This window comes from Nicotiana sylvestris, chromosome 2 (assembly GCF_000393655.2).
Source record: "Nicotiana sylvestris chromosome 2, ASM39365v2, whole genome shotgun sequence".
Lineage (NCBI taxonomy): Eukaryota > Viridiplantae > Streptophyta > Magnoliopsida > Solanales > Solanaceae > Nicotiana > Nicotiana sylvestris.
In genome coordinates this window covers 74,229,966-74,301,349 of record NC_091058.1, presented here as the reverse complement: position 1 = coordinate 74,301,349, position 71,384 = coordinate 74,229,966, and the positions used below count along the sequence as shown (strand labels likewise).

The 71,384-nt window shown below is 35.7% G+C and overlaps 6 protein-coding genes, 1 long non-coding RNA gene, 1 other non-coding gene and 1 pseudogene across 8 annotated transcripts; 2 read left to right on the top strand and 7 right to left on the bottom strand.

The window, feature by feature from the left end:
* The first annotated feature begins 7,478 nt into the window (after positions 1-7,478).
* On the top strand, positions 7,479-13,631 carry LOC104218573 (pre-rRNA-processing protein ESF1). Its single transcript, XM_009769097.2, has 7 exons — positions 7,479-8,160; positions 8,261-8,335; positions 9,421-9,656; positions 9,884-10,046; positions 11,569-11,697; positions 12,098-12,786; positions 12,926-13,631. Exons 1-7 carry the CDS (start codon positions 7,531-7,533, stop codon positions 13,230-13,232), a joined length of 2,229 nt encoding a protein of 742 aa, XP_009767399.1. The 5' UTR covers positions 7,479-7,530; the 3' UTR covers positions 13,233-13,631.
* A 363-nt stretch (positions 13,632-13,994) lies between these two features.
* On the bottom strand, positions 13,995-17,957 carry LOC104218574 (aspartyl protease family protein 1). Its single transcript, XM_009769098.2, has 10 exons — positions 17,512-17,957; positions 16,708-16,843; positions 15,903-16,138; positions 15,592-15,816; positions 15,347-15,482; positions 15,186-15,259; positions 15,004-15,103; positions 14,867-14,927; positions 14,474-14,545; positions 13,995-14,396 (listed from the first exon to the last, which is right to left on the bottom strand). Exons 1-10 carry the CDS (start codon positions 17,820-17,822, stop codon positions 14,128-14,130), a joined length of 1,620 nt encoding a protein of 539 aa, XP_009767400.1. The 5' UTR covers positions 17,823-17,957; the 3' UTR covers positions 13,995-14,127.
* A 14,316-nt stretch (positions 17,958-32,273) lies between these two features.
* On the bottom strand, positions 32,274-36,768 carry LOC104246854 (aspartyl protease family protein 1). The gene is made up of 10 exons (XM_009802749.2): positions 36,186-36,768; positions 35,950-36,088; positions 34,748-34,983; positions 34,338-34,562; positions 34,096-34,231; positions 33,941-34,014; positions 33,704-33,803; positions 33,551-33,608; positions 32,818-32,889; positions 32,274-32,718 (listed from the first exon to the last, which is right to left on the bottom strand). The coding sequence occupies exons 1-10, from the start codon at positions 36,470-36,472 to the stop codon at positions 32,498-32,500; spliced, it is 1,548 nt and encodes a 515-aa protein (XP_009801051.1). The 5' UTR covers positions 36,473-36,768; the 3' UTR covers positions 32,274-32,497.
* A 3,236-nt stretch (positions 36,769-40,004) lies between these two features.
* LOC104246855 (uncharacterized) lies at positions 40,005-41,082 on the bottom strand. Its single transcript, XM_009802750.2, has 3 exons — positions 40,767-41,082; positions 40,583-40,634; positions 40,005-40,425 (listed from the first exon to the last, which is right to left on the bottom strand). The coding sequence occupies exons 1-3, from the start codon at positions 40,916-40,918 to the stop codon at positions 40,255-40,257; spliced, it is 375 nt and encodes a 124-aa protein (XP_009801052.1). The 5' UTR covers positions 40,919-41,082; the 3' UTR covers positions 40,005-40,254.
* A 9,848-nt stretch (positions 41,083-50,930) lies between these two features.
* Positions 50,931-51,691, bottom strand: LOC104234801 (uncharacterized). The gene is made up of 2 exons (XM_009788439.1): positions 51,662-51,691; positions 50,931-51,251 (listed from the first exon to the last, which is right to left on the bottom strand). The coding sequence occupies exons 1-2, from the start codon at positions 51,689-51,691 to the stop codon at positions 50,931-50,933; spliced, it is 351 nt and encodes a 116-aa protein (XP_009786741.1).
* Positions 51,692-52,006: 315 nt separating this feature from the next.
* On the bottom strand, positions 52,007-53,332 carry LOC104234794 (uncharacterized; annotated as a pseudogene).
* A 532-nt stretch (positions 53,333-53,864) lies between these two features.
* Positions 53,865-55,026, top strand: LOC138886338 (uncharacterized). The gene is made up of 2 exons (XR_011405021.1): positions 53,865-54,188; positions 54,274-55,026. It is a non-coding gene; the product is annotated as an uncharacterized lncRNA (long non-coding RNA).
* Positions 55,027-56,664: 1,638 nt separating this feature from the next.
* LOC138886675 (U6 spliceosomal RNA) lies at positions 56,665-56,766 on the bottom strand. Its single transcript, XR_011405720.1, has one exon. It is a non-coding gene; the product is annotated as a U6 spliceosomal RNA (small nuclear RNA).
* A 2,377-nt stretch (positions 56,767-59,143) lies between these two features.
* LOC104234786 (CSC1-like protein At4g35870) lies at positions 59,144-62,007 on the bottom strand. The gene has a single exon (XM_009788419.2). It carries the CDS (start codon positions 61,779-61,781, stop codon positions 59,277-59,279), a length of 2,505 nt encoding a protein of 834 aa, XP_009786721.1. The 5' UTR covers positions 61,782-62,007; the 3' UTR covers positions 59,144-59,276.
* Between the last annotated feature and the right edge of the window lie 9,377 nt (positions 62,008-71,384).

Below are 71,384 nucleotides of genomic sequence, written 5' to 3'. Positions count from 1 at the left end.
TAAGAGTTTTTAGGACCCACCTGAATAATGGGACGTAACTTAAGCATTCCATTAGATAAGTAAGTGTTGTTATAAGAGAGTACAGTTTAGCGTTGAAATTTTCATTCGTAAGATAAGCTTTAATTCAAAATTTCAGGACCCTCCTGGATAATGAGATGTAGCTTTAAGACTGTCTTAAGTAACAAGATTCGACGAAAATCATACCCCTAAAAAATATAATGTAGCTTTGGAAACTTGCTAGAAATTTTCAGGACCCTCCTGGATAATGGGATATAGCTTGTAGATTGTTAGAGATGCTTGGTAAAAGGATTCAATTAACACTTACAGATGCGCCCGGTTACCAAACTAGGGCAGAAAATTTTCTTTGGTTTTGTCTATTTTGTTGAAAGTCAGATACCCGTCTGAATAACAGGGAAGAGCAACACAGATGTTAAGGACAAAAAGCAGCTCAAGATCAAATAATCAGGAGCCCACCTGGAGAACAAGGGGAAAACAAATCAAGTTTCAAGGAACAACAGTTGAAGTATCAGCAATCAGACGTCCACCTGGAGAACAAGGAACAACAGTTGAAATATCAATAATCAGGCGCCCACCTGAAGAACAAAGAACAACAGGTGAAGTATCAGCAATCAGGCGTCCACCTGGAGAACAAGGAGCAACAGTTGAAATATCAATAATCAGGCGCCCACCTGAAGAACAAAGAACAACAGGTGAAGTATCAGCAATCAGGCGTCCACCTGGAGAACAAGGAGCAACAGTTGAAGTATCAGCAATCAGGCATCCACCTGGAGAACAAGAGAATACATTTCAAATCCAGCAATCGGGAGCCTACCTGGAGAATAAAGGAATACATTTCGAGTTTCAGCAATCAGGAGCCCACCTGGAGAACAAGCGAATACAATTGAAATTTCAAGTAGTCAGGAGCCCGCCTGGAGAACGAGAGGAAGAAGCAATTCAAGTTCGAGTAATCAAGAGACCGCCTGTAGAACAGAGGATAGGCAACAATGGTCAAAGGAAGATGTTTAAAGGTTCACCAATGAGGTGCCCGCCTGGAGGAAAGAGAAAGCATCTCAAGAATACAATTCAAGTCAGTAGCAAAAGAACTTCTGTTGGAAAGCACAAGTCAATGAGGCAACAAGAATCACAAGATCAAGCTTGAGAAGTATAGAGTAGATCTTTGTAATGCATAGATCATATTTTAGTCTAGCTTCTTTATTTTTGTCATGGTGTAATAAGGAGGTCAGTAAGCAGTAGCAGCAGCAACAACAACAGTAAAATCACAGCTTCATGGTAGTTCCAGCTACCGAAACTTCCCGAACTACATTGACCTGATTCCTTTATAGCCAAGGATATGTAGGAAACTTTTGAAGTAGAGGTTCGGTCAAATCTTTCAAAAATGCTTCCCACGGAGTATTCAAACGGGCAAAAATCGCTCGTATCCGCTCACTTTATCTTTGCATGAAAACTCTTCATATTTTCAGACAAAGAGGGGCAGCTGTGAGCACGTGATTTTTGCCTCACATGAATTACTCCAAAAAGAATTCCCAAAATTAGATTTTTATCTAATTATTTGCTAAAATTAGGAATTACTGTGCAATTTGCCTAAGTGTTGGCATATTTTGTGCATATTTAAATTTTATTAGTGCATTGAAAATACAAAAAATATAGCATCTGCATTTAGAATTTAGTTTTACATTTTTAGATTAATTAAGTAAATTGTCGTCTTGCCAAAATGAAAAATCCCAAAAAATAACGTATTTTTTGCATTTTAGTGTTTAATGTCAAAATTGTGTGATTTTCTTGGTATTTAATTATTGGTGATAATTATTATTTAGAGATAATTAAGTTAATTTGATATAATGATTTGGTTTGGGGATTAATTAAGTTTTTATTTTAATTTTGAGGAGAAAATAGTTTTGAGATAAATAGGAAAAGAAAAGAATAAAAGAGAAATCAGAATTCTTGGGCCATGTTTAATTAATTCAAATCCCAAATCAAATTACCCCAAAACCCGTCCGGTCCAGGCCCAAAAGTCGTTCCCTACCCGGTCCGCCCCTACCAGAACCAAACGACGCCGTTTGGACACGCTTTGATCAGGGCCGTCGATTTCCATTGATCCAACGGATGAGAACCAAAATCTCTTTTTAATATACCCTAACCCCCTTTGAACCCCCCCCCCCAAAACCTGTCTCTCACACCCCCTTTCATCTCCCAAACCCCTTCACCTCTGAAAACCCTAGAGACGCCGCCACCCTTTTTCACCGCCCTAAACCCTGCGACACCGGTTCCGTTCACCACCAAAAACATACCACAGAACCACCACGACCCCCTCTTTACAAATCCCAGATTAGTTTCCTTCAAATCTTTCTAGAACCCCTAGAATATTAGATCCAAATTCAAGCCCTAAAAATTCAAAACTCGATACGGTCAAAACTGGTGGCATGCATCGACTCGGGAAGGCCGATTCACTACAAAATTGATGTCATTCGCTCTTTCTTGACAGAGAAAAGCGATTGGTATCGGTTTTGTATGAATCAAGTTATCAGATTTTAACTTCGAGTCTAGCCAGGTGAGTTCTATTTTCTATTGACTAGTTCATTCTTCTTTTCTTCTCTTCTTCTTCTTCTTCTTCTTCTTCTTCTTCTTCTAGCCCTGTTCTAATGGTCTGCTTTTGGTCTGAGTGTTCGAATAATTTCGAACTCAGTTTTGTTTTTCTTTTATATCAATTTAAGGATTGTTTGTTAGTTTTTCAGTTTTGTTTTTTTTTTTTAAAATAATAATTTAATTACGGTTAAATTGCTGCACTTTTATTTTTAGGTTATGGCATGATAATTATTAGCTTATTTAGTCTTGGTTGAATTTTAATTATTTTGTTTGTTTCTTTTAGCTTTGGGCCGATTGAGAGCATTTGACTCTGAGGTCCGATTGAAATTGGATATGCTTTGCTATCTTTCTCTGAATTGGATTGGGACACTGAAATTTGAAGCCCAAGACCTGGGCTATACAGACCCACACCAAGTCAATTTGGGTCAATCTGACCCATGTTTGGTCTGTTTTCTGAAATAAGTCATGGGGGTAATTTGGGTAGTCTAGCATAAGGGAACCTCAATAATTGAATTAGGTGGCTGCTAATAAGTAATAATGTTTAGAAAGGGCACTACTGAATTAAATATAAGCACTAAGTTAGTGGATAATTAAAAATGAAAAAGTTGACTGGTAGTGGAGAGAACACTAACTTAATGCCTATTTCAAGGGCTGTTGGGGACAAAAATAAGAGGATAGAGTTTAGAGGTGAAAAAGGGAAAAAAATTTGGAAAAGAGAACTTAAGAACATAGAGAGAATTCACTGGAGATACTGATAGAGATAGTTGAAAGGAAACTGAAAAGAAAACTCGGAAATAGCCTTAAGTTTCCTGCATTTCCTTATTGAAAGCCACTCAAATTCTGTTTGGTTTTTGTGTTCTTGGTTACTTAGAATTTCCGAAAGCTTCAAAGATCCTGCATCTGATTTAAGATAGCTCAAATTCCATTGTTTCTAAAATTTGATTTCGAGCTATTGCTAATACTGTTACATTGTTGATCTGTTGTGTCGTACCCATTGACCCTCATTTACTTCTTGTTTTCCTCTTATTTCTCAGGTATATTACTTAATTCCTACTAATGTAAAGTTTGCTTCATGTCTGATATGGAAAACTGGAAGTTTAAAGCATAATATCAGCTTGTTTCTTCTATTATAGTGTAGCTTTACCTTTTATGAAACTATGAGTGGTTGGTGCATATTCTCCCTCTTGGTGATAGCACTCATTGAGAGTTGAATTTGGTTCAAGAATTAGCAAAGAAATTCAATGTTCTGTTTAATATTTCATAGTTAAAGTTTGGTATTGTATAACTGAATCTTTTCATGATTCTAAACTCTTATGAAGGTTCGTTTAACATTAAGTTTAATCAAGTTTGGATATAACTTGTATCCCTTTTGCTTGGACTATTAATTGAAGTTGTTGTCAGCCTTTTCAAATGCTGAAATTAGGTTTTGTTTGGATGTGAATGATCCTAGATTGGTTTAGACTTGGTGGCATCAGTAATAGATAAGGGTTCTGGTTTGATTTAATTAGTTAGAACTGTTTGGCCTTCAGTTTATGTCTAAATGCATCTCAATATAGATCTTTGGTTTAATCCATTTGGTTCAAGTTGGTTTTCTTCTAGTAATCTTGTCAAATTTGCTCTGTTCAGTAGCTTAGTTTTATTTTAGTTTAATGAGTTTGCCTGGTGCATTATATCCTGCTGAGTAATGTCAAAAATCATGTTGAAAGCTGTATTTGGTTTCATCTGATGAGGGATCAGTCCTCTAGCAAGTATCTTGAGATTAAATGTTGTGTAATTGAAAGTCTTTTGGGAAAGTTGGGTGCATAGCTTATTTGGTTGCATACATAGTTAGATCATGCCAAATGGTATAAATTGTATATGTATCTTCTTGCTAAGCAATGCATATGGTTATTACAGCATGTTACCTTGTAATTCAATAGTGTCATATTCATGTAATGATTGATCGAATTCTTTTTAAGTAGTAATCAATATGACTCGTGCTTAAAATAAAGGAAAATGATCCAAGTTGCCTTAAAATAGGAGCTATGCATTATTTCATTTGTAATGCAGAAATGTGTTAGTTTAAAATAGACTTTAGGACTTACATATACTGGATAGACCCATAAGATTCTGCTTAACATTACGCATGGAAATAGGCTCAAATTATACTGAGAATCTCACATAACTGTCCCTGTATAATTAACCGAAGCAATTGTCAAAGGGTAGTTCGTTAGCAAAAACCGTATTGGATTTGTATTCTTAATTTGGTATACCCTTATGTCCCTGGGACTTAGTCTTCTGGTTAATAACATATGCTGACCAAGGTCCATCAGCTATTAAACATGCTTGAACTCTTGGTAAAAGAATAGTAGAATCACATTAAGCCTCTCCTTAATCAATTAATTGGTTTTTTTAAAAAAATTAAATTGAGGTCCGCCGCGCCAAATATAATCCCAAATGCGTGGTCTGCACTTAATTATATCCCTTAAATTCTTAGAATTTGAGGCGTGCCATTTAGCAAATTTCCATGGCCCTCTCAAAATTAAAAATACGTAGTTACTTTAGGCGCTCTATTTAATAATTTACCTTCCTAAACTCGGGTGCGCATATATGTGACCCAAATCCAAATCTCAACGTTAGCTGAAATGTGTTGCGAACTGCAGGTGTATTTATGTGACGTGGTTTGAAACATATTTTAAATGACATTGCAATCTTCCTTTAATTAATTAAATAAAAGCGGTTTAAAGTAAAAATGCACATAAGTTTATAATGGTTTTAAAATCTGATAATTGAACCATTTATAACAGTTTAGCGACCATGCTAGAACCACGAAACTCGGGAATGCCTAACACCTTCTCTCGGGTTAACAGAATTCCTTACCCGAATTTCTGGTTCGCGTACTGTTAAACAGAGTCATTCTTTTCCTCGATTCGGGATTTTAAACCGGTGACTTGGGACACCATAAATTATCCCAAGTGGCGACTCTGAATTTTAATAAATATCACCCTGTTTCGATTGTCACTTAAATTGGGAAAAACTCCCTTACACCCTTCGGGTGTATAGCAAAAAGGAGGTGTGACAATAGTATAACGGCATGGGCTTGGTTGTTCTAATAGTATAACATAGGGCTTATTTAAACTATTGATGATAGTAGAGGGAGAGATGAGACCCTTCTCCGTTTACTTAATTACTTCCTATTGCTATCTTTTCAGTTGTTATGGAATGTATTCGATGTATTCAAGCTACTGTATTCACGAATACAATATCAAAACTCGGCGAAAAAACAGGGCATGCCAGCTATCATCTGCTGTATTCATATGTATTCGTGAGATGTATTCATGAATACAACGTAAAATAGGCCTCTCCAACTGTTTAAAAACGAAAAATGAATTAATTAACGTGATAGACTCCTAATATAACTCAACAAACTCAATTATAACACGCAAAATTATTAATCCAGTTAGGGAAAAGATTTCTCAGGCGAAAAATAGATTGTTATAATTAAAAGATACATATGAATAATTAAAAAATACAATATGTATAATGTTGAATTCATAATATATGTTTTCCTTCATGCTATGTTTCTCTAACAAAATCTTAATACATCTAAAAGTCACTGTCTAGAATGTAAATACATTTCATTGGGTTGTATTCATTAATTTTCTGTTTGTATTGAGAGTATTTTACTGTATTTTATTATATTATTATTTTAAATATAGATGGATACCATTAGACTGAAAATATAGATAAATACAGTTAGAGCTAACAATATATGAAAAAATGTTATTGTATAAACTCATATATATATAAATACATCCAAATACAACGGTCAAAAATCACTGTACAAAATAAAAATTAGTCTATGCCTTATCGAATACATATAAATACATCCGAATACAAGAATCAACTATTCCATTGGAATTGTCAACCGGCCACCGGAGTTGCAGAGTTCTTGATAAAGGAGAATCGTGGTTCAATGTAGCGACATAATTTTTGCAGCTTGGAAACATTATCTAGCGTGTTTGGCAAGTCTCTAACAACTTCCTGTTCAGCATCCAAATTTTCCTCGTCAAGAACATTATCAGACAATTTTGTCTGCTTCCATTAGATCCGTTTTGCTCTTTTCCAAGACCTTGTATCGAGAAGTCTTTTTGTCGAAATTTCTGGGTAGCATCTTATACATACTGCCAATTTGTAGCTTCTTGTATTTAGAGAAATTTCTGGGCAGAGAGTATGGGCAGCATCCTATTCATTGTCAAAATTTTTGGGCAGCCTTTTTGTGCTTACCATTACCACTTCTTCACAGGAATGAGCACTAATTGCTAATACCAGCACTTGATCTCGTGAATAATGATAGGGCATGGCCACAACGTCTCCTGCAAAAAAAAAAAAAAAACAAGAACATACTTAGGGTTTAATAAGGAGGTAGTATTATACAAAGAATGATTCAGAAAAATATTAGAGAGAGTGTTTAATGGCTTAATGGTAGGAGATAAAAATTAAAAGGTAGCTATAGGAGAAATTTTTTAAAAAGGGTATTTATTGATAATAAATAAGATGTCAACCTTTGCAATAGGAGGTAAAATTTCTAATTTTTATCCCCACTTTATCCATTAGGCAGAACTTTAAGTTTAATAAATATTACACTTTGCTTGTCCTATGGACAACACTTTTTAATTTTTGAACTTAAAGTTCTTGAGTATTGAACAAGGAGGGTCAAAATTAAAGACCACCCAAAAGTGTCATATTTATGCAACTTATTGGATTTTGATAAGTTAAGTACTTGGGTTGGGCCGTGAAGTAATGTCATTGGACTGAATATTGGGCTCTAAACATCCATCAGCCCGATTAATACTGTCGTCTTCTCCTTCTTCTTCCTCCTCTGTTATATGGTCTGTAATAATAACATCCGGGGTTTTAGGGTTTAGCTGGAAGAAGAACGTATTCATGGGGTCCAAAAACAAAGATAAAATCAAAAAGGGAAAAAGGCTGGCCGATACCTCCACCGCTGCCGGAGATGAAAGCGGCGGCGGAAATAGAACTGAGAAGAGAATCATCAATGATTCTCGATTTACGGCGTTACATTCGGACCCCAGATTTCGCGAGCCGCCCAAGAAAAAGTCGAAAGTGACAATTGATTCTAGGTTTAATCGTATGTTCACAGACAAAAACTTCGCATCATCGAAAGCGCCTACTGATATAAGAGGCAGACCCGTTAATTCCTCCTCCTCCTCTAGAAAAAACCCTCTAAACCATTATTACCATCTCGAGAAAGAAGAAGAAGAAGAAGAGGGTGAAAAACAGAGGAAGCAGAAAGAGAAATCAAAGGTTACAGAACCTGAAAGCGAAGAAGAAGATGCAGAAGTAAGTGAGAGTGAGAGCGGGATGAGTGAAGAAGAAATTGAGCAACATAAATTGAAGAAAGTTGGCGCCGAATCATCAGAGTCCGAAGAAGAGGAGGATGGGGAGGTGGAAATTGATGATTCACTGGCAAGTACTGAGGATTCTTCTTCAGATTCCCATTCTGATGATGAAATGGATGAGGTTTACTCAGAGGAGGAAGATACTTTCGTGCAGGTATACATACAATGACAGAGAGAATTTTATGTTGGGGTATGGAATTTGGATTTTATGTTGTATTAATGATCTTTTCAAAATTTTCTTTTGGAGGAAGCAGAAAGAGGATGTGCCTGAAATTGACAAGGAAACTAAGAGGCTTGCAATTGTTAACATGGATTGGGGTAGAGTAAAGGTACCTTCTTTGTTTTCCTTTTTTTCAATATGGAAACTTGTATTTTTCCTAGAAAGGTGTCAGCTATGGAACTTTTGTTTCTTATAGTAATTATTATTGCTTTGCATAAAAACACTGTGATTGCAATTGCTTAGACTAATCCTATTATCAAAAAAATTGACCTGCTGCGTGTTGAATTGTTTGGGAGGGGGATTTGTTTGGTTCAGTTTTCCTTGACCATTTACTAGGTTTATCTTAATGTGTCATGAAGAGAGTTTGGAATAACAGCTTGTGCATTTCTTGATACTGGAGAATATTGTTAAGAGATTGTGTGAGCAATGCATTCAATTGTGATTAGTTATGAACAGGTGCAGCCGATTTAAAAAAACAAGCTATGAACTGGCGCATTGCATAGAAGTATTGATTAGCTTTGAAATTCATTTGTTGGACTTCTACAAATACGGAGTTGCAGGCAAATTTTTTTATCTTTTCTGGTTGAGCTTACAAAATAAAAGAAATATAGAAGATAGTCAGAATATGTGGGAGACTGCTTGTGAGTTCATGCATTTTGTTTAAAATGTATGATACTAATTAGCTGTTACATCCTGAGACCATAAGAGTTATATCATATGTACCCTGCCGTAGTCATAATGTAGACTGCACCTCGATTTCATCATGGAAAAAATGTGGATTGCACCTCGATTTGAATTATATGGGGCTGTTTGGTTTGCACATAGATCTCTAACTAATGTGATCTATTGAAACTTATTGTATAAATCTCTATATATAATGTATTGTTTAGTTTTCACTTTTCAGTACTAAACTATGCATAATTTTTGTGGAAATAGAATGTGAAATAATAATAATATATCTAGTAGCAATACCTGGATTAGAGTATCTAAAGGAAAAAGATTGCCTTAAAGTAGGGAATCCCCGTACAATAATTATTATCACTGGACAACAATATCCGTGCATTATTATTCTCTGCATAAAAACCTTGTATTATAATCCATGCATAACTAGCCATTAACCAAACTACCCCTTGATGATGTACTTCTATTTGTGCTATCAAGTTCTCTTCTCAGTAACATGGTTTTTCTATGTAGGCAATTGACTTATATATGCTATTGAGCTCCTTCCTCCCCAAAGGGGGTCAAATAATATCTGTTGCTGTCTATCCATCTGAGTTTGGACTCAAGCGTATGGAAGAGGAGGCTGTCCATGGTCCAGTCGGCCTATTTGATGATGAAAATGGAAAAAATGAAGACAGTGATGATGATGATGATGATAACGATGAGATTGACAATGAGAAATTACGTGCTTATGAAATGAGTCGGCTCAGGTGACGATATGGTTCTGTTTTTTCCCTGAGCCATGTATCTTTGAGTGATTCTTGCACTTTTTGGTGACCAAAAGTGATAACTTATTGCTAAACATTTATGAAATTTATTCTGTTTCTTCTTCTCCTTTTCCCCTTATGCTCCTCTATTCTGTATTTCATAATTTATATGTCTTTAATTTTATTTCCCATGGATCTCTTTTTAAAGTTGCTTCTTTTGTATTTTGCAGGTATTATTATGCTGTGGTGGAATGTGATTCAAGCGCTACAGCAGATTACCTTTACAAAACTTGCGACGGGGTTGAGTTCGAAAGAACATCAAACAAATTAGATTTGAGGTTTATTCCAGACTCTATGGAATTCAAGCATCAAGCACGTGATATTGCAACAGAGGTAATTTATGGCATCTCTTTGTCATCATGGGGTCTTTAGTTTTCACGGCTATTTCTGGCTGAAAACATAAAATCTAATCACATTTGTGTTTGAAGTGTTCATTGGTTGTTATTGAGTATATTATAGTTTCGAGTCATTCGACATGTCCATAGGATAAAAGTAGCAAAAATGAGGATGTTGAGGTGGATGTGCGGGCATACTAGGATGGATAAGATTAGGAATGAAGATATTCAGGAGAAGGTGGGCGTGGCTCCGATGGATGACAAGATGCGGGAAGCTAGGCTCAGATGGTTCGGGCACGTGCGGAGGAGAAGTCCAAACGCCCCAGTAAGGAGATGTGAGCAGTTGACTTTGACAAGTATAAGAAGAGGTAGAGGGCGGCCCAAGAAGTATTGGGGAAATGTGATTAGACAGGACATGGCGAGACTTAAGATTTCCGAGGACATGGCCTTTGATAGGAAAGTGTGGAGGTCTAGCATTAGGGTTGTAGGATAGAGGGTAGCGGAGCTCTTTGCTACTCCGTACCAGGTGAGAGGCTAGTTTGACAGGGTTGTGTCCTAGAGTGTTGGGGGTTAGTGTTGTGTCCACACTTCTCTTTCACTTTTCATAGTACCAAGCCTTTCTTACGTGCTACTGTAATTGTTTTTCATCTATTTTCTGGTACTTTTGATTCTGTTATTATTTCTATGCTTTCTGCTGTTGGTACTGATATATTGTCTTTGTCATTTGCTTGAGCCGAGGGTATATCAGAAACAACCTCTCTACCCCTTGGGGTAGGGGTAAGGTCTGCGTACACTCTACCCTCCCCAGACCCCACTTGAGGGATTTTATTGGATTGTTGTTGTTGTTGAGTCATGCGACATGCTGAGTTATCTGCTTGTTTACCTTCTCATCAAATGAAAAAAAAAAGATCTAATTGCACCCTAAGGTGTGACCTAGTGGCCAATGAAGTGGGTGGATAACCATGAGGTTTCAGGTTCAAATTCATGTGGAAGCAAAAATACTAGGTGATTTCTTCCCATTTGTCCAAGCCTTGGTTGGTAGAGTCACACCGGCACCTGTGGAATTAGTGTAGGTGTGCAAGCTGGCCCGTACACCACATTTATCAAATAAAAAAGTGATCTAATTGTGTGCTTGCATGTTTGCCTTTTGTTTCCAAGATCACTCTCCTGCCAAGGAAAATGATGAATATCATGTTTTTCTTCGGCGCCACTATTTTTCTCTCAGCTCTCTGTTCTTGCGTGAGAAGTCGACAACTCCATGTCCCCATGGTTAGAATAAAGCATCTTTTTCTTCTTTGTCAGTTTCTTTTTGGGATGAGGGGAGGTGATATTTCACTTTCTGAGAGCTACAGTTCTTTACAAAATTAATATTCTTAAGGCATATGTAATTCTTGTTGCTAACATTTCTCTTTTGCATTTTTAGGGATTAATTTACCTGCTAGAATACTATTCTCTTAAAAGGGGGAAGAAACCAAGATGATCTTTTAGGTGATTGATTATTAATGTCTTTTGATACTTAGGCCCCTGCAGATTATGAAGGTCTAGATTTTCACACTCGAGCTCTGCAGCACAGCAATATTGAACTTACATGGGATGAGGATGAGCCACAACGCATCAGGACCTTGAAGAGAAAATTCAATGCTGACCAGGTTAACTCTTATTTGCTGTAGTTTTGTGCACATGTGTCTTTTAGTTCTGTATGTCTGCGAGAAACTTGAACTTTGTCAAACCAGTTTTGTTGCTGAGATGATTTTCAGGCACCTCTTACTTTGTTTCCTTTTCTTTAATTAATTATATAGTGTGCACATACTTGCTTTTACGTACAGGTGTTGCATGTGGTTATCTGTGTTAGTATTTTGCTATCTATGTCTGCTGATAAGATTGTGTTGCACTTGCCAATATCAGGCATATTCATTTTTGGGCTTTTAAGATTTTAATGTGTTGCCTATTTTAAAAAATCCTCATGTTTGTCACCTTGTTTCTTTTCCTCAAGGCGATTGAATATTCTTTATTACTCGGCAAGTATTGATGTGGTTTCTTTTTTGGCAGCTGGCAGATATGGAGTTGAAAGAATTTTTGGCGTCTGATGACAGTGAAAGTGATGATAGTGAGGAAGGTGATGGCACAGAAGATAAATCTGTCAAAAAGAAGAAAAAACAAGATAGGTACCGTGCACTGCTCCAGTCTGGGGAGGGTTCAGATGGAAATAATGAGGACGATGATCAGGACATGGAGGTCACGTTTAACACTGGCTTGGAAGATCTAAGTAAACGTATCCTAGAAAAGAAGGATAAACAGTCAGAAACTGTATGGGAAGCTGTTCTCAGAAAGAAAAGAGAGAAAAAGAAGGCCAGGAAAGGTAAGTCCAAGGATTCATCAGACGATGAGACCAGCGATAGTGATCAAGAACCTATAGAAGAACCTGAGGACTTCTTCATAGAAGAGCCTTCTAAGGATTCTCAACATCAGAGCACCAGGAAAGGAAAGCAGAGCGTTGAAGCATCTGAAGAAGCTGAAGCAAGTAGAGCAGAGCTTGAGCTATTACTTGCAGATGACAAGGGAGGAGATGCTAACTTGAAGGGTTACAACATGAAACCTAAAAAGGCAAAGGGGAAGAAGGGTAAAGAACTTCCAAATGAGGACAAGTTGCCAAGTATTGATTATGAAGATCCACGGTTTTCATCTCTCTTTAAGTCACCACTCTTTGCATTGGACCCCACAGATCCTCAGTTCAAACGGTATTTCCCATCTTCTCCTTTGCACCAATTTCTATTCGTGTATCAAAAAAACAAAACTTGCCTGGCATTTATCCCAACTCCCAGAAAAACCCTTCTTACTTTTTTCATTTGCTTACGGTATCTATTGTGGTTGTTGCAGGAGTGCAGTTTATGCTCGTCAGCTGGCGCAAAAGCAGCACAAGGCCGAAGAAGAAATTGTGAAGGCAAAACAACAGCCAGGAATAGCTGCACCGTTGCAGCCATCCAGCACATTAGAGGCAGTAACAAGTGAAAAATTGCAGTCGGATAATTTGCCTTCAACAAAGGAGAAGCACGAGCTATCTTCCTTAGTTAAATCTATTAAGATGAAATCACAACAAATGTCACTGCCCTCACAGGGTAAGGTAGTAGGAAAGAATGAAAAAAGTCGAGCAAGGGCAAAGAAGATAGAAGAGCGAAGAAAATAAGAAAGCGAGAAGAGAATGAGAAAAGTCGAGCAAAGGCAAAGAAGAAGGATGCAGAGCGAGGCAAAGAAATAGAGCAAGAAGTAATATAAATCTTGCTCCCATGCTAGTAAACACAAGGTCTGTGAAGGTGAATCGTGGTTCATTAGGGGGTGAATACTGGACGCAGTGAATCTCGATACGTAACTTCTTTTATTTTCTGATTGCCCCTATTCGTTACTGTAAGGTCTAAGTTAAGGTGGTGGGGCAGAATATTTTTGAATATCATCTGTTATTGTTTTGGGGTGTTACTTTTACACAGTTGGACGTTTTACAAAATTTACATTTTTTTGCTTTACAATGGTCAACTGTAAATTTAATATAATTCCTCCCAAGATTGAAAATGCAATGACTTCCTCCTAAGTATTTTCTTTGACCAGCTTCAGAGGATTCTGATTACTGTGATAAAGTCTGCTTGAAAAGCAAAGGTAGACTAAACTGACACAAGCACAATTTCATGGATCATTTTTCTCCCAATATAGCAGTATTAAAGTCAACTTGCTCACACAGTCCATTTCATCAGATACACCTGTTACTTCCTCACCAACATTTTGTTGTTTTGTCTCTGGTGGGATATAAACCCTAATCTCTCATGGTTTTATTCGCTTCGTTGACCGTTAGGTCATGCAGTTGTTTGCTTTAATTTCAAAGGTCATGCGTAACCAAAAGAAGAAAATACCCTTTACCGGTGTGTTTCAATGAAAAAAAGGTCTTTAAACCTTAAAAGAACAAAGAAAGAAATGAGTTATATTTACATTGCATATTAGGTATAAACAGCAATATAAAAAATGCTGTGCTTACTTCAATTCTATGCGATCATTTAACAGAGCTCAATATTATACAAGGGCAATGAAAAGCCTCATGAAGAAACAATGATCAAATAATAGCTAAAAAGGGAAAACAGAGCCATCATAAGTTGGCAAATGTAGGAATTGAAATGTGCTGGTGCATGGTTTATTGCAGGTCTAGATGACGGAACAGATGGAAACGAAGTAGCGGGTTCATTTCCACTTCCATTTCCCTTGGTGGCCTCTGGCACCACACTGGAGGGCGACGGCGCTTCAGTAGAATTACGTTTGTTCACTGGCAGAGTTGTCGATTTGTCGTTGGATTCTCTAGAATCATAACCTGACAAGAATGGTTTCTAGTTAAAATATGGACAGGTGTGCACACTAAAAAGGTCATACTCATGAATGCAAACTCACAATCGGATGGTTTCCAACCCAAAACCATCTTCTCTCGATCAAAAACCACGCGATAGCCTGTCATAAAATTTTCTGCAAAAAGATCCATGTATTAGTTTTCTGTCATAAATTCCAAATACAGAGACAAAATCGAAGTAAATCAACAAATAGCTCAGATTTTTGACTATGTAACCAGTTTTACTAGTTGGTTATGGACTTGATTCTTACTAATTTACTTTGTCACATTCACATTTCCAATAATATATAAGCTAGAAGTATGTAAAAAACTCGATAGGAACCAAAACTTCTAAAAGTTGGTAATTGTGAGATCATTAGCTGGCATGGTGCAAGTTATATTGCAAAATTCCATGGATAGAAACAAAATCTACGAGCAAGCAACTGATAGATACTTACGTCCAATGATGTTGACATCCCCACTTTTCACAACAGCTAAGCAAAATGCGCGAGAACCATCCTGATGATCATGACTGGGTATTAGAATATTCTAAAAGAGAACTTCTGTAATAAAGAAGGAGCAGAAACCATCTTACCTGGAGCGAGAGCATAATTATCGGATCGAAAAGAAAAAACTGGTTGCCGCCTTTCATTGTCAAATTTACATCAGGAACTTCGAATGTAGTTTGATTTGCACTGCGTATGTAGCATGTTAATCCTGAGAGTTCAAAGGACATCAAGAAAGTAAAAGTGATGAAGATTATAAAAGATGGTTCACCTTAGCCCGTAGCAGTATTCAAAAGGAATTTCGCCATCAGGTTGAATACGTAGCTGTTTTGCTTGAGAATCAAACTGAAAAAAGAAACAAAATATCTTCAGTTTCACAATACAAAGAACAAACTCCCAACTAACAAATCATACAGTCAGCCTGTCACTCACGTTCTCTGTAATGACTTTGTAAGCTGGGTCGTTCAAGTATGTGAATGAGGTGCCAGAGTCAAAAATGGCTGTGAAATCAACATCAGTGATCTTGTTTCCCACTGTTATTCCTGTCAAGCTGATGTTATAGGTTGGGCTGCAATTCAAGGAAGGATAAGAGTGAATACATATTTGGTCGAATTCTCCTGAATCAAGCCAGGAACAGAGGCAAACGCTAAACCTAGAATATCAAATTGACTGCTTACTGTAGTTGATCAAGATTGAGTGGTGTTTCTCCTTGGTCTGGACTCCCTTTATCTCCAAACACTATTCTTCCAATACCATCAGGGCCAAAGCACATGGAGAAAGAATTTGCAGCAAGACCTTTACTTGCTAACATGCTCGGAACAGATATACTTTCCAAGCCAAGTCCAAATAGACCATTAGGAGCAGCGCCACTTAAAAATGCACCGGTTTGTCTTATCCCACACCTGAAATTGAACAAGTAGAAAATTAACATCATGGTGGATAAAGATTGCATCCAAATTACACTGCATTTCTCTCAAACCATACCCACCCTAGAGCAATTGGAGCCTCAACACTTTTTTGTTGAGCATTATCTGTCTCTAAGTGCAAGATGTCTTCCACCAGTACCCCTGATGATGAGGTATTATTGGAGAGATATGCAACTCCATAAGCACATGCGTTTTGTGAAGATAAGCATCGCCTCCTTTGTCCACACAGAGTGCCGTTGCAAGGAACAATCTGACCCGTTGACGACGTATTAGGGCTGTAAATATTGAGATTTATTCGCTGTTTCAAAGCAAACAAAGGATTATAAGTGTCAAATAATACATAAAGAAACATTAAACGGAAAAGGCAAAAGAGCAAAGAAAATTTTGTTCCTGAAGGTGAAATCCTGTGGAGTATGAAGTAATTGAGCTAGTAAGAATCTCAAAATTCTTCAATGACAAACAAGCCACGGAACAATATGGATCACATATTTCATTTCAGAGTCAGTATATTACATGCATCAAACTCACTTTGCAAATATTGATTATGTTGAATTTTGCGCTAGTTATGTATCTTCCTTAACAGAAAAACAATTTTCTCAATACATTCTCCACCCCATATCTTGTTAACTAAGAGAATATATTATTATCATAATGACGGAAAAAGACAGTTGAAGAGAAATCCACTGTGTTACAGATTCAGCCATTGTGTTATCAGCAGGTTCCTTTCTGAAAAAGGTTATCAGACGAGGATGATCATCTTCCTTGTAGCAGAAGGCAACATACAGACGAGGATGATCATCGAAAAAGAAAAACTCTTTAAACATTTGAAAGTAGAAAGAAAAAGGTACTAGAATAAAGCAAACATACTCGTCCAGAGCGTGTCTCGAGGGCGCGCACACAATTGCTGCAATCACAGGGTAGCCAAAACAAGTCACTGCCAGTGTCAAGTGCCACCAGAAATGATAGCCCAGGAGTGCCCACTGTCACATTTGCATAATGCAAACTGCAAATTGGCAAAGAGTATTAGTCACACACCTTAAGAAGAAAAAATCACAACTACAGATACTACATATTTTGCATTCAACTCTATCTTTATAACATATAAATTACAACATGCTACTGCAAGGAATTTTCAGAACAATTCCTTGTCTAGAGAGGAGATAAGTGGCAGCAGAGGAACGGAAAATCAGAAAAAAAAAAATGGAATTTATTTCCGGAGCTTGGAATTCGAACTAGAAGAAGACTATAATTAAATTTAGAGTCAGTACTTTTAATATAGGAGTGAAATCGCCAAAATTCCAGTCCGATGAAACACACAAACAGAATTAAAGAACAGAAACAGGCCTAAATCTTTCTTTTTTTTGTTTTATCATATTTTCCTCCACATGAATCTCGTAAGAACTATTAATGGTACATGGAATTTATTTAAGTTAGGTAACCTATTTTTCCTGAACTGACACATCCAACTAAACAGACAAAAACAAACGTAAAGCTCAGTCAACTCTAACATCACACTAAACGGACAAAAGTAAAAGACAGTAAACAAGAATTTCCAAAAACGTACTAGTAGTTCACAATCAGGAATAACAACAAAAATATTTAAAAAAAAAAATAGAGCAGCAAATAAACAACTGCAAAAGCAATCAGAAAAGAAAAATAGAGAGAGCTTACAATCCCAAAGAACTGAGGCGGAAAGTTTCATTTCCTCCTGAAAAAGAGAGAGGAGTGGGATTAGTTGTATCAGCAAGGCGGCGACCTTTGATAAAGCGATCACGCTGAGTCCAAGCTGAATAATACTCAACACTTCCCTTCTCAGGCAATCCATGAAGGTCCAAAATACCCTTCACCGGATCCGAATACCGGTGATGGATATCAAACCCGAACGTCCCAAACCCATCGCTGCTCTGCAATTGCAATCCCAGAATCGCCAAGAAAATAATAGGGGCAAGGAAAAAATTAAAACTTGTATAAGAATTAGCCATCTTTGTATTATAGGAGAAACAGAAAAAACTGGTTCTTTATATGTGTAGATATATATACAGGGATAAACAAAGAAAAAGAGAAAAGGCAAGGAGATATTTGAGAAAGGAAATAAAACAATTGGGTTGACTAGTTCGAACCTGTTGAAGATTTGCGTTGCTTCCATTTGTAGTGTTTTATTTGGGGTAAAATGGTGTGGGGGGAGAAAGTCGTCGTCGTCTACTGTGTGAAAGACGAAAGCGTGGGGAGTTTGGTCACCTATGACTTGTTAGGGTGGCGGTTTAGTGGGCTCCACTTTCCTACTTTGGGGGGTGGGGGGGGTCCATGTTCTTTAACTCCGGAATGTCTATAGTACGAATTGAAGCTGCGGATTTTCTGCTTCTGTAGATTCTACTGCTGTAATATATTCATGATTTCCTCATGCTTTTTGCCCTTTTGTGTAAATAACCATTTGTATGGGCTACTTCTCTAATGTTTTTTCACTCTACTTTCCCCTTTGGGAAACTGGACTTTACTTTTTCCAATGTAATTTCTCATGATGTTGTTTTTAGAAAGTCCTCTTTTTCAATTCTTTTATTCTGAATATGTCGGTAAAAAATAGCGCGGAAGGGAGAGTCTTCCATTTAATAATTAAACAGCAATTTTGATATTTAATGATTTAGGTTAATTGGATTCACATAATATGGTATAATCTTTTGATCGGAATTTCTGTAATTTTTTTTGGTAATTAACTTTTATTATTTACCAAAGTATCTATTTACAAGCAGTATCTCAAATCTGAATTTGGATTATATTTCATTTAGCTCTTTGGTTGCAAGTCTCATAACGAATTTCTAATTCATGTCCAATTCGGATTAACTAAATCTAGTACTAGTATATAGAGTTACTAGAACCTTTTGGAGATTGAAATTAAGGCTAATCTTTTTCAACCAAGCAATCATTGTTTTTTTCGTTAAATTCAGATTACATGGGCATGTGTCTTAATGGCGATTAACGATTATCATGTCGCATGTAATGAGAAGATTTATAATATACATTAAAAAAATTCATGTGACCTTAAAAAAAAACATTCGAAAGATAATTAACTAACTTCTTTTAACATTAAGATAAAAACAAGAATACAAACATTGAGTTCCCCATTGGGGTTCGGGAGTGGGGGTATATGAAGTCCTTTATCACCAAATAAAATGTGGTCTTTTCTTCTATAATATTAGAAGACAATTCACACACTAATATCAAAACTATATATATTTATAACCCAAGTACCTTTATTCATAATAAAACAATAATATCGTAGTAGACGTGGCGGAAGTTCAAGGGCGAAACCATACTGAATTGATTAATGTAAAGAAAGTGATGTTTGGAAGATATTATGAGGTACCCTAATATCTAATAAAAGATAGTTTACCTAACAAATTAAGTAATTATTTTTTAGCTATGGAGAGTTGTTATATATGACGTGGGTTGGTTTGGTGCAAACCGTTTACATTCGTCCATATCATATTCCTATTCGTTAATTCTCAGCACTCAAAAGGAAAGAAAAAAAACTTAAATCTTTCTTCTCAGATTGTCCATCATTTTTTTTTCTGAAAATTATTAAATTACTTTATTACAAGTATACTTCCATATATAATACTACAACAACAACCCAGTATAATCTCACTTAGTGGAGTTAGGGGAGGGTACAGACCTTAACCCTACCTTGGGATAGAGAAGTTGTTTCAAAATAGAAACCCGACATCCTTCCCTCCAAGAACTTCCTGTTAAGTTTGGCAAATATTTTTGTCCCACATCGGTGGGAAAAGAAGAGTTTGGGAGGATTTTCCCCCTATAAAAGAAGGCTTAATGTTTAGGATTTAAACACACCTCTCATTTGCCTTCTTATCTTCTTAAGGCATTTGTATCTTCTCTCTTTAGTATTATTTCACTTATTTTTTTGGAGTGGAATAAAATATTGGTTGTGTCCGAGGAGTAGGCAAAATTGACCGAACCTCGTAAATTTTGGTGTTCCTTTTATTGTTGCTTTATTGTCTTATTTATTATTTGGTGGCTGTCATAATTTTTGGTATAGTAGTTGTGACTTATTCATACTATATACATTTGGCTTCCGCAACAATTGGTATCAGAGCCAAGGTACTGTCTAAGTATGCTCTGTGGTTGCAACATAGTCTGATCTTCCACATCAGAAAAGATTTATCTTGGTAACTGAGTCAAGGTTTTGGCTGAGTATGCTCTGTGGTTGCAGCTTAGTCTGACCTTCCACACCAGAAAGGAAATAATCTTGAATTGTGTCGTCAGCTATTAAATAATATTTGTGTCAAAGATGGGAGACAATAAACAAGAAGAATCTACATCAAGTGTCAACAATACGTCATCATTGGCATCTTCACTTATGACAAGAATTGTGTCAAATGCGAAATTTGCGGTAGAAATATTTGACGGGTCCGGACATTTTGGGATATGGCAAGGCGAGGTTCTAGATGTCCTTTTTCAACAAGGGCTAGATCTGGCCATTGAAGAAAAGAAACCAAATGTTATTGGAGAAGAAGATTGGAAGATTCTCAACCGTGTTGCTTGTGGTACCATTCGATCCTTCCTTGCTAGAGAGCAGAAATATCCATACACAAAGGAAACTTCTGCAAGTAAATTATGGAAAGCACTGGAGGATAAATTTTTGAAGAAAAATAGTCAAAATAAATTGTACATGAAGAAGAGACTGTTTCACTTCACCTATGTTCCTGGTACCACGATGAATGAACATATCACCAGTTTCAATAAGTTGGTCACAGATTTGCAAAATATGGATACAACTTATGATGATGGTGACTTGGCCTTGATGTTGTTGGCGTCACTTCCTGATGAGTACGAGCACCTTGAAACTACTCTACTCCATGGAAATGACGAAGTTTCTCTCAGAGAAGTTTGTTCGGCTTTGTACAGCTATGAACAAAGAAAGCGAGAAAAACAGAAGGGCGGAGAAGGAGAAGCACTATTTGTGAGGGGTCGTCCTCAAAATCAAACGAGGACAAAGAAGGGAAGATCCAAGTCAAGATCCAGACCCAGCAAAGATGAATGTGCCTTTTGTCGAGAAAAGGGGCACTGGAAGAAAGACTGTCCGAAGTTGAAGAATAAGGCCAAACATAACAATGGAAAGGCCATTATGGATTCAAATGTAGCTGATTGTGATGATTCAGACTTCTCATTAGTTACAACAGAGTCATCAACATCATCAGACATATGGTTGATGGACTCGGCTTGTAGCTATCATATGTGTCCCAACAGGGACTGGTTTGTGGAATTTCAAGAAGGAGAATATGGAGTCATCCACACAGCGGATAACATCCCTCTTACCTCATATGACATTGATTCAATACGATTAAGGAACCATGATGGAATGATCAGAACATTAACATATGTTCGATTTGTACCGGATTTGAAGAAGAATCTCATCTCTGTAGGAGCCCTAGAATCAAAAGGGTTCAAAATCATTGCAGAAAATGGAGTGATGAGAGTATGCTCCGGTACACTAGTGGTAATGAAGGCTAATCGGAAGAATAATAATATGTACCGCTATCGTGGCAGTACAGTTATTGGGACAGCGACAGTGACATCCAGTGACGACAAAGAGGCAGAAGCAACCAAGCTATGACACATGCGCTTGGGACATGCTGGAGGAAAATCCTTGAAAACTCTATCAGATCAAGGATTGTTAAAAGGAGTAAAGGCTTGCAACTTGGAGTTTTGTGAGCATTGTGTCAAAGGGAAACAGACAAGGGTTAAATTTGGTACAACGATCCATAATACTAAAGGCATTTTGGATTATGTACACTCTGATGTTTGGGGTCCTTCCAAAACACCTTCATTGGGTGGGAAGCACTATTTTGTAACCTTTGTTGATGATTTTTCCCGAAGAGTGTGGGTGTATACAATGAAAAACAAAGATGAAGTGCTGGGAATTTTTCTCAAATGGAAGACGATGGTGGAGAATCAAACAGGCAGGAGGATCAAGTGTATTCGCACAGACAATGGAGGTGAATACAAAAATGATCATTTCAATAAGGTCTGTGAAAATGATGGCATCGTCCGACACTTCACTGTTAGACATACACCACAACAGAATGGAGTGGCAGAACGTATGAACCGGACCTTGCTGGAGAAGGTACGGTGTATGTTGTCCAATGCTGGCTTGGGCAAAGAATTTTGGGCTGAGGCAATTACATATGCATGCCACCTCATTAATCGTCTACCATCTGCTGCTATTGATGGCAAGACACCATTTGAAAAATGGTATGGAAAGCCTGCTGTAGATTATGACTCTTTGCACGTGTTTGGCTCAACTGCATATTATCATGTGACAGAGTCAAAATTGGATCCAAGGGCAAAGAAGGCTATTTTTATGGGAATTACTTCTGGAGTCAAAGGATATCGCTTATGGTGTCCTATGACAAAGAAAGTAATATTCAGCAGGGATGTTACCTTTGATGAATCTGCTATGGTAAATAAGGTAACAGAAGATACCAAACAAAATGAAGGTGCTTCTAAGCAGGTGGAGTTTGAGGGAAAATTTATTTTTCCTACACAAGAAGCAGAGGAGGAAACAAATGAAGATTACCCTCTGGAAGGAGAGCCAGTAGAGGAGATTCCAACTCAGGAACCTCAACAACAACTTGAATCAATAGCAACCAGCAGGCCAAAAAGAACAATAACGAAACCTGTTCGTCTCATAGAGACGGTTGCTTGTGCAACCTCAATTGTAGCTGATGATGTTCCTACCACTTATAAAGACGCTGTCCAAAGTTCAGAAGAAGATAAGTGGAGGATTGCCATGAATGATGAAATACAGTCCCTTCATCAGAATCATACATGGAGATTGGCCAATCTCCCGAAGGGAAAGAAAGCAATTGGGTGCAAATGGGTATTTGCAAAGAAGGAAGGATTTCCTAACCAAGTAGATGTTCGCTACAAAGCAAGATTGGTGGCCAAAGGATATGCTCAAAAGGAGGGAATTGATTACAATGAAGTGTTTTCTCCAGTTGTAAAACATTCCTCCATTAGAATTATGTTGGCTTTGGTAGCACAATTGGATTTGGAACTAGTTCAGATGGATGTAAAAACTGCGTTTTTATATGGAAACTTAGAGGAGGAAATCTACATGACTCAGCCAGAAGGATTCAAAGTTGCTGGAAAAGAAAATATGGTGTGCAAACTTGAAAAATCATTGTACGGATTGAAACAATCTTCTAGACAATAGTACAAGCTATTTGACGAGTTTATGTTGCGACAAGGGTACAAGAGAAGCAAATACGATCATTGTGTGTATTTGCACAAGCTTAAAGATGGTTCTTTTGTATATCTTCTCCTATATATTGATGATATGTTGATAGCTTCCAAGAATTCGAAAGAAATTGATAAGTTGAAGATTCAACTGAAGAAGGAGTTCGAGATGAAGGATTTGGGTGAGGCAAAGAAAATTCTTGGCATGGAGATAATTAGAGATAGACGTTCAAAGAAACTCTGTTTATCTCAAAAAGAATATTTGAAGAGAGTACTTCAACGTTTTGGCATAGATGACAAGACTAAGCCAGTTAGTACTCCACTTGCTTCCCATTTTAAGCTAAGTACTACTATGTCGCCAAGGGATGAAGCTGAACGAGAGTATATGTCAAAGGTACCATACGCAAATGTTGTTGGTAGCTTGATGTATGCAATGGTTTGCACAAGGCCTGATATTTCACAAGCTGTTGGAGTTATTAGCAGATATATGCACAACCCAGGAAAGGAGCATTGGCAAGCTGTGAAGTGGATTCTACAGTACTGTAGATGTCGGGTTATTTTTTGAGCAGAAAGATAATCAGTCTGTAGTTAGATATTGTGACTCAGATTTTGCGGGTGATCTGGACAAACGAAAATTAACTACTGGTTATGTATTTACTTTTGCAAAGGCACCAGTTAGTTGGAAGTTTACTTTGCAGTCAACAGTTGCTTTGTCTACAACAGAGGCAGAGTACATGGCTATTACAGAGGCTGTGAAGAAGGCAATTTGGCTTCAAGGATTGCTAAAGGAGCTTGGTGTTGAACAAAAATGTATCACATTTTTTTGTGATAGTCAAAGTGCTATTCAATTAGCGAAGAACCAAGTTTATCATGCAAGGACGAAGCATATTGATGTTCGGTATTATTTCGTACGAGAAATCATAGAAGAAGGAGGAGTCACGGTGAAGAAAATTCATACTACGGAGAATCCTGCTGATATGCTGACAAAGGTGGTGATTGCGGTCAAGTTTCAACATTGTTTGGATTTGATCAACATTGTTGAAAACTGAAGATTGAAGATGAAGACACAATCAAAATTTATTATTGAGAGAAAATTGAAGATGTGGAATTTTGCCAAGGTAGAGAATGTTAAGTTTGGCAAATATTTTTATCCCACATTGGTGGGAAAAGAAGAGTTGGGGGGATTTCCCCCCTATAAAAGAAGGCTTAATATTTAGGATTTAAACACACCTCTCATTTGCCTCTTATCTTCTTAAGGCATTTGTATCTTCTCTCTTTAGTATTATTTCACTTGTTTTTTTGGAGTGGAATAAAATATTGGTTGTGTCCGAGGAGTAGGCAAAATTGGCCGAACCTCGTAAATTTTGGTGTTCCTTTTATTGTTGCTTTATTGTCTTATTTATTATTTGGTGGTTGTCATAATTTTTGGTATAGTAGTTGTGACTTATTCACACTATATACATTTGGCTTCCGCAACACTTCCCACCTTGCTCTTGGGGAGACTCTAACTCACAACCTCTTGGTGGGAGGTGGAGGTTGCTTACCATCAGAGCAACCCCTCTTGTCCATGAAAAAAAATATTTTCTTTTCTCTAGAAGTTGTATTTCGGAAAATCTCAAACCTCATTTATAGGGTTACACTGACTATAGTATTATTGATTCCTAAAAAAGTATAATATTAACGTTCACCTCAAAATTCAAATATGTACCTTTTTAAGCTATCTTTCCCCCGTGAGAGCGCCACATTAATTGTATAGAGAAGACGACTTATATATCCGAAGATAGCGTTAGGCTAAGCCTAAGACATTGCAATCAGTTGGAAGCTTCCTATGGTGGAAATTGTTTTCAGCTCTGTTTAATGCTTTGAGTTTTGACTATACTTTTATTGGACTTGCAAGTTACATCCATTAAATAAAAAGCTACCCAAAGAAAAATATTAGGAAGAGATTATAATCTCGCGTCCCAATTTATATGGCACCATCTAACTGAAAGATTTTTAAAATCTTATGGTATAAAATAAATTTTAGATATTTATATGGTTCTAAATTATCTCATTAAGAATAAAATTAAAATTAAAAGTTAAAATATTTTAAAATATTTGTAAGTGAAATGTAGTTGTTAACGTTTTTAATCAAATGTAGCTGACGATATTAACAATATGCTAGTAGTAGTAATTTGGCAAAATATTCAAAGTCAAGGGTTAAAGAACGCGTTAGTACGGTACATTCATGATTGTCATTAATTTTCTCATCAAGAATTGGTCATAGGTGTAGCCTCTAAAGCCACCAATCATGCTACATTAATGAATAAAACCCCACCTCCTAAAGTATCTTAACAAAGCAATTAGCTGAAAGTAAACAACAACTACAATATTCTATTCTACTACGTATCTGACTATCTCTAAGCATCTCCTAATTTTCAGAATAGCACGTAACAAACAATATGGCTTCTTGTTTTGACTGGTAAATGTACAACAAAATGAATTTATTATCTTACAAACCAAAAAGGATTTAAGTAATATATAGACATCGACAGACGACGACAGTGTAATGACTTTTTACAGCATTAGTATGATTTAATATGTTGTCGCATGTTACTTATTATTTCTTTAGATTATTAATTAATGCTATTAAATAAAGTTATTTATAATTATTTTTAAGTGACTTGAGTGTGTAAATATTACGGTGCACAAAAACTTAAACTCCATACGGAAATTATTGTAAAGATGAACTCAGACAAGCAGTTGCCAACTAGTATATAAACTGGAGCTATGTCGCTTCCCTAGAATTAATTACGAGGAGATAAACAAAATGGATATATTCTTTTCTAAGACAAATAAAAGTTTTATTAAAAATTGTAAGGCTTGAACCGATGATTTTTTTAGTTTTTCATTCAGTATCCGATACCCACATTGAGGTCCGATTAAATCCAGATTCGCACTCGGAAAATCCCATATTGAACCGATGATTTTTACCATCGAAGTGTGTGAACCACCTCATCAAAATACTCATTATTAAAAATAGTGCATTTATTTATTTATTTGGTAAATAGTGTTTTCTATTAATTCCAGAAAAATATCTTTACAAAGCAAGTGGATGCTGACCATCCACGATCCTATTTACATCAAAACAATCTTTCTTTTTTGTCACTGCCCACAAATGCATCATGTTCATCACATTTAGGCCCCCTGTAACTTGTGGTAAACATACTTTCTCCCATGAAACTAGTGCCTTTTTAGAGACAGTAGAGGCACCTGTCCATAGGAATGATCTGCAAATACCCTCAACCATCTTCATCATCTTTTTAGGTCAAAGAAAAATCTGTGCCCAGTAGGATTGAATTCCAAATAGAACTGATTTAATCAACTGTAGTCAACCTACATATAAAAGTAATTTTACAGTTCAACAGTTGATCCTCTGTGTGGTCTTCTCTACTAATGGCCAACACTGAATGACTGAGAGCTTTTTAGATGGCAAAGGAACACTAAGATATTTGAAAGGTAGAATGCCTTCAGAATAGCCCAGTTCTTGTAGGATGTCCTGTTTCTGGTCATTTAAAATACCAGCTAGATAAATAGAGCTTTTGTCTGCTTTTGCTTGAAGACCAGATGCATCAAAAAACTTTAGGAAAGTCTGCTTCAGCAATCGAATAGATTTTAGTTCAGCCTTGCAAATTAATTACGAGGAGATAAACAAAATGGATATATATTCTTTTCTAAGACAAATAAAAATTTTATTAAAAATTGTAAGGCTTGAACCGATGATATTTACCAACTATCACACTACATCGTAGTGTCTGAACCACCTCATCAAAATGCTTATACATTTTTTATTTATTTTTTGTATGCGACAACATAATTTGGTGAGTAAAAAGATGATCTTGGGAGGGCAGCCTCCCCTGAAAAGAGCATGCTGGATTTTGCAAATGCAATGGCAAAAATAAAAGAAACAAGGAGAATATTAGTGGTAATTGATATTTTGCAAGTTATATATAGACTTTCTTGTTTGGCGAAAATGATAAATACTCATTACTCGTTATCATTCATGCCACATGAGAAAGACACCCTATTTCCTTTTTATATATTCGTTATTTCGTTTTGAAATTAATATTCATTTTCTTAAACATATTATATTTACAGAATGTTACATCGGGATGAAGACTCTTATTAGTATCAGTATACCCGGTAAGTTTTTTCTCCATTTTCCCCCTATCCTCTTATTCTTAAATGTTAAATTAGTCAATCTGAACATTACATTATATTATACTTGTTGGCCGAAGTGAAGTTTGTTTTGAAGATTGACAAAGGAACTCAAGCATGAACCAGGTCTATCCACAGTGTATACAAACACAGGCAGATTCAAGCACAAGGGATGCACGTGAGGGAGATAAGCTTAAATGATTATATCTGATATCTCCTTATCGAAAAGATTGCATAATTGATAAGGAGAAGGACTCCTTACTAAACGAGAACACTATCCAAGATAAGAGAGGAGTTAGAAATTGCGAACAACTAGAACTCTTCCACCAAGGAAGAGTAGCATTAGAACTCTAGTTGTTTCTTAATCTACTAACTCTATATATTGCAGGATGTTATCACTTTACAAGCACAAACAAAAGTTGAAGTTAAACGTAAGTTGAGAACAAAATAGCAAGGCATTTTGCAAGCAATTCTTGTGTGATTCAAGTGTGCGAACCTAAAGCTACATGAACCAGATAGAAGAACTAGTTCCAAGTATCTGTCTTTTATTCTAGTCCAACTGTAGTAGATGTTTTCATATTGTACCTTTCAGTTTTATTTAGAAGCAATTGTAATAGGTACTTTGAGTATTCAAATTAGAGTTAACTTGAAGTTATCGCAACAGTTAGAGGCTGGTTGCTACAACAGGATTAGAGGTAATCCTTAGGTTTACAAAGAGTTTTGTAAATACTGTTTTGGCTAAGTGATTTTAGTGAAGTGTTGGGAAAAATCCTACTAAATAGTAGGTCGTGATTTTTTTACCTTTTGAGCCGGGTATTTTCCACGTAAAAATACTTACGTTCTTTACTTTCTGCATTTATTATTTCCGCAATAGTAGTTTAAGGAACACATAGAAGAACCAGGTCCTTCTATAATCTGTGCACACAAAAATTGGACACCACACAAATCACCCCATCTTTTTTGGCATTGAAGTATAAAACATCAATTGGTATCAGAGCGGGTTATCCTTGAAGAGGCTAACACCTTAGGAACATATCAAGATGAGTGCACCACCTGGAAACTGGGAAGGGCAATCCACTGCTAGGCCACCACTCTTCAATGGCCAATACTACTCTTGGTGGAAAACAGGATGAGAGATCACATTATAGGAGAGGACTACGAGCTATGGGACATTGTCATTGATGGTCTATTGGCTATCTTGAAGAAAAATGCTGAATGAGTAGATGTGCCAAAGACAACAGCTGATTGCACTGCTGAAGACTTGAGAAAGTGGGAGAAGAATGCTAAAGTCAAGAAATGGCTTGTTTGTGGACTTGGTCCAGATGAGTACAGCAGAATTCAAGGTTGTACCACTGCTAAACAAATATGGAACACACTGCAAGTGGCTCATGAAGGAGCACCTCAGGTGAAGAGATCCAGAGGAACTCAATTGTACTCTCGATATAAGAGTTTTGCTATGAAGTAAGGAGAAACCATTCAAGAGATGTACACAAGGTTCACTACATTGACAAATGAACTGAAATCTCTTGGAAGGATTATTCCTAAAGAAGAAAAGGTTGAAAGGATATTGACTAGAGTCTTGCATATCACTTAGGAGAGCAAAATTACTGCTATCCAGGAATCAATGAATATTTTCACTCTCCCTCTGGATGAATTGATTGGAAATCTTACTGCCTATGAACTTAGGAGACAAACCATGAAAATGGTTATACCTAAGAAGGAAAGAAGTTTGGCTCTCAGAATCACTGAAGGTTCTAATTTGGAAGATGATGAAATGACCATGATCACCAAAGATTTCAAGAAGTACCTAAGAAGAGGAAAGAGTTCTTCAAGAAGTGTTAGCTACATCAAATCAAAATCTCCTAAGAAGCAAACCAATGATGGCTGCTACAAGTGTGGGAAGACTGATCACCACATCAAGAACTGTCATCAATATGAAATCGAGTGGAAAAAGGAAAGAGTTGAACGAAGGAACAGGAAGAAGGAACAGGTTCAACCCAAGAAAACAACATTAAAGGATCAACAAAGGTTATGGCCGTTGCTTGGGAAGATAGCTCAGACGAAAGCTCGGATGATGATGATGATGATGATGGTGATGAACGAGCACTCATGGCTATTGGAGAATCTGATGAAGAAGCTGAGGTAAGTGTTTCTAATCTCAAAGACAAGATTAAATGTTTGTCTAAGGAAAGGTTATCTGAGTTGTTCCTAGATCTAATTGATGAATCTAAGAATGTAAACAATGAAAAGGAACAACTGCCAAAAGAGTATGTAGTTTTAAAAGCTAAATGCAAAAACCTCGAACTCAGAACTAGTGAAACTGAAAGTGAAAAAGTTGTGCTGAAGAACCAGGTTTTTGAACTTGACACTACTGTACTGGAGCTTAGATCTGAATATCTAAAATTAAATTTAGGAACAGGTAAAAAGACAGTTGATCACAGACAACTCACCTTAGAAGAGAATGTAGGAAAAATGAAAGATGAGTTGCACAAAAGAGATGAGCAAATAAGAATTCTAAAGGAACATCTGAGCAAGGTCAAGCAAGAGCTAGACAGAACCAGGCCTATCATTTATTTTAAGTTATTAATTAATGCTTTTAAATAAAGTTACCTGCAGTTATTGTTTAAATGATCTGATTGTGTAAATGTTTTTTGCGCTATGAGTGCACTAACTTAAACTCCATACAAAATTAGTGTAAAGATGAACTCAAACAAGCAGTTGCCAACTATATAAACTGGATCTATGTCGCTTCCCTAGAATTAGGAGGATATATACAAAATGAATATATTCTTTTCTAAGACAAATAAAATTTTTATTAAAAATTGTAAGGCTTGAACCGATGATTTTTACCAACTATCACACTATGTCAAAGTGTGTGAACCACCTCATCAAAATACTTACTCCATATTATTAAAAACAGTACATTTTTTTAATTTATTGTCTGCAATAATATAACCTGGCGAGTTAAACGATGATCTTGGGAGGTCAGCCTCCCCTGGAAAGAGCATGCTAGATTTTACAAATGCAATGGCCAAAATAAAAGAAACAAGGAGAGTATTAGTAGTAATTGATATTTTGGAAGTTATATATAGACTTTCCTGTTTTGCAAAAAAGATGAATATTCCTACTCATTCATGCCACATGAGAAAGACACCCTATTTCCTTTTGATATATTCGTTATCTCGTTTTGAAACTAATATTCATTCTCCTAAGAGAACAAATTATAAACATATCATATTTACAGAATGTTACATCGGGATGAAGCCTCTTATTAGTTTTTTATCCCTTTTTTCCCCTATCCTCTTATTCTTAAATGTTAAGTTAGGTCAATTAACATTATATTATATTTTTACTGCTGTTCCATAATGGTATAAAGTTTGACTTGGGAAGGACAAAGTCAATGGTATAGTAGGTAGGAGTATTCTCGCATGGATTTGATGCGTACAATCAAAGAGCAGAAGGATCGGAAATTTATTTTTAAGCAGAAAACATAACCAAAAAAAAAAAAAAGATGTATTTCCTCCAATAATTGACCAATTGTAGAATGAACCTTGCTGGCGGCATGAAAAACGACACAAAAAAAAAGTTTGCAAGTACAAGAATGGTCGGAGAGACATTATGGTCCTGATTTCATTCTTGTACTCTTTTTCTTAGTTTTGGTATGGACGGCAATTTAAAATTTATGGTTCAAAATTCTAGTCTTTTTAAGCTATTGGACTCTCAACTGATAATTTGTATATATTACTAATATTCTTAAGACAAATATAAAATTTGAACTAAAATTACCTAGTTTGTCCAAATCCGCACTTTGGTCTGTAACTCCACCCCTGAGGCAGATTGAACAATCGTTTTGCCTACCGCGAACTGTGACGTAAACTCAGATTACTGTGCTGATGAAGGTAACCAACCTAGGCGACGTAAATATATTCCTTGTTTCTAAAAAAAGGAAAATAGGAACGCGTAAAGGATGTAAGTGTGTTGGCCTCAACTCTTCGGAGGTGAGCAGTAAGCTATTATCCAACACATTTACCTAAGATTTAGTAATTTTTTCCTCCAAAAGTATCAGACTAGCAAACATCCACTACAATAAAGAAAGTCCATTCCTTTTACCATCAACCAAAAAAAAACTTCATCCACAGTCTATATGTTTATTTAAACCGTGTTGACTAAACTGTTCCAAGATTCAAAGTCAACGCAGAAATACTACCGCCAGACTGAAGGAGTTCCCGAGAATTACATCCTTATTAAGAATAGACAAAATTGAAGTAATCAATGACAAGTTGTCCAACTCTTTATGGAGTATATTTTAGCGTTAGAATAACTGAATTATCGTAAAAGTAACATCTTTACCTAATGCATAGGGAATCAAGTCATGCTTTCATGTTTCAGTAGCAGTTAAACTGGTCATAACAGGAACTTCTGGTATAATTAGCATTTCTGAACTGGACTTGGAGAAGCTAATTCCTAGCTGTAAAGAGCTAAAAATCAGCATTCACGTTCTAACCTATTATGGTGAGGAAACCTAATCCAAAACTTCAAAGCACAATTCTAAGTTTGAAGGAAAAAAGAGAGGTAATGTATATGCACTCCACAAAAACAATCTAGCATATATGAAAAAGGAGTTCACGAGACTTTAATGGTAGTGTAATATGGCATCCGCCACCCTCCTAGTTCCCACCTTCACCCCTCAAACAAAAATGCCACAATCACAATACATAAAATGTAGGGTCGATTCAGCTGCCTCTAGACATTGAGATTCAAATTCAAAATATCATCCATATCCATTGTCCAATCGAACAATACCCATGACATTAAGCGGGAAGCTGAGGGGTTGAGGAGCAAAAGGAGAGGAGAAGTACTAATTGGATATCGTTGCAGCTGTGACAGTGGAACATGGTGGCTCTATACAATCCACTGTTCTATTGCAATCATAATGTACATTAGCTACCATATTGCCATGTCTTAACGACAAAAACATAAGGTTTGGCTCGGGAAAAATATAACTTTTCTATATGTATTTACATTTAATGGGTTAGCCTCGAATTCAAATATGACCAGGCAACGAAAAAATTTCCCACCATATTGGAGCTTTACAAAGTTGTTATCTGCACTATGTGCTAAAGCGCTATGAAACATACCTAAATACTGAGAACTTCAACCACATCTAGCTGCCAAAAGGTCAGTGACAATGAGCATATGGTAGCTATTATAAAAGTAGCAATGTTAGAGATGCTAGGTAGCATTTTATGAGGTTCAAATAAAATGTTTGATAAACTGATGATGCAAAAGAACTTTGAGGAGTATTTGTAGTCCTTTCATCTGATTTTTCTGCATCATCATTTCCAGGCCCAACAGCAACAGCAGGTGGCACACGGGTAGTATTAAGGGCTTCTGAAGGGAAATGGTCTATTTTTTCAATCTCATAACCTGCATGAACGCCACAAATCCAAACCAGAAGCATAAAAAACCTACGCTATTTGTCTTAGTTAAGTTATTGGAGAAACGAACACTGTAAACAACACTCACAATCAAACTTCTTCCAACCGAGAATGGCCTTTTCTCGATCAAACACAAAGCGGTATCCAGTCATGAAGTTTTCTGGAAAAAGATCAGTAAGAGCAACGACAGTCACATATCACAATGTGTAAATGAATAGATCCATTTTTGAGCTGCCCACTTTAAGTATCTTATCAATGATAGACAACCAAAACTTTAGAGTGCTGAGATTAACTCTAGCATTTTTATTGCCTGAGAGTTTATTACTTTGCTAGGAACCTGAAGTATCAATTTCACCAGGTGTTGGGACTCTTTAGGCTACAAAAAGGTGATTATTCTATTCCATTATCAGAAGCTTAAAATAAAGAGAAACCCCCTTAATTTCAGGGAATTAAAGCCAAAACAGCTGTTATCTCTAACACCACTATTTTGCTGACAACTCTTTTTGAAGTAAAGCGTTTTGGAAAAAATAAATCATGAAGTCCTCCAGTTGAACAGAACCTACCAAAATAGCTGAATGAATAATATTACAATGTACAGTGTTAGAGTCTCACGTTGGTTAAGGATATGTATTGTTGTCTTCTTATATGATCTTAGGCAATTCTCGCCTCATGAGTTAAGCTTTTCGAGTTGAGTTAGCTTTCCTTTTGTTTCATGTAGCAGTAAAGACAGACTTGATTACCTCACGTGTTTGAAACTTCATTTCATTTCAATCCAATGAAAATAGAAAATTTAAAAGCATTGTTACACTAAGGAAGCTTACGTCCAATTATATTTAGGTCTTGACTCTTCACAACAGCCAGGCAATACACGAGTTGACTCTGCATAGGAGACAATATTTAGTATTTTTTTCTGGAAAAAGGCAATAACTGAAATTAAAAACAAAATATTGTGCAAGACAGTTGAAACATTATACCTGCATGGATATAACAATAATTGGATCATAGACAACAAGTTGGCCTCCCCCTTTCATAGTTAGGCTTAAACTAGGAATCAAGCTCGTATTTGCATCAGGACTGTCCAATATAAATCACAAAATGATAAACAGAAAGATAACAAATTAAATGCTGTAAAGAAGTGGTTGAAGGAAGGAGAAAAAAAAAGAATACACACACACACACAGAGACACATGTACATATATAGCATATATTACCTCATATCATAACAATATTCAAAAGGGATCCTAGGATCAGGTGGGAGCCGCTTGTCTCGTACTTGAGAATGGAACTGTTGAGGAATAAGACAATTGAATCTTGAACATTATCTAACAATGTGTACAAATAAGTACCATTTGAAAAGGATTCTTACACTCTCTGAAAGCTTTGTATAGGATAGGTCAGCAAGATATGTGAAGGACGTCCCGGTATCAAAAAGTGCTGTAAAACCTGAGTCAACAAGAGTTGTTCCAACGCGTATTTGATCTACAGAAATGTTATACGTTGGGCTGCAAAAGGTTTTCCACAAGAGCATGGTTAAGTGGATCTAACAGATTTGGATGACGCTAACCATAAAAATTTAAGGTGGTGTTTAATGGCGTCATTACCACTTACTGTAATGGGTTTATATTAAAAGGGGTCTCTTCCTGGTCAAAGCTACCCTTGTCTCCAAAACTAATTCGTCCTGCCCCATCATGACCAAAGCACATGGAGAAGGAATCTGCCATAAAACCTTCCCGAGACAGAATACTAGGGACTGATATCTTCTCAAGACCAAGCCCAAATAAACCGTTTGGTGCTGCAACGTCTAGAAAAGAACCAGTTTGCACCTGTCCACAACTGAACACTTGAAATTGGCATTTATCAGAGAACGAATTTGAGAACTTCGGCAGAAGCACTTCTCAGTTACACAGTTAACCAAAATGTGCCTTCCATCCAACACATATAGTTAAATATACACTGCCAGAGGTCAACCTAATGCCAATCAACATCAAATCAATTAGATAAAAGTTCAGGATACTTACCCAAAGATCACACGCGCCTGGACAAATTTTTTCTCATTGTCTTCTGTTCTCAAGTGCAGAATATCATCCACTAAAATTCCTGAAGTTGAAGTTTCCGAGGAGACATAGGACACTGAATAAGGGCAGTGGCTATATGTACCAAGGCAATTATTGCGCTCTGTACACAAGCTATTACTGCAGGTGACCTGCTTGCTAGTTGACGATCCGTTCAGGCTGTATATGCTAAGCTCAAAATCCTGGGATAAAAACATAATCCACTTCAGAAGGAGTTAAAAGGAAACAATATCAGAGAACCACAAAAAGGAATGTATCTCATTTCATCCACGTCTGTCTAAGCACCCTTATAATTTATCTGGCAAATCAAAGTTAACGGTACAGTTAACACTGGTATTTTCAAATTAGAAGAAGATAATTCCATCGAACCATGGCCTAGAGGAGGAACCGACACCATACAAAGATTGATGAGTAAGGCTGTGAGGGAATAGAACAAATAATAGTAAAATGGTAACCCCAACTGGAAAACTAGGGCATAAAGTCCGGTTGCTTCACAAAACAATTGTTCATCAGTGCCTGAAAGATGCCATAGTGTAGGACTACTTAGTTGTCTGTTCACAGTTGACAATAATGTACAAGTGAATTAGATACAGGAATCTATGATCGTGCATACTCATGTGAAATTTTGGTTGTAAAATTCTCTTTGGCTGCTCCACAAAATAATGGCATCCAAAAATGTATAACCCCAAACTATTATGCCCTTGTAAGTGGTCATTTTCTAGTTTAGTGTACCGCTGTCTTATCAGAACCTCTAATTACACTCACGAGTCATGTTATACCACATTCCCAAAGACAGAATTTTGTGGATATCATTGCAGGTTTACAAATGGATAATAGTTATTTTCACACCAAACGGAGGTCATAATGTACTATTTTGTCACACGAAAAGTCTCATGAAATTTATAAGCTCCTCACTTTTCCATCATATGCATCTTGTGCCAAATTAGTTAGAATGGTCTAGCTGTCAAAGGCACCTTTAGCCAATTTTTTATGTTATAAAATGTGATTGCTAAGTACCAACATTCTAGGAATTTTGCATAAAGCTCAGTTAGTTGAGAGCTTTACACCACAATGTCTCACTCAACCCTTTCATATATAGATATACTTAAAGACACCCAAAAAAGAGAAGGGGGTAAAGTAAAACATACAGAGCTGTAAAGTGTAGGATCATCAGTAGAAGCACATTTGCCGCATTCACAAGGCACCCAAAATAAATCACTCCCAGTATCAAGCGCCACAAGAAACTTCATCCCCGGTGTCCCCAACGTCACTGTAGTGTAATGCAGGCTACAAAAACAAGATTTTCAAAATTAAACAAAAAAAAAAATGAGTCCAAAAAATATCAACCCAGAAAAAAGAAAAAAGGGGATTTGTTTGGACTTACAAACCAAGAGAGCTGATCCGGAAAGTGGAATTGCCATCAGAGAAAGTAAGTGGTCCGCCAAATTTGTAAAGCTTCCTACCATGTAACAACTTATCGTGGTTGGCTAACTGAGTATAGTACTGAAGACTTCCCTTGACCGGCCAATTATGAAGTGGACCACCTATTTTCTGCAGTGACCACTTCTTGACAGTTTCAGAGAAACGGTGGTGCATTTCAAATGTGAAAACACGCCCACTGCATTGTCGAATTGAGAGCAATGTTAGAAAGAAAATAATGAAAGAAGACATTTTTGTTTATCTCTAAGAAGTGCTTAAAAACTCAGATCTTGAACTGTAATGGCACTGAAATTAGTTACTGGGTAGACAGCTTGAGAGTTAGGTTTTCAAAGGGGGAGTCAAGAAAAGGAAAAAAGAGAGAGAAAAGGATTAGATTGGGAGTAGAGAGTAAAGTTTGACAGTTGTGTGGAAGTTCAAGAAACTCCATTATACTGAGTCGACTGGGATCTTCATGGGGTTGTTTCCTGCTTCATTGTCTCATTTTCCGAAAGTAGTTATTTTGCCAAGTTGAGAAAATTTTCTCAGATGATTGCCTCTTTTTATGGATTTGGCATTTTATCATTTATCACTATGATGGATCAATATTGTCATTTTTTTTTAATTGGGAAAATAACATTATATAATTGCTTTTGAAATAATAGCCAAAAAATATATTTTTTGTCATTATTATATATATATATATATATATATATATATATATATATATATATATATATATATACACACACATTATGTATATTATATACAAAATTTATACTCTTTTTTAACTACTAAATGTAAATAATTTCTGGCGCGGGCTAAACATGAAAAAAATCCTTTTTTATTTCCCATTCGATGTTGGTACCTACATTTAGGCCCGATAAAATTCGACCCGTGCCGGTAAATCCTGCGTTGGGGGAAAAACGATTTCATACCCAGAATTTGAATCCAAAACCTCTAATTATATGAGGATGAACGAATTCTTAGTTACTTACCACTGCATCACAAACATTGTTGGTATATTATCATTTATCAGTACTCACTTGGATGTCAAATGGGCAAACTGAGTCCAGTTCTCGTACGTTAGATACTTAAATTGTGTTGAGCACAATTCAACCAACATAAATTTGTACGAGTCAAGATGAGTATAGTTAATAATTGGAAAAATTTTAATTGAATAATGGGGCATAGTTTAATTTATTCAATTTAGTGATTTACATTAAAAGGATTAGACAGTTTACACTTTTATGGAACAAAAATGATGTTGAACAAGTACATGAGATCAATTTTAAAGTAATCATACAAGGATGAATCAATAAATGAGTCATAATCTAATATGTTCAAAGATTACTAACGATGAGATGAATTGATCAATGGATTAAATCTAATTAACTAGACCCCTCCAATTTAAGTTTAAATTTGAGCAACATGGATGGATTACACTTCAATAGGCCAGAATTAACACTCTAATCCCCAAGAAAGTGTTCTATAGTATTTACGTAGATTTGCTATCTTTTTTGTGTATTAATTTATGTTTGTAATCTTATATAAAGCGGGTAGACTGTCTTTAAGTGTTCTAATAAATTTAATTCTCCTAGTTGCTAAAGCAAGCTGTGAAATCAATATTGTATGTGCATGACAACGAACGAGACAAACACTTTTAAGTGGTTCCTTTTTTGTTTCTTTCTATCCATGTGGGGCATGAAATATTAAATAATTCTTCAATTTTATAAACCGTTGAAACAATTTGTAGTATGTTCTTTTGTTTATCTTTGGCAAAATATCTTAAACCACCCCTAAACTTTGCTCAGATTATTAGTATCCTCCCCGAATTATATCCGGTCTTAATTACCCCCTTTAACTTGGCCTTTTGAGGGTCATTACCCTCTAGATACTGATATGGCAAAAAGTGTGGGTGCACTCGTCTGCCACGTGAATTTTTTTGTCTATGTGACATTTTTTTTAAAAATAAAATATTTTTTTACCTTTTTAAGAATATTACTTTTTAAATAATTTTTTTCGAATAAAATTTATAATAGAACTTGGATATAACTATATTATTTAGGTTAAATATTTATTTGGCCAAAAATAATAAAATTTTAGTTAATCCTTTTTTGAATTGACCTGAAAATAAAGATTTATACAATTGAAATATATAGTCAAGGCATCTAAAAAGTTATAAAAAATATATAGTTGAAATAAATAGTCATTGCATCAAAAGAAGAAATAAAAAGAGTGTACAATTGCACTTGTAATTTCTTGCAATTGTACACTCTTTTTATTTCTTCTTTTGATGCAATGATTATTTATTTCAACTGTGTATTTTTACTTTTTTAGATAAAATTTGTAAAAAATAATAATAATTTAGAGCACCGTAATTTAGAGCTATATAAAAAACTATAGCCAAAATAATTAATTTCAAACTATGTATTTTTTATAACTTTTTAGGTGTCTTGACTATTTATTTTAATTGTATAAATCTTTATTTTCAGGTCAAATTCAAAAAAAGATTAACGAAAACTTTGTTATTTTTTGCCAAATAAAAATATTTAGCCTAAATAATATAGTTATATCCAAGTTTTATTATAAATTTTATTCGAAAAAAATTATCTAAAAAGTAATATCTTAAAAAGGTAAAAAATATTTTATTTTTAAAAAAAATGCCATATAGATAGAAAAATTCACGTGGCAGGTGAGTGCACTCACATTTTTTGTCACATCAACGTCTAGGGGGGGTGATGACTCTCAAAAGACCAACTTGAGGGGGGTAATTAAGACCAGGAATAGTTTGGGATAATACTAATAATCTGAGCCAAGTTTATGAGTGGTTTAAGGTATTTTGTCTTATCTTTTCGAAGTGACGCTTTTCTTAAAAGTTTAATTTCTGAAATTACAATGGCCCCACTTGGGGAAAATAATTTGGTTGGCAATTTAAATTTGTTGACACTTGACAGCTCAAATTCTGTTTGTGTTATCTTCTTTCTTTTTCCTATTTCCCAATTCCATTTTAACTTTAGGGTTTAAGCAGTCCGTCTAAAAAAATAATAATAATTACTCCCTCCGGTCCACACCAAGTAATTATTTTACCTTTTTATTTTGGTCCAATATAAGTGTCTATTTATATAATCAAGAAGGAATTAATTTTATTTTTCCAAAATTCGCCCTTGTTTACATATTTTAATGTGTTAAGGTAACAATTAATTAGGCTAATTTAGTGAAAATATTTTTTTTCTCTCGGAGTTCGTATATTAATGGGTGTGACAAAGATAAAATAGTCACTTATTGTGGACCAGGAGTAACTTTTATCTACATGCCTTAAAGACCATGTATTAAGGGTTGTTTAGTTATCGGGATGAGAATACTAATCCCAAAATAGAATTTAAATTGTAAGTATATCATGTTTGGTTATAGTATTAGCTAATACCGATATAAATTTTATACGAAAATGATGATATCCTGACCCATGTAATAATATAAAGCTGATTGGCACAAGGTACTTGACCTCTATTTTCTGTCTTATCACACGTCCTATTTAGAATTAGTTTGCAAATTTTTATCATTTCGATACTACACATGGATAACAAAAAATCGATTTTCTATTTGGAAAGAGAAGAATATACAAGGTTTCTTCAATGAAATAACTTTGTTCTACATTCTCTACCTTAAACAAAATCTCAGATGATGGACAAAAGGAAGAAAAGAGTTCGAGGCATTAATTGCTCAAATTCGTAAACTTTTACCCAAAAACTAGTACTTAATCGACAAAATTAAGTTCAAGTCACTATAAAAGTTAACATGTACATGTAATATTAAATTGAATCAAAACCAAAAGAAAAAACCTAATAAAAATCGTAATATTTACAGAAAGTTTGATCATGTGATAATCTAACAGGGCACTCATGCAGTACCCACAAAAAAAATAAAAAAATATAACTTAAATCCCTTAAAAAGGGTCTTGACTTCTTATACATCTTATCACTCTGCTTCTTAAAGTAAACAAAATTGTGAAAAAATTGGTAAACTCTGGGTAAGGCTTAAGCTGGAGAGACAGAGGTAAATCCAAATTTATCAGATAAATTAGTTCTTGTCAAAGGTGAAAAATGCTCCATTTGCTGAATAAATTGCACGTCGTGCACCAATGGATTATCTGTTCTCCCCGGAGGAGAACCTGAGTAACATGACGGCGATTTTCTTCCATCTCTTGTCTGCATTCATATATTCTCTTGTTAAAATAACAAATAAGAGAGATCTTCAGACATTTTAATTATAGAAAAGAAAACTAAACGGTAACATAATCAATAATTTTAGGGATATCCTATCAAACAAAAAGAATTAGTCGAACAAAGTGCGTAGAGAACAAACCTTATCAGCAACAATGTTGAGAATCCCACTTCTTCCATCAAAATTCTTCTGGCTGATCACATGAATTTCCAAATATTATTTCTCAAAAGATCAATTACAATACTCCATTACATTAAAAAGTAGAGAAAGAAAAATATAAAAATGCGAAAAATAGGACTAAAAATGGAAATAAAAGAAGAAGTACGTATTATCGTTGTAATTCATGGATTTGAGGAATTCAGGAAGAGTAGAACCAGGTCTTCTAGGTTTAGGGCAAATAGGTGGCACATTATTTCCTCCATTGTTCAGCTTATTTTTCTCCTCAACAAAAATGCTCTTCACTGAAGAATGATGCATCTGTCGTCTACTAATTTAACATGTAAAGAAAAAGTGTAGTTCTACTAATTAAATTGTCACAAGTACGAGAACTTGTGACAGTTTCTATAACTGTTCCTGATTATTTATACCTTTTCAGAAAATGGTAATGACACATTTTTTTTACCATAAGTTAACATCGGCCACATGTTTATCTCAAAAACAGTGAATAAAAAGAGATAAAATAGTGAAGTATACTGGGCTTATAGAAGTTAGTTATAGTGAAAGAGCGAAGAGGCCATTGCTTGGCCAAGATTTTACGTAGGGTAAGGTCTTTGACTAGAGTTTTTTATTCCTATTTCTTCTCCATTTTATCATCTGGACAATAATTACTGGTCCAAGTGTGTAAGTTCCCAAGATTTTTGCCTTCATTATTTAACTCTCGGCTTATGTTTTAACAATTTGTTTCCATGTTATGCTTACATCACTGAAAAAGTCACTCACTCAATTTCTCAAACTTCTAGTAGCCAAATGTCCATTTTGCTCTCAAAATTATCAGCTTTTATTTTTTCATTTTTTAATATTATGACACTCTTATTTATTTTTAATCTTTATTATGAACTTACCTATAGAATAAAATAAATTTATTTATAAAGTATAAAAAATAATTTTCAAGCATATATAATGTTGGAATAATAGGGTAGAAATTTCTCTCTCTAACCCAATGCTCACCGGTGCACGTTAGTACGACGTCCGACCACCGTAGATATGGCTCGGGGAAGAGGCAGACCTCGAGGAAGACCAAGGTTGCAACCTTTAGCTGAGGGAGGAAACCTAGCTGAAGCTAACTTGAAACCAGAGAAAACTCCAGTAGCTACTATGGCTAATGCTACTGTTCCATTGGAAGAGAATCAATAGGAGCAACGTGCAAGTGAAGGAATGAAGAAAACTGTAGCTAATAAATTGGATCTGAGTGTTAGTCCAATCTTAAGTGGCCAAAGTGACAAAATCAATTGAGAAAGCTGCAGATCTAGCGAGTACGAGCAAACCAACACAAGATCTAACACCAGTAAATGAGGAGAAACGGGAGAAAACAGCGTGGACCTTATTGTTTGCCGGTAATCGCATCTCTGAAAATGGTTTGAAACTGAGTTATATACCACCTAAAATCGTAGAAGGTAAGACAGTGGTACAACTTGAGAAAGAGGATGTGAAGAAGGAAGTTAGGAAATGGAAATGTGCTTTAATTGTGTATGTAATTGGGGAAACACCTGGCTATAATTACATGCACAGATTTGTAAAACATAGTTGGAATCAAGTCTTAGAACCGGAAGTATTCTATCATTATGAAGGATACTATGTTGTCAAGTTTCAATCAATGAATGATATGAATAAGATTCTATACTCGGGTCCATACACAATGAACAATAAGCCACTTATTTGAAGCCATGGACTGTTAATTTTGATTTTACCAAGGAATTTCTAACTGAAATTCCACTGTGGGTGAAACTACCTAATCTTCCTATGAGTTGCTGGGATGGGCAGTCTTTGAGCAGAATTGCAAGTGCTATTGGCAAACCACTATATGCAGATGAATGCACCTCAAAACAAAATAGGATCTCATATGCTAGGATGTTAGTTGAGATTAATGTTACTAGAGCATTGCCAACAAGTGTCATAGTATGTGAACCAGATGGAAGACAATTTGAACAAGCAATAGACTATGACTGGAAACCAGAATTCTGTGATGAATGCTTGAAGATTGGTCACTCATGTAAGAAAGTTGAGAATGAACAAAACCACTATGAGCAGCCTAGGAGAGGAAGGAGGCCAGATGCACCACTTGCTACACAGGAAGGCCCTCAACAAGCACAGAAAGTGGTACAAGAGTAGAGAACTAAGAAGCAGATAGAAGAGCCTCCTACTGTGGTAGGAGGAGCAGATCAACAAGAGGAAGAGATAAATGACAAACATCTTATTGATCAAACACAACAACCTATGGATCAGACACAGCAGGCTCTAGCAAGAACTGAAGTTCAAACACCTGGAAGGGTGGTACAAAGCACTCAAAAGAGCCTTGAACTGAGTTGTATCAGGGAGTTCCCAACTCTGGCTACTAGTATACCGAGAGGGAATAGAACAGGGGAGTACAAAGGTGGGAAGGGAATACAGCAATGCTTGCCCATAACTACTAGTGGGCCACCTATAAGAGTTTAATAACTTGGGTGATATAGAATGTGAGGGGAATAAATAAGAGATATAAGCAAAAAGAATTAAAGATATATGTACAGAATAAGCAAATAAAATTAGCTGATTTTTTGGAAACTAGAGTCAAGGAGAATAGAGCCAACAGAGTACTCAAAAATATCTTACCTGGTTGGGAAATTCAGAACAATTACCAGAATGCAATTAATAGGAGGATTTGGCTGACATGGGATCCTAAGGTATATTGTATTGATGTTGAAAAAATAGATGCTCAATTAATTCACTTACAGTAAAGGGGAGAACGGATGGATTTGAAGCTTGCCTAACACTAGTGTATGGTTTCAACACAGTTGAGCAAAGGAAAGCTTTATGGAGTAACCTGAATGACATTCAACACAAGTGGCAAAGCCTTGGATAATTGGTGAAGATTTTAATGCAATGTTGTATACTCAAGACATAATGTATGGAAATCCAGTAGCAATGAGTGAAATGGTGGATTTCTCAGACTGTATTCATAATCTGTTTCTAAATGAACTGACCTAGAAGGGAGAATACTATATCTGGTCCAATAAACAACAAGGGGATGACAGGATACTAAGTAGAATTGATAGGGTGTTTGGTAATGACCTGTGGATGACTAATTGGGGGCATGTGTGTACTGAATATGATGTACCATTGATATCTGATCACTCTCATATGCTACTGAACATCAAGACCATGAGATCCACTATCAAACCACCCTTTAGATTCTTTAATGTATGGACAGATCAAAAGGAGTTTGGGAATATAGTGATGTCCATATGGAACAAAATATTAGCAGTGGATGACATGGAGAATGTATGGACGAAGCTTAAAGCTCTGAAGCCTTTATTCAAGAGGATAAATACTGATGAATATAAGGAAATAACAAAGAGAATTGAAGATGCAAGAAGTGACCTTGTTATAGGCCAAGAAAAGATGCAAAGCCAATATAGTGACAGTCTACTAGAACAAGAGAAGCAAACTCTCCAACAACTAGAGAAGTGGTCTCTAATTGAAGAGAGTATTATGCAACAAAAATCAAGGGTCAAATGGATTAAACTGGGGGATAGCAATACCAAGTATATCTGCTATTGTAAAAGAGAGGAGCCATAGAAAATAGATATTGGAGCTGATCACAAAGGATGGAACGAAGGTTAATAGCCAGGATAGCATTAACGAAGAGTTTATAAGGTTCTATAAAAACTTGATGGGGACTTCTACAAAGACACTACCAGCAGTCAACAAAGAAATAATGAAGAATGGCCCTAAGCTTACTCGTGAACAACAGCTAAGTTTGATTGCAGAAGTGACAGAAGATGAAGTATATAAGGGACTATGTGCTATACAAGAGGATAAATCTCCTGGAGTTTATGGATATAATTCATGTTTCTTCAAGAAAGCATGGCCTATATTGAAGTAGGAGATTGTGCAAACAGTGCATAAGTTCTTTATCACAGGAAGAATGTACAAAGGTATTAACTGTACAACAATCACTCTTGTTCCTAAAGTGAATAACCCAACCACAGCAAGGGAATTCAGGCCTATTGCATGCTGTACTGTTCTCTATAAGATCATTTCTAAAATACTGGCAAACAGACTGCATGGAGTAATTACTAGTGTGATATGTGAAGCTCAGGCAGGTTTTATTCCAGAAAGGAAAATATCAGATAACATAATCTTATCTCATGAACTTGTGAAGGCATACACCAGAAAGAATTCTTCCCCAAGGTGTATGATCAAGATTGATCTAACTAAAGCTTATGATTCTATAGAATGGATATTCTTGGAACAAGTAATGATTGAGTTGGGATTCCCTAGTAAATTTCAACAATGGGTGCTGGCCTGTATGAAGACAATGACTTATTCAATTATCATCAATGGAGAACCTACTAAGCCATTCCGGGCTGCAAAGGGGCTGAGACAAGGAGACCCTATGTCTCCTTTACTCTTTGCAATTGCTATGGAATACTTGAGTAGAGGCTTGAATGGACTGAAGAAAGAAAGGGAATTCAAATATCACCCAAGGTGTGCTAAACTAGGCATAACTCATCTGAGTTTTACAGATGATCTGCTGCTCTTTGCAAGGGGTGACTTGGCCTCAATCACTTAGTTACAACATTGCCTTAACCAGTTTTATGCAGCTTTTGGATTGAAAGCTAACCAGGAAAAGAGTTCAATCTTCTTTGGTGGTGTTGATCAATTGGCAAGTGAAGAGATAGTGCAGAAATTTGGTTACTCTAGAGGTACATTACCAGTTAAGTACTTAGGAGTACCATTAACCACTAAGAAGATGTCCATAGCCCAATGACAACCACTTATAGAGAAGATGGTGGCAAGAATTTCTTCATGGACAGCTAAAAAACTCTCATATGCAGGAAGAATTCTATTAGTGCAATCTGTTGTATTTGGCATCCAGGCTTATTGGTCTCAACTGTTTCTAATTCCTAGCAAGATCTTGAAGACTATTGAAACATACTGCAAAAGCTATGTGTGGTCAGGAGTCAATGTCATTACTAAAAGATCTCTGGTAGCATGGGATAAAATGTGTACTCCTAAAAGTACTGGGGGACTAAACCTATCAATCTCAAACTATGGAATAAAGCAGCAGCAACAAAGAATTACTGGGATCTAGCAAACAAGGGGGATAAAATGTGGATCAAATGGATACATGCATACTATATAAAAGGCCAACAGTTATCTAATATGCCAATACCAAAACAAGCTTCCTGGTTAGTTAGAAAAATGGTGGAGGCATGATAAGTGCATTTTACCAGATATTAACTACATAATTTCTCTCATAAAAATATATAAATTATCATGTTTCCTACATATTCTTAACTTTATTTTGCAGGAATAATTATAGCAGAATTATTGTGCGCAACATGAAAAAAGAAAAATAAATATTCAAGAAAAATACAACAAAGAAGTGTAAGATCGAGCTATGATTCATTACTGTCGTGACAATGCACCAAGTCTCGATTTGCCATGATGAAATCTAAACTTAGAATTGCAGAATTCTCATCTCTGCAAATTCAAAATCTAGACTTGCCATTGAAATCTAGCACCAAATCTAGAATTCGAATTCTCATATCTGCAAATGCAAAATCTAGATTTGCCATGGAAATCTAGCACCAAAACGAGAAGTCATCATGAAATTTTCTTTATATAAGAAGATGTTGCCGATCAGAAGGGGGAAGGGGAGAGAAAGCTTAGAGTTAGAAATCGGAACCCAAATTCCTAATAAGTTTCTCTGTTTTATTTCTTTCACTAATATCGAGTTATCTTTTCTTTTAAATCACAATAGTGGTTTAGTTGTTGTTTTTAAATAAATTCCAGTGTAAGAAATTACTCTAGTTCCTACTTTTAATTAAATAGGGAGAATTATTATTCTTGAATATTTCTTTCTATTTTCTTATTTAATGGACAAGAATATTTTCATTGTTAGTACTAGTTCCAGTGTGGAGTAACTTTTCTTGTGTTGGGAGAAAGACGGATCTTAATATTTCTATATAATAGTAGATATTATTCCTCAAATTCACATGCTTGAGCTAGAATTTATTTAACTTTTATCTGCATTTACAGTTAGACGTTATTTAATTTATTAACATCTATCTATCTTGTACTACATATTAACTGTTTATTAATTCTGTAATCGAGAGAGGCGGAAGAAATAATATAGTTAAATGTAGTATTGATAAAAGTTAATATTTTATTCAGTAACATCTATCATTTTTATGTTATAATTAATTTTACACTTATTTGTAATCGAGAGAGGCGAATGGTGTAATAATCAGTTATAATAAGTAGGGTAACCGAAAGGGACTTACTATCAAGAGCATGTTTTAGTTCAATCATATATTTCTAGTTCTTTAGTATTACTATTTTAAAGATTAATAGTATAACCGAGAGGAGTTCAATTAATTATTCAACTTGAGTAGTAATATATATTTGTAATCGTGAGAGGCATTTATACCTTTTTGAGAAATAGAAATTGAAGAATAATAATTCTACTATATAATAGAAATATTAAGTGAAGTCAAGATCTCAACACCTTTTATTATATTTGTGAAAAATAAAATATTTTCTACTGCTCTATTCATGCATTTTTTAGTTAGTTAATTTACAACTCAACTCTTTCTGATTTTCTCAAATAGTAATTAAAACAAGAAACGTCTGTAGAATAGATAAACTAATCTATATGGGTTCGACATCTTTCTATACTATAATTTGACAGAGTACGAATTTAACTTATACACACGCCAGACACTCGTCAAGGCAAGAAGCTCAGTGGCAACAATTCAACTTCAGCTAAGGAAGAATAGCAGCATGATCATACAACTATATCTGGCTATGATGGGGCAATTGCCAAGAGTAGAATGGAAGATGTTCATGTTTGGAAATGAAGCAAGGGCAAAAGCCAAATTCACAATGTGGCTGTATTTCCAAGACAGGATGCTGACCAGTGACAGATTAAACAAATGGGGGATGCAGGTGGACAGGGAATGCAGTCTATGTATAGTACATGATGAGAGCATGAAGCATATCTTTATTGAATGTGAGTATGCTAAGAGTATTTGGACAAAACTACTAAAATGGATGCAGAGGCAACCAATATGGGCAACCTCATGGGACCAACACTGGAAATGGGCAGCAAAGAATGCAAAAGAAAAATCAAGTTAGGCAGGGGTATTCAGAATGGTATGTGCAGAAGCAATTCATGAGATATGGAATGAGAGAAATCATTGGATATTTGAAAAGTAAGCAGGAAAGCTGAAGAGTTAGCTAGGAACATAGCATGCATATGTAATGTTAGAGCAACAAATCAGAATAGGCAACTTATACTAAATTTTCAGTTCTGAATGTAAATAATAGGAGAAAAGGAGGTGAGTATAGTTGATATATGTATAGTTTGGAGAGTTAGAGCAGATAGGACAGTAGGCTGAGTTTTAAGCCAATTGTGGATATGTAAAGCTTCATTGGTGATTAATGAAAATTTTATAATTACCAAAAGAAAAATGTTGGAATAATAAAAGTCGGACATTGATGCAACTTATCTTTGAGGAGTCATATCTTATTCTTATTTAGTGAGACGATCAAATTATTGATACAACAGTATACTTGCATATAATTTATAATAAATAATAAACATGATATATATATATATATATATATATATATAAAACAATAAATATATTTCTTCCACGTCTTAATATGCTTTTAGTAACATTAGCCTGTCTTTATATTGTTATTAGATGATCAACAAGAGTAACACATATCTTAGAAGGTATAAATTCTGCATTTGACCATTTTCATATTAAAATTTTCATTATGATCATTGAAATCCAACTTATCTGAGTTTATTTATTATTTTAAAAAATCTTATAGAGGATAAATTCGACGTGAGCAAACTTAAGGTAACCAATTTCAGCGTCGCTTCTTTTACTAACAATTTAACAACCAATGAATGCAACATAATGTATTCGGGTGTACGTGTTTGGTACAATGGTACGTATGATGGAAAATGTTCCTTTCAAGAAAATAAGTTATTTTCAAATGTTTAATTATTAAAAAATATTTTTTTTATGGAAAATAACCCGAAGGGAGAAATGACTTCACTTTTGGGCAGAAGTCAATTTCCTTCCTGATTGTCTCTATTTTTAACTTCATATCATTGCTTTAACCAACACTTTATTCTCAATCTGTATTATTTAACAATATTGTCGAAACACTTAGCGTGTTTGATATAAATAACTAAAGTCATTTGTAATGGAAACTGTTTATTGGTGTTAAATTGGTGAGTGAAAATATTTTTCTAGAATTTTATAGGAACGAATTCTTTTAGTTGATGTGCTTTTCTAATGGATTTTTTTTTTATTTTTTTTCTAGTTTATAAGGATTTTATTCATTTCTCCATAGCTAGAAAAAAGTTTAGTGGCATTTGTAGAAATTAAAATTTTAACAGATCAAGATAAATCCTAAATTCGAGACAACTCTTGAAATATTAGGTGTCTGTTAGGGTTGTTTGGTGGCTACTCCACCCAAACCCTAATCCATGCCTATAAATAAGGCGACATATGTCTTTCAAAGAGGATCTCGGCAACTCCATAAACTATCGGAATATGCACAAAGAGATCAAATATGAGATCTCCGAAATTCCATGAAATTCTTAGAATATTCATTAAGAGATCAAAGACATGTCAAATATGTCTTGCTCAAAGTCCTACATTCGAGAAATACGCTGATTAAGCCCTCGATCACGGAGAACGATCTAGAGAGAAGAATCAAGGGAACAAACAGAATTATACTTGTCACCTTATCAATAAAATTATGTTTCTTCATATTTATATTGTGGTTTTTGTATTACAAATAATTTATTGCAAACAAACTGGCACGCCCAGTGGGACCAAATCTGTCATTCATCTCTTCCTCATGCAAATCAAAAACTTCAAGTTTCAAGATTATCTGTTGTGATGGTCGGGTACTTCAAGTCTCGTCTTCAAGTTTCAGCAAGCCTACACCTCGACAAACCTTGAAGTTGGGGGTATTTGTAGACACTGAAATTTTAACAGATCAAGATAAATCCTAAATTCAAGATAACTTGAAATATTAGGAGTCTATTAGGATTACTTGGTGGCTACTCCACCCAAATCCTAATTCATGCCTATAAATAAGGCTACATATGTCCTTCAAAGAGGATCTCAGCAATTCCATAAATTATCGGAATATGCACAAAGAGATCAATTATGAGATCTCCAAAATTCCATGAAACTCTTGGAATATTCATTAAGAGATCAAAGACATGTCAAATATGTCTTGCTTAAAGTCCTACGTTCGAGAAATACGCTGGTTAAGCGCTCGAATCACAGAGAACGATCTAGAGAGAAATCAAGGGAACAAACAGAATTGTACCCGCCACCTTATCAATAAAATTATGTTTCTTCATATTTATATTGTGGTTGCAATTTATTTTTGTATCACAAATAATTTGTTGCAAACAGTAATATCATAATTTATGATTTTAGTAAATGTGGGATAGTAATAATAATTATATTTTATAAGGCCATCTCCAACCCTCTCCCCATTTTTGCCCCCAAAATTTCAGGATGAATAGTGTTCCCTCAAATATGTGGGTACACTATTCATCTCCCCCATTACTATTCATGCATATTTTATTATTTAACTCTATTAATTTACCTTTTTATGTATACCTAATTATATTTATGTAATATATTTATAATATTAATTTTACATCTTAACTTTGGCGTATAATTTTGATAAATTAATTTTTGTGCATTTATTATTTTTATGTAAAAATTGTAAGTTAATTTTATTATAAGTTATAATTGTACAAAAATATATAATCATCTCAAAAAATGAATAGTGCAAATATAAAATATTAGATGTTGCTAAAATTGAAAGGTACAAATATAAAATATTAAATATTGTTAAAATTCAAAATACATTAAATGAAAATACATAAAATTGAAACGACAATAAATAGCATAATAACTTAGTAGGCAAATATGTCGTTTTCAGATACACCAAAATCATTATAATATTGAGTGAATGGTAACGAGAGGATTGTTGTGATTGTGACTGTGGATATTGTTGACTTCTTTTATATATTATTCGTTGTTGTTCTTGTCGCATAAATTCACGATGAGTCGGATTGACAATAGAATCCAGATCCATCATTAAAACTTTATTTTCTTCTTTCATTTTTTTACTCTTAGTTTTTCTTTTTGAATAGTCAAAACTTCCCTTTTTGCTTCGGTTGCATTATTCATCGCCTCAACCATCCGATTATTTCTTATTGGATTGTCTTCATTTAATCTTCGTCAATTTTTCTCTTCATTTTTGCTTTCTTCACCCTACTAGGCCGTGGTGATGTTGTGGAATCACCTGCAACATCCTCATTTAAATTTAGTGAAAAAGATGATAAGTTAGGAGATGATAGATAGGGTGAATTAGGGCTAGGATTCTCAGACTCTGATGATATATTAGCATTGCCTTGCTTTCTTGGTTTTCTCCTTCTAAAATCGCTATCGTTAAACTTCTCAAAATCCTTCATTATAGCCCACGCATGATCAAATTTAAAACCCTTTTTGAAGTTCAGATCTTGCATAAGTAAAGCTTTTGCTTGTGTAAGCTGCAATATTAAAAAAAATTAAAAAAAGTAAGTAAATATATATACAAATAAAATATAAGTAACTACAAAATAAATACTCACAATATTTATGTAGTATTTCGAATGAATTTTATCGTTATGTAATATGTATTTAATTAATCTTGTATCGCAATGATTTCACTTTTATTTATTAGTTATGCTATAATAATTGCTTACAAATTGTATTATTTAAAATTTTATGGAATTGTTTTAATGGAAATTACAAATTAATGAAAATAAAAGATGGAATTTGTTTAATGAAAATTTAAAAATAAAATTGAAATGAAAGATAATAATATAATATAGAAGAGAGAGAAGAATATAAAAGGAATATTCTCTTTTAGGGGAAAAAATGGGGGAATGGTTGGAGCAAGGGCATCTCCAACCTTTACCCAATTTTTGGTCAATGGGGATTTCCCCATTTTGGGGACAACTTACTCCAACCATTCCCCCATTTTTTTTCCCAAACTTTTTTATATTTTTCTCTTTCTTCTATATTATATTATTATCTTTTATTTTTTAATTTTCATTAAATAAATTCCATTTTTTATTTTTATTAATTTGTAATTTCCATAATTAAAACAATTCCATAAAATTTTAAATAATATAATTTGTAAGCAATTATTATAGATTAACTAATAATTCAAATAAAAGTGAAATCATTGCAATACAAGATTAATTAAATATATATTACATAACGATAAAATTCATCCGAAATACTAGATAAATATTCAACTTCAATCTCTAGCATTCTCCCATAAATGATCTATTAATGCATTACGAAGTACAAAATGAGCATCTTTGTCCTTAATTCTTCTATGTCGAGCTAAAAATTCTTGAAATCGTTGATTTTCATCTACTGTTGGAGTTAGACCTTCCAAATCTTCTTGAATTGGTGCATTAAGATCACGCTCATTCTCGATTATCATGTTGTGCAGTATAATACATGTAGTCATTATATCATGTAGCATTTCTTTCTGCCAAAAACGCGAGGGTCCTGAAACAATTGCAAAACGTTGTTGCAAAACTCTGAATGCACGTTCAACATCTGTTTGGCATGATTCTTGTTTCATCGCAAAATATTTCTTCTTTGCCGTACGTGGCTCACGAATAGTTTGCACAAGGGCTGACCATTTTGGATATATACCGTCAACTAAATAATAATCCATATTATATTCTTGCCCTTGAATAACATAATAGGCGGGAAGAGCAGTACCTGCAGCAAGATCGGAAAACAAATGTGATGACTCTAAAACATTAATGTCATTATTAGTGCCGGGCATACCAAAATATGCATGCCATATCCAAAGGTCATAATCAGTCACAACTTCAAGAATAATTGTTGGTGATCCACTACGAACTGCATATTGTCCAGCCCATGTTGTTGGACAAGTTTTCCATTTCCAATGCATGCAGTCTAGACTGCCTAGCATTCCTGGAAAGCCACGTTGTTCACCGATGTGCAGAAAGCTTGCAACATCGTTAGGTGTTGGTGATCTCAATTACTGCTCGCTAAAAACCTCTACGACAGCTCGGCAAAATCTCTTCAGGCTCTCAATTGCAGTCGACTCTCCAATTTTCACATATTCATCAGTGGCATCCGCCGGCAAACCGTATGCCAGCATTCTAAACACGGCTGTAATTTTTTGTAGAGTAGATAATCCAAATCTACCCATAGCATCGACACGTTGTACAAAGTACATATCATGACCTTTAACTTCATCAACTATTCGGAGGAACAAATTACGGGACATACGATATCTACGACGAAACTAGCGATCATTAAAGCGGGGATTATTTGGAAAAAAATCAAGAAATAAATTATTATCAGCACCTTCACGATCTCGATTGATTACCAAATGACCTCGAACGGAGCCAACTCTGATAGGATCATTATTTCGATTTTCTTCCAAACACTGCAACACATAATTATTCATCTCAATTGCTTGCTTGAACATTTCTATATCAGCTTCATTATCCGAAATTAAAGGTGATGATGATGATGATGATGAGTAATTTGAATCATCATTTTTATTAGATGAACCTCCCATATAGAAATTCATTTTCAGAAGACGGAAACAATAACAATTAATTTTTTAAGAAATGAATGTGATGGATGAATATGATTTTCCTAAATGGTGTTTATTTTTATAGAGAGGTATATTATTCTTAAGATAAAATATGATAAGGATAAAATCCACCGGACAGTCGAGATTAGAACGAAATCTACTCGACGGCTGAGATCAAAATAAAATCTATCATCTTGAATAATGTGTAGAGATATTTTATTCTGAAGATAAAATAGGGTAAGGATAAAATCCATCGGGCGGTCGAGATTAGAATGAAATCCACTCGACGGCTGAGATCAAAATAAAATCTATCATCTTGAATATTGTGTAGAGATATTTTATTCTGAAGATAAAATAGAATAAGGATAAAATCCATCGGACGGTCGAGATTAGAACGAAATCCACTCAACGACTGAGATCAAAATAAAATCTATCCTCTTCTCATCTACTAAATTGTGTCTACTGAAATCTCTATATATTGAGGTGCCAACATAACCCTCTATAATCACAATTGGCTTTTATTTTTCTTCCGATAATTCACTTTTCCTCTAATCAGTTGAAAATATGTCTATTCGATTTGCAGGATACACTGTAAACAAAGATATTCTATTATGTAAAATGCATTTAGATGTTTGTCAAGATCCGATAACGGACGTCAATCAATCCAAAGATCAATTTTGGGGTCGAGTCGTAGATCCATACAACAATACAAAGAAAGATTTTTGGGAGATTCGCACCAAAAAATCGTTGCAACACCGGATGCAAATAATTGAGAAGGCAGTAAGAAAATTAAATGGATGTACGTCAAGTAGAAAATTTGCGTCCTAGTGGTGCTTCTGAGCAGGATATTGTGAGTATTTAATTTGTAGTTACTTATATTTTATTTGTATATATATTTACTTATTGTTTTATATAATTATTTTTTAATATTGCAGCTTACACAAGCAAAAACTTTGCTTATACAAGATCTGAACTTCAAAAAGGGTTTTAAATTTGATTATGTGTGGGCTATAATGAAGGATTTTGAGAAGTTTAACTATGGCGATTTTGGAAGGAAAAAACCAAGAAAGCAAGGCAATTCTAAAATACATCGGAGCCTGAGAATCCTACCCCTAATTCACCCTATCTGTCATCTCCTAACTTATCATCATTCTCAGTAAATTTAAATGAGGATGTTTCCACATCATCACAACGCCCTAGTGGGGGTGAAGAAAGCAAAAATGAAGAGAAAAATTGACGAAGATTATATGAAGACAATCCAATCAGAAAATAATCGGATGGTTGAGGCGATAAATAATGCAACCCATGCAAAAAAAGAAGTTTTGATTGTTCAAAAGGAAAAAGTAAGAGTAAAAGAAATGAAAGAAGAAAACAAAATTTTAATGATGGATGTGGATTCTATTGTCGATCCGACTCGTCGTGAATTTATGCGACAAGAACGGCAACAAATAATGTATAAAAAAAGTCAAGAATATTCACAGTCACAACCACAACAATCCTCAGCCCCATTCAGTCAATACTATAATGATTTTGGTGTATCTGGAAACGACATAGCTCCCTACTAAGTTATTATGCTATTTATCATAGTTTCAATTTTTATGTATTTTAATTTAATGTATTTTCAATTGTCATGTATTTCCAATTTTAATGTATTTTTATTTAATATATTTTCAATCTTCACTTTTCAATTTTAGCAATATTTAATATTTTATATTCGCACCTTTCAATTTTAGCAACATCTAATATTTATATTTGCACCATTCATTTTTTGAGATAATTATATATTTTTTGTACAATTATAAATTATAATAAAATTAACTTATAATTTTACATAAAAATAATAAATACACAAAAATTAATTTATCAAAATTATACACCAAAGTTAAGATATAAAATTAATATTATAAATACATTACATAAACATAATTAGATATATATAAATAGATAAATTAAAAGATTAAATAATAAAATAATAATAAAAAAGTGATGAATAGTAATTGGGGAGATGAATAGTGTACCCCCATATTTGAAGGAACACTATCCATCTCCCATTTTGGGGACAAAAATGGGGGATGAATAGTGTTCCCTCAAATATGGAGGTACACTATTCATCTCCCCCATTACTGTTCATCACTTTTTTATTATTATTTAATCTTTAAATTTATCTCTTTATATATACCTAATTATGTTTATGTAATATATTTATAATATTAATATTATATCTTAACTTTGGTGTATAATTTTGATAAATTAATTTTCGTGCATTTATTATTTTTATGTAGAATTGGCAGTAGATGAAAATCAACGATTTCATGAATTTTTATTTCGACATAGAAGAATTAAGGACAAAGATGCTCATTTTGCACTTCGTAATGCATTAATCGATCATTTATGGGAGAATACTAGAGGTTGAAGTTGAATATTTATCTTGTATTTCGAATGAATTTTATCGTTATGTAATATGTATTTAATTAATTTTGTATCACAATAATTTCTCTTTTATTTGAATTATTAGTTAATCTATAATAATTTCTTACAAATTATATTATTTAAAATTTTATGGAATTGTTTTAATTATGAAAATTACAAATAAATAAAAATAAAAGATGAAATTTGTTTAATGGAAATTAAAAAATAAAATTGAAATGAAAGATAATAATATAATATAGAAGAGAGAGAAGAATATAGAAAAGTTTGGGGGGAAAAATGGGGAAATCCCCATTTTGGAAACCAAAAATGGGGTAAAGGTTGGAGATGTCCTAAATTATCCCCAAAATGGGGAAATTCCCATTTTATGGATCAAAATGGGGGTAAAGTTTGGAGATGCCCTAAGAAGGGAATCCGAAACCATAATTTACAATATTAATTTTTTTTGTTTCATTTTCCGATTTCTTAAATGGAAACCCCCTAGGAGTTTTGATTTAAAAACTCAACTTTCCAATTTCCACTTTTTCTTTTGTTTCCTTTCTCCTTTTGGGTTTCCTAAATGGAAATCCCATATGAGTTCGAATTAGGATTTTAAAAGCACGTTATAGAGTTTCCTATTTGCTTATTAATTTCCTAAACGGAGAATCCAACATAAATTAGGATTAGGTTGCCTCTCTCTCTCTATATATATATTGCTATAACAGTTTTAAGAGAAATAGTTTTATCTAATTCTACAATATCTTTTTCGTCCTTTGATAGTCAAAAGAGAGTTTTATTGCAATATCGTGGTATCTAAAAAGCTACGGCATCATTGTATGTAACTTCTATTTGCCGGCAAAGTCACCTTCCAATCGGCCCTAGAAGTGCAACTAATTGCCATATTTTTTTATTTTTTTTAAAAAAATTTGGACCATTTCTCGATTTGTGCGTGTCATCCTTGCACAGGGGCCATGCTAATCTTCTATGTATCGTTCCAATTTTATCGGATGTCCCGAAGGGACAACTAATTGCCATATTCAATCAACAAAAATTCAACAGAGTAGTACACCTATTTTCATCAGTTGGTCGTTTCCTCCATTAGAGTTTATCAAGATCAACACATACAGTAATTTTATGCCTAATTCAGGACTAGCGGGATTTGGAGGCGTTGCTCGAGATGATAAAGGGAGATGGATAGGAGGATTTTGCGGCGACTTAGCATGAGAGCGACATCAAATCTTACACCGGAGTTATGGGTTGTACATGGCGGTCTAACTCTAGCAAAAGATTACAACTTGAAAAAGGTAATAATCGAAACCGACTCGAGTGATGCCCTAATGTGGCTAACTGTGGAAGGTAACGTGGCTAAAAGTCACCCCGATCGAGTTGTGATGAAAGAATGCAGGAGCCTCATTTCCAAACTTGGAATTACTTTAGTCCATACTTTGAGGCAAGGAAATACTTGTGTTGATCACTTGACGAAGTTGGGAAGAACACAAAAAGAAAACTTAGTAATATTGCATAGTCCACCACATTCGATGCAACAATTACTTCTAGCGGACATGGCTTACGTAGCATACCCTAAGTATTCAAAGCATGTATCCTAGCGAGAGGGATAGGGCAAAATATTGTGAAGTTGTAACATTAAAAGAGAAAAGAAAATTATAACATTGAAAGATATTTTTTTGAACCTTATGATCATTATGAGTAATCTCTAATTATCTTCTCTCTGATTTTTCTGACATTTTCTTTAAATTGTATAGTCGTTGCTAACGTTTTTTTTATCATTTATTTGGTTAGACTTCAAAAAAAGAATAAAGGGTGTAAACTAGTATGTCAAAATTTATTCAAACTTTGTAGTCAGGAGAGGTCATTGGTTGGATCGCTAAAAATGTTACTAGTCTAAAGTATCCTAATAGCACATAGTTATGATTTAGGAAATTTTAAACTTATCTGAACATAAACATACATTTGGTAAAGTTGAAAGCATACATGTAGGGTTGTCAAAATTAGCTCAGTTTTTACTTACCCTACATTTGACGGTTTGGGTGAGTGATATTATTAAGGACAGATTAAACTTGAGAAGTAGTCTTTGGTGAATCATACAATAATATATTACGATCTATATTTTGCTCAGCCTATTTGATCAACTCAAATTTGACATAATCTGCCCATTTGATACCCTAAGATACAAGTTTTATTTTCTTCTTTAGGTGCATATACAGTGTATCAGAGTCCATAGCGTAAGGTCAACGGCCCCAAAAGTTTCTGTGAAATGCGCCTTACATTGGATTTTGCAGGTGAACTTCGAACTCCTTTTAAAGTTTAATTATGCTTTTTAGCTTTAACTTATAATCTGTTTAATCTGACTCAAAAACTATGAAACCATTTCCTCACCACTCTTCAACACCAAAGAGAGAATAAGCAGCACTCTTTTGGTTACCTAGAAAACATAAGTCGCGAGAACACCAAAACAAAAACATTCGTGCCCTAAAAAAAATGGCCTTAAGGTTTTCATCAAACCAATATATATTACGTATTAACTTGTTGGGATTGACCTACCTGGACAACAATCATATGCCAACATGAAGGCACGAGGAAACAGCACAAAGATCAGACACTTCATTCCAAGAACTCTGGTTATTTAAACTTATCTTCCTGGTTTGAAGCAACATTTTGAAATGAGAAAAACACACTACAGCTGTTACGACTAGGAAATGGACTATCCTGCAATGCTGCAAAGTGAAGGACAAATAAAACAGGGTAACAACAATTCGCTTGTACAATGAGCAGATTAAAAATAAGTCAGATGAGAAATCGTCATTTGAGAAGCCAGAGCCATAAATGTTTCTCCCCCAGCGAAATGGACCAAACACGTAATAACACTAAGTAAACTTGAGCAGATGTTGGGGCAAACATCTACTCATTCAGTAAATTGGTCCCAAACTTGGTCTGCCCAAGCTGTATTATGGATACAGAATGGCAGGGTGAACTAAATTTATAAATGTTGAAAAAAAACTAAATTTATAAATCTCACACTAAGATAAGCAAAAGGCGTCCTGTCGACAAATAATACTATATAGACAACAACAGACTGCTGATTTATGCACTGAAAATACTAATAAAGTAAAAGACAAAACAATTGAAATAAAGAGAAAGGAAAGAAAAGAAATAGAGAGTAAGGTAGAGCCCATATCTAACAATTTTATAACAAGGCATCTGTGCTATATGTCCATAACACTTTGGCAAAATTATAGCAAGGCATTTGCTAGATGTCTATAAACAACTTGTCACCCTCATAGATTGATATAGGGCCAATAAATTAATACAATGGAACCAATTAAAACATTATAACGTGTGACTCGTTGGCATTGCACTTGTGGTCCTAAGCCAAATATCTTTCCAACTAAAGCTCCATCGAAAGCACAAACCAAGAACAGAGAACGAGAGATTTGATAGATGCAGAAACACATCCAATAACAAATAAACATATATACAAATCTCAAGACAAATGTTTGGTTTTATGCACAAGTCATGAATTATATGTATCCCAGTCAAATGTAGGTTGTGAGAACACCTCATAATCAGTCGGCCCTTCAACAATGTTGTCAACAGTCTGTATGCCTTGTAATAGAGCTGGCTGAAAAGCATCATTATCAGAAGGCAAAATTTTATACATCACTAACAACCCGAGTGTGAATATGGCTTGAAGCTTTGTTGAGTCTCCTCGTACAGAAAAGAAAAGTAGCATTGCCAGGAGAAACAAGTCAACACAAAACCTCATGATACTTAATACAGTATCCATCAACCTCCCATCATTACCGGCAGGGAAACCGCGCACTCTGTATACAAACAGGAAGTTGTACTTGTCAACCACATATCTGTACCCAAAGTAAACTGCACCAACAGGAACCACGAGAGGAGCAAATGAACAATAGATCAGGGTCAGGGCGAATATTGTCAAATTGAAAGCATAATATTGCGCAAAATCAAACTTTGGCTTTGGAACTGGTGAGGTTCGGCTGACTGGAGGATATTCAGACAAATCTTGTCCTGGGAAATCAATTCCATCTGGAGAGGAATCATTTAAAAATCCACTGCTGTCAACCACAGTTGAACTCCTTTCATGAATTAGAGGCCTCTCCAAGCTATCAATGTCTTGATTTTCCAAAGGATAGTCCTCGCTCCTTTCTGGTACCAGCTGAAGCATATCATTTTTTCGAAATTTTTGAAGCTGCTTCTTAATCCAAGGAATTGGAGCTAATAAATCAAAAGATATACCCAAGAAACTGCTTGTAATTAAAAATGCAAGAGACGAGAGGCATGTCCTTGTCAAAAAAGAAGCAGTCATGTACTGTTCAATCTTTTTGCAATCTTCTCCATCCAAATAACAGCGACCCATGCTTAATAGTGCACCCTCAAGTGATGATTCGACCAGGGCTCTAAGGAGAATGAGATTTACTAGAAAGAAGCAAACCATTTTCAATAGTGCAGCCCTTTGCTCACCAGATACAGTAAGATGTCGTTCAAATTTTGAAAGATAAGAAAGAACTGAAGGGATAACAATATACATGCTCACAAAAATAAGAACATTGGGCAAAAATTGAAATATTATTGTTGCCAGCCAGCTCGAGCCCTGCACCCAGTTCAGCCACATTTGAGCATGATCCATTGCTTCAGCATTGATTATTCGCCCTGCACTTTGGATGGCACTAATCACAGCGAGTGGAGAGCTGCAGAACAACAGCATCAACAGTAGGCATGTGTTCACCAGCACTCTGCGTAACCTTAAAGAGAACTTTGTCGATCCCAGGTGGTTCCAATATATGTCAGTAGCTAAAGGAGCTCTTTCTACTTTCCACTGGTTCCTCTGTAGTTGCAACTCCACGACTGAAAAGAACCGACCATATCGCCTCCTCTTCTCATTTCGGAGATCCTGGACAGCCTTATTAGCTGTAAAGACATCCTTAAACACAACAAAAGCTACACCAGCACCTCTTGCCCGCCCTTCTTTATAAGATGCCATTTCCATCTCCAAATCAGCTCTCAGCTCTTGCAATTTTCTCAACCTCTCTTCATCTGAGAAACCCAATTGATCAACAACACGATACCAAATATCCTTGGCCTTTCTCCACAGAAAGCGCAGTCGCTCAAACAAACCCCATCCATTCACACTATCATTATCATCCTCTTCCTCCTCATTCAAATAACCCCGTGACTCAATCCTTGACACTAATTTGGAGATATCTTCCCGAACCTTCACCAACTCTGTCGCTAAATCATCTAACGCACACAAATCCATGGGCACAACTACTCTATACACCTTGCCCGGATACTTATGCTGAAAATAATCCACCAATGGTGTCTTATCAAAACCTAAGGTTTTAGGTACTCCCTGCACCATAATTGTAAAAATTGTACTACTATTTGTAACAGGCCCGCTTGGATTTCCATAGCCATCTCTAAGCCTAGTAATTTTCAACCTTTCTTGTATTTCACTAATACCATAATGTACCAAAACAACAACAATAACAACAAAGATAAAGTGAATCCAGAGTAAAGGAGAACCTTTTTCTATATGATTTATTGTAGTCTTTGAAAACTGATCAGCCATAGGAGCCTTTCCAGCATGAATATTCAACGGCAGCATTACAGCAAGGGCAAGGAAGGCAAGGAATAATAGCAGCGCCGAGCTGCCGCCTTCAATAAGGAGAAATTGGGCGGCGTCAGCACCGCAGTGGCGGGCGATTTCACGGCCAGTGGCATGCCAGGCGGCGAGAAGCTTAGAGGCGATGGCGGTGGGACCGGGCATGCGACGGTGATCGCTTCGAAGCTTCACGAAGACGAAAATTAGAAGGCAAGTGAAGGCTCCGACGGCAGAGATATTAAGCAGGTACTGGATGTTACCGTACCAAGCGGCATCATAATTGAAGTCATCAGTGCCGCCGCCGCCGCCGGACGGAGGAGGTGAGAAAGTGGAGCTGGTGGTAAAGGCGGCCATGGAAGGTGGGTCAGCATAGGAAATGTAAGCGATCATATTGAATTGAGATAGGGTTTGAATTTGAGATTCATCTACTGTTAGGGTTTTGGCGGGTCGCTGAATTGCAGAAACCGGTGGGGAATTGACCCGAGGAGAAGAATGTCAAAAGTAGGGCTGGCATGTATCGGATAAAAGCGATAACCCGAATCGTAAATTATTTATTGGGTTATTGGGTTAACGGTTCGGTAACGGTTTAGAATTTTTTTTACTATTGGATTATCGGTTCGGCCTCGGTTTGCCAATTTTTTTAATGGGTTAACCGATAACCCAATAAAAATTAATGAAATTACGACTTTACCCTTAAGTATATACATATGCTAGGGCTTTAGTTCATTCTTTCCTATTCTTTCTCAGTTGCACTCTTCAGTCTTCAGTTGCTTCATCTTCATTCTTCATAGACCTTACTAGTTACTCCTAGTGTAAATCTTTAGTCTTATACATTAAGCTTTTAATTTTTATAACAAAATTCATCTTCATATAGGAATTTTTGATTGTTAAAGATTCTTTATTTTATTTTTTTTGTTTCTTAATTTTGTGAGCTCATGTTGTGCAGCCTATACCTACTACCAGTTTCTTTTTTCAGATTAGACATCTGACAAACAACATCCAGTTTTATCTTTGACTGTTTGAGCCTTTAAGGGCTTTAACGTTTGTGGACGTGCAAGTATTGTGTGAGTACTATATGTTTGAACTTGTTAATTTTAAGGTAAAATTGCTACTACTTTTTATTATTATTAATGTATTTGGACAACTGTTGTTGAAGAATTAGTACTATTCCAGTTGTGGCCACTGGACAGAACGCATAAATGGGTAGTATTTATCGGGTGAATTCTTCTCTTTATATGTGAATTCTTCTCTTTTTTGCTTAACTCTAGTTAATTGTTTTTTTCTTTTTTGCTTAACTCAAGATTAAGTTATCTTATCGGGTAAATCGGTAACCGAACTGATAATGATCGATAACCGATTAACCGATACCCGATAACCGATATCTTATCGGTTCGCTTATCGGTTTATCAAATTTATAAATCGATAACCGATATACTAAACCGATAATATTTATAACCGAACCGATGGATGCTCAGCCCTAGTCAAAAGGTGATTCCTTTGGTGTTAAGATATGATTTCAGGTGTAAAACCCCCTCTTCCTGTGTTGAAGACCATCATAATGACACAATTAGTAATAAGTACTTTTTAAAGTGCTTCTTTAACCACGTGGAAAAGAAAGGAAAGAGGTACTCTTAAGTCCTAACGCCCACACAATCGAAATTGGTAGGCCCAATAAACATCTACCGACTTTCCCCCAAAAAATATATTCTTATATACTATATGAAACTATATTACCTTATCTACTCATGTTTTACTATAATTACATTTTATATACCCAATTATCATTTATGTATATTTTAAGGGAATTAATGATAATAATTAGTGTCCTAAAATTACTCTAACATATCTTCCACTCCCCACGTTTCTCTCTCCACATCCCATTCCCCTCCCACACGTATCTTGCATCCACCCACGATTCCGCCATTGACAACCATTAAAAAAGCTTTGAAGCTTTGAATTCGAATTTGGGTTTTAAAAAAAATATTATTTGTTTGAATTGGATGTTGTTGCAAAGAATTGAGAATTCTCTCTACGTCTCTCTCTATCTCTCAATCCCTAATTTCAGTAATGTAAAACAAAGGAAAAGAGAGCAGCAATTCCACCATTGACATCCATTAAAAAACTTTGAATGAAGCTTTGAATTCGAATTTGGGTTTTCAAAAATTATTATTTGTTTGGATTGGGTGTTGTTGCAAACAATTGGGAATATGGTTTGAAGTTTATATCTCAGTTTTGAGGGTTTTGGTGAAGATTGGACTAGTTTTTGGCTGAATTTCAGATTGAAACTCGAAGAAGAAGAAGAAGACATGATATACATTATATTTAGTAAAATTGTAAAAAAATTGTATACTGTTGTTTATATATTTTTCTTTTATTTATTTAACTATTGTATGAAAATTGAACAACATTATATTAAAATTATATTTAAGTTATATGATATTGTAGTTGTATATAACTCAGTAAAAATAATGTATGAAAGTTGTAGCTAAGTTATAGATAAGTTGTATAATATATAATTAGTTATATGAAATTTATTTTTACTATATATAAATCAGATACAAAAGACATAATGTATAATATTTGTATAAAAATTATATTTAAGTGGTATGATATTGTAGTTGTATATAACTGTGTAGAAATAATGTATGAAAGTTGTAGATAAGTTGTAAACACAAGTAGTATAACTTGTATTTAAGGTAACATAAAACCTCAAATTGAAATATATCACTTGACTGAACTGAACTTCCTAAGGTAACATACGTATGAGAGGACTGAGGACACAAAGGAGATGATGAAAAATTCTAGCCAAGAGGTTTTGGGTTTTGTTTAGTTATTTGCCCTCCAAGTAATATTGATTCCAGACATAAAAGGAAGTAATATATTTTGTTCATAGGCATACAAAAGGAAGTACTATTATGAGTTGGTTACGTTAGTTATCAATATAGAGAGACAAAAAAAATTCCCTTTTCCTCCTTAGAACGAATCTGGGGATTAGAATTAATCCAAGCCCTTGAAAATTCCTATTATAATGCCTAACTTTATGCTTTCTTTCCATTTACCCTCCCCCCTCGTGATATAAAAGCCAATTAAATCATCCTAATTCACTTTGTCTCAAAAACAAAAAATGGAAGATAACAAGCAAGAAATTCTGCCAAATGTGGCTATTAAAAGAAGTCCAGAATCACTTCAAATATCACCATAAAAATAACTCCTATAACAACAACAACAACCTCTACGTTGGACTTAAATATAAGTTGTGCAAACATAGATGAATTGGATGGAGGGAAAATTAAGAAGCTTGTGAGGGATATTTTTATTTTACTAAAATTGGAAACTAAAATCAAGGGATACAGTAGTTGGCTTAAATTGCTTCAACGGTGGAAGATTTGGAGAGAAAAGGGGAAATAGGAGAGAAAAAGGAAAAAGGTATAACTAAATCCCTTGATTGAAATCACTAATAATGGATTGGGAGACTTTTAAGGTGAAATGTATATATTTTGTAAACAAAACTTGTGTAGGTAGGGCAATTTACTAAACATGAATATTTAGGGTAATAAGATTTCCAATAGTGTATAAGAATGAAAAAATCCCAAAAAGCAACCATGCTACGACAATTATATCACTGCTAAAGGACCAAATACGATTCTGGGCCCATGAGCTGAAGGATTTGGTTGTGGTATTGCTTTTGCCCATATATGCTCTCAAATTTGGCACCATTTTTCATTTTGGTACCTTATCTTTAAATACCAGTTGAACACCTCATGCTAATATAGAGAGTTGAGAGTAAATGTGTTACATTGATGGGTTAGGTTAAATTTGAACAGATTGAAATGAGTAAAACGAATCATGATTCCACTCGCTCAAATTTGCTTGAGTTTAATATGGAACTAGATCAAGCTAGGTGAGCTTTCTTTTTTATTACAAGTATACGGTCTAAATCAGAGAGCTCGATTTCAAAGACTTGATCATACCCCGATCTCGAGTTCGGAAGCTCGAAGTAAGAATTGAGCTTGGTCGGGATATGCGCACCTCGAGAAGCAAATCGGAGACCCGTCATGATTTGCCTCGAGGACAGTACAATTTCGATGACAATCAAGAAAGAGCGGAAATTTCTGAAGGACACGTGGATCAGGGTATAAATTATGGGATAAGATTTGTATGAAATAGTACAAGTCCATGCTAGGTTGTTATATAGATGTATCAATAGAATTCTTTACCATAATTGGAAATGTACCATATTAGGGTTTTCCCCTCCTATATAAAGGGGATCTCAATCATTTATAAAGATCATCTCATTCACTGCAATAGAACATTCTACTCTGCTTTTCTCGTTTATTATGCTCCACAATTGTTCTTCAGCTTTATTGTCTTTACTTTATTGTTCATACCTTATTTGCTCTTAACTCATCTCGAGGCCCCCAAGATAATCGAGCTCGAGGTCCCCATTGCTCTAACAACACTGGTTTGGTTCATCAATTCTTCTTACTTAAACCTAATATTACTTGTATATTCACTAGTATTGAAATAAATCACATATCTTTAAAACCACAAATCACCTTTAATTGGTACTCACATTTTTTGAGGTAAACAGTTTGGCGCCCACCCTGGGGCTAAAGATAATTGTGATTGTTTCTTTACCGATTCTCATTACACATGTTGTTTTTACACTTTTTATTGTCAAGATTTTTTGATTCTCAGGCTGAAATATGTCTAGCACACAAAACGCACATGTCCATAACAATGAAGGTCTTGGAGAAAATAGAAGTACAGGGGCCAGTGTACCATTAATCAACCCTGAGAAAGTGCCAAATATAGAGCCAGTTGATATTAGTTCACATAATGCTCTAAACGCAGACTCGGGCACAGATTCTGTAGGGAATGAATGCAGGGAAACTTGATCTGGTGACCAAAGAGCACGAGGAATGGGAGATGGAGGGATCAACCTCCAAGTGATATTTGAGATGCTGCAGGCTCAACAAATCGCCGCCGCTTAACTTCAGAGTCAAAATAAGACCTCGAGCGTAGCTGAACATGAGAATTCTCGACCTGCTGAACCAGAACCGGAGTAATCAAACGGAAATAACTCGGGGACTGACCCTACCATCATGAGGATTCTCGAAAAGCTCTCCAAAAGGATCGAGACCAGAGAAAATAAGATTGAAGAAAATAACAAAAAGGTGGAGACATACAACTCTATGGTCGACCAGATACCGGGAGCACCTTCGATTTTGAAAGGACTAGACTCGAAGAAGTTCGTGCAAAGATCATTCCCCTAAAGTGCGGCTCTGAAGCCCATCTCGAAGAAGTTTTGGATGCCATACATCCCAAAATATAACGGAACCACTAATCCAATGAGCACATCACCACATATATTTGTGGCATAAAAGGAAATGATTTGGAAGAGGATGAGATTGAGTCTATTTTGCTAAAAATGTTTGGGGAAACACTATCTAAGGGTGCCATGATTTGGTACCATAACTTACCCCCGAACTCTATAGATTCGTTTGCCATGTTGGCAGAATCGTTTGTAAAGGCACATGCCGGTGCCATAAAAGTTGCAATAAGGAAGTTCAATGTCTTCAAAATAAAGCAAAGGGAGAACGAGATGCTGAGGGAATTTGTCTCCCGCTTCCATTCAGAACGAATGGAGTTACCATTGGTATCTGATGACTGGGTCGCACAAGCCTTCACTCAAGGGCTAAATGAATAAAGTTTGATAGCTTCGAAGCAGCTGAAATAGAACTTGATCGAGTATCCCACCGTGACTTGGGCGGATGTGCATAACAGGTACCAATCAAAAATTAGGGTCGAGAATGACGAATTGGGAGCCCTCTCGAGTTCAGTTTATCCAAGTGGGTTACTAGCAAAGGAGTCAGGAAATGCAGACAGGGCGTTAAGGTTAAATAAGGAAAGATATCAGCCATACGTCGAGGATCGAAGGAACATTTCAAGGCGTAACATACCTCAGAATGATCGAAGAGCAGATCGAGGTCAAAGTTCCCGGGGACTCATGAGCAAAACCGGGTTTGATAGGAACTTGGGATCGGCAGAGGCACCCTAATTATTGGAGTACAACTTCAGCGTCGATGCCTCGGGTATCGTCTTAGCCATCACCAAAATTAGAGATACTAGATGGCCCAAGCCTATACATACCGATCCTTCTTAGAGGAACCCCAACTTGATGTTTAAGTATCATGGTACTCATGGGCATATGATTGAGGATTGCAGACAGCTTAGAGAGGAGGTAGCCCAGTTGTTCAACGAGGGGCATCTTCGAGAATTTCTCAGCGACCGAGCTAAGAACCATTTCCGAGAAAGAGATGCAAATAGGAAGAATGGACCTGAAAACCTCAACATGTCATTCACATGATCATCAGTGGAATTGACGTCCCATAGGGACCTATATTCAAATGTACCAAAGTATCCATAACAAGGAAGAAACGGACTCGGGACTTTATGCCCGAGGACACCCTCACATTCAGTAAGGAAAACATCGAGGCCTTACTCAGCCTCACAATAATGCACTGGTAATTTCTATCCTTTTAAATAAAGTTCAAGTTAAACGTGTTCTCGTGGATCCAGGTAGTTCAGCAAATATAATTAGGTCAAGGGTCGTGGAGAAGCTTGGGTTGCTCGGTCAAATCATACCAACATCTCGAGTCTTGAATGGCTTCAACATGGCAAGTGAAACAATGAAGGGAGAAATCATCCTCTAAGTCAACGTGGCTGGAACCATACAAGACACCAAATTTCACGTCATTGAAGGTGATATAAGGTATAATGCTTTGCTTGGAAGGTTGTGGATCCATAGCATGAGGGCGTTGCCATCGGCCCTTCATCAAATGATGAAGTTCCCAACAAAGGACGGCGTGAGAACATTATATGGAGAGTAGCATGCAGCTAAGGAGATATTTGCGATACACGACTTGGCATCGGTATCGACACCATCCACATCGGAAAAGTCAAAGGACAAATAGGTGGCCAAATAGCAGTCACAGACCACACCTCAGTTGAGCTTGAGGGACAGGTGGTCGAGGACAAAGAAGAAGATTTCCTCATCCCCCGAGCCTTTGTTGCCCCTGAGGAATTGGATGCAACGAAGTCCACGATCGAAGAACTTGAGCAAGCCATATTGATCGAGCATCTTCCAGAACAAAAGGTATACCTGGGGACGGGATTAACCCCCAACTCAGGAAAAAACTCATTCAATTTATTATCGATAACATTGATTGCTTCGCCTGGTCCCACTTAGATATGACAGGGATCCCACCGGAGATAACTACCCATCGACTAAGTATCGATCCCAGATTTAAATCAGTGAAGCAAAAGAGGAGACCTCAGTCCGAGATAAATCATGCATTCATCAAAGAAGAGGTAACCAAACTTCTCAAGATAGGATCCATTAGGGAAGTAAAATATCCCGAATGGCTAGCTAACGCGGTGGTAGTCCCTAAAAAGGGGAATAAACTTAGAATGTGTGTAGACTACAAAGATTTGAACAAAGCATGCCCTAAAGATTCTTTCCCATTGCCCAACATCGATCGTTTGATCGATGCTACAGCCGGCCACGAGATCCTTACTTTTCTCGATGCCTACTCTGGGTACAACCAAATTCAAATGAACCCGGAGGACTAGGAAAAGACTTTGTTCATCATGAAGTATGGTACGTATTGTTATAATGTAATGCCCTTCGGGCTAAAAAATGCAGGAGCCATATATCAACGCCTAGTTAATAATATGTTAGAACATCAAATAGGCAAATCTATGGAAGTTTATATTGATGACCTGCTAGTTAAGTCCCTGCGCGTAGAGGACCATTTGACCCATTTGCAGGTGATGTTCAATATCCTAAGAAAGTATAACATTAAGCTTAACCCCGAGAAATGCGCTTTTAGAGTCGGCTCGAGCAAGTTCTTGGGCTTCATGGTGTCGAACAGGGGGATCGAGATCAACCCCAATAAAATCAAAGCCATCGAGGAAATCACTGTAGTGAACAATGTGAAAGGCATACAACAACTGACCGTACGAATAGCTGCCCTAGGAAAATTTATCTCGAGGTCAGCAGATCGGAGCCATAATTTCTTTTCCCTACTCAAGAAGAAGAACAACTTTGCATGGACTTCGGAGTGCCAACAAGCCTTGGAAGAATAAAAACGGTATCTCCCGATCCTACCCCTGCTCCATACTCCGAAGGAGGATAAAACACTCTACTTGTATTTAGCCGTGTTTGAGGTGACAGTAAGTGGCGTGTTGGTTCGAGAAGAGCAAGGTACGCAATTTCCTATCTATTATGTGAGTCGGACCCTAGGAGATGCTAAAACCAGGTACCCACATTTGGAAAAGTTAGCTCTTGCGTTAATAATCGCATCTAGGAAATAAAAACCATATTTTCAATGCCATCCTATATGTGTATTGACTACGTACCCACTTCGAAGTGTCTTGCACAAGCCCGAATTATTGGGCAAATGGGCCATCAAACTTGGAGGGTATGATATTGAATATCAGCCTTGAATGGCTATCAAGTCTCACATTTTGGCAGACTTTGTGGCCAATTTCACGCCTGCCCTCGTACCCGAAGTAGAATAGGAACTCTTGCTAAAAACAGGTACGTCATCGGGGGTATGGACCCTCTTCATAGACGATGCCTCGAATGTGAAAGGATTCAACCTCAGAATTATTTTAAAACCGCCTACAGGCAGTGTCATTAGGCAATCTATCAAAACTTCTAAATTGACTAACAATGAGGCTGAGTATGAAGACATGATTGCAGGTTTCGATCTAGCCAAGGGCCTTGGAGCAGAGGTCATCAAAGCAAGGTGTGACTCCCTTTTGATAGTAAATCAAGTAAATGGGAGCTTCGAGGTTCGAGACGATCGAATAAAGAGGTACTTAGACAAACTTCAAGTGACATTGCACCGCTTCAAGGAATGGAAACTGGACCATATATATCGAGAACAGAATAGCGAGGTCGATGCACTTGCAAACTTGGGGTCATCGGTTGAGGAAGACGATATCATCCCGGGGACTGTCGTCCAACTATCGAGGTCGGTGGTCGAAGAAGGCCATGCACAAATTAATTCAACAAGTTTAACATGGGATTGTAGGAATAAGTACATCGACTACTTGAAGCATGAGAAGCTCCCCACGGACCCCAAAGAGTCGAGAGCACTTCGGGCCAAAGCAGCTCGATTCTCACTCGATGAAAATGGAACGTTGTATAGAAGAACCTTCGATGGACCACTGGTAGTGTGCTTGGGACCCGGGTGTTACACCCCGCAATATTACATCAATATTACGTCCCGCAATATTATATTACGACAACGTTATGCTCTGCAGTAATATGTTACGATGATGTCACCCTCTATAGTAATATACTAAAATGATATTACGTCCAGCAATATTAAGTTACGATAGTGTTCTACCCAGTAGTATTACATTACGGTAATGTCACACTTCGCAGTATTAAGTTACAACGATGTTGCACCCGGTAGTATTGTACGTTGGATTTGTCGTAAGGTAATTGACATCAGTCCACGTAAAAGATTATTTGGATATTATAAGGATTATGCTATTTCATAAGTGATAAATAAATTCGTAAAGGTGAAAGGGGAATCAAGTCAAAGAAAATGAATTTTTCGTCCAAGTTGGCATATTGGGATAAAATATGGCCCGAGCTAAAATACCTGGTATTTATGGACTAGTGACATGCAATGTACTACATTCCCATGCTAGAAAATTGTATAAGGTATGCGAAAAGTGAGTAACATTTTAAGCAAGTGGAATAATTCTCAATTTTCGGATAATTGGTTAATTATCGGGTAACGACACATTACCCGATTAACTAATAAGTGGATACAAAATTAATTAAATAACACACCCCTACTCCCCACGTGGCAGTATGACACATCCAAGCATATGACTCATAGTTATATATGCTTGTAACGTGTAAAGTTAATTTTATGACTCATAAAAATGAGTCACTTTAAAGACTCG

Excerpts from the sequence above, each read along its gene's own strand:
- LOC104234801 (XM_009788439.1), bottom strand. The coding sequence starts at position 51,691 with ATGGGGAAATCCCCATTGACCAAAAATTGG. Across the intron at positions 51,252-51,661 it reads CCCCATTGACCAAAAATTGG|CTTACACAAGCAAAAGCTTT; the intron begins GTAAAGGTTGGA and ends TTAATATTGCAG.
- LOC104218573 (XM_009769097.2), top strand. The coding sequence starts at position 7,531 with ATGGGGTCCAAAAACAAAGATAAAATCAAAAAGGGAAAAAGGCTGGCC. Across the intron at positions 8,336-9,420 it reads TGGATTGGGGTAGAGTAAAG|GCAATTGACTTATATATGCT; the intron begins GTACCTTCTTTG and ends TTTTCTATGTAG. Across the intron at positions 10,047-11,568 it reads CACGTGATATTGCAACAGAG|GCCCCTGCAGATTATGAAGG; the intron begins GTAATTTATGGC and ends TTTGATACTTAG.
- LOC104246854 (XM_009802749.2), bottom strand. The coding sequence starts at position 36,472 with ATGTCTTCTTTCATTATTTTCTTTCTAACATTGCTCTCAATTCGACAA. Across the intron at positions 34,015-34,095 it reads ATACAAAGCTTTCAGAGAGT|TTCCATTCTCAAGTACGAGA; the intron begins GTAAGAATCCTT and ends ATTCCTCAACAG. Across the intron at positions 33,609-33,703 it reads TTATTGTTATATCCATGCAG|AGTCAACTCGTGTATTGCCT; the intron begins GTATAATGTTTC and ends TCTCCTATGCAG.
- LOC104234786 (XM_009788419.2), bottom strand. The coding sequence starts at position 61,781 with ATGATCGCTTACATTTCCTATGCTGACCCACCTTCCATGGCCGCCTTT.
- LOC104218574 (XM_009769098.2), bottom strand. The coding sequence starts at position 17,822 with ATGGCTAATTCTTATACAAGTTTTAATTTTTTCCTTGCCCCTATTATT. Across the intron at positions 16,139-16,707 it reads TCGAGACACGCTCTGGACGA|CGAATAAATCTCAATATTTA; the intron begins GTATGTTTGCTT and ends GCTTTGAAACAG. Across the intron at positions 15,817-15,902 it reads GAGGCTCCAATTGCTCTAGG|GTGTGGGATAAGACAAACCG; the intron begins GTGGGTATGGTT and ends GTTCAATTTCAG.
- LOC104246855 (XM_009802750.2), bottom strand. The coding sequence starts at position 40,918 with ATGCATCATTCTTCAGTGAAGAGCATTTTTGTTGAGGAGAAAAATAAG. Across the intron at positions 40,635-40,766 it reads ATGAATTACAACGATAATAC|CCAGAAGAATTTTGATGGAA; the intron begins GTACTTCTTCTT and ends TCATGTGATCAG. Across the intron at positions 40,426-40,582 it reads TCAACATTGTTGCTGATAAG|ACAAGAGATGGAAGAAAATC; the intron begins GTTTGTTCTCTA and ends ATATGAATGCAG.